We start from the raw sequence: 72,089 nt of genomic DNA on the forward strand, positions 1-72,089 counted from the left end.
CTCCTCCTCTTCTTCTTCTTCTTCTTTTCTTCTTCTTCTTCTTTTTAGATTTTATTTATTTATCTGAGAGAGAGAGAGAGCATGAGAGAGAGAGCAGAGAGCACGAGAGAGAGCCCAGAATACAAGCAGGGGGAATGGCAGGCAGAGGGAGAGGGAGAAGCAGATTCCTCATTGAGCAGGGAGACTGATGCGGGGCTCTATTCCAGGGCCCAGAGATCACGACCTGAGCGGAAGGCAGATGCTTAACTGACTGAACCACTCAGGCCCCTCAAAAAACAACTTCTAAAGGAACAGAGTTGGTTCTACAAATGAGATCACAGACCATTCTTAAATATCTGAAATATGGTTTATATGCACAGTATATTCTATTGTGTATGTAACTATATTCTACTGTGTATGTAACTAGATGAATAAGCCATAAATTTTAAATGTAATAAACAAGAGCGATCACATTTTCTGTTAATTCTACTATCACTGCTAAATTTCCATATACAATGGTGAGTTGTGCATGAATTCATGTCTGACAATATCAATTATAAATGGAAATATATCATATGCTTATTAGATATAAAATTAAAAACTTTATTACAGAGATTTCCTAATAAACCTGAAGTTACAGAAAAATTAAGCATGGGAGCAAAAACTCATATTTGAAGGGTGTCTCTGATTACATGGTTTTGGTTTCAGACCCTAGGGTCTGTCTTCTTTTTTGTTGTTTTTATTTCCAGTTAGTTAACATACAGTGTAATAGTTTCAGTTGCACATTTTAGTGATTCAACACATCCATACATCAGCCTGTGTTCATCATAACAAGTGCAGTCCTTAATCTCCATCACCTATTTTACCTGTCCTGCCTTCCTGCTGATGACCATCAGTTTGTTCTCTATACTTAGTCTGTTTCTTGGTTTCACCCCCCCCCATTTATTCTCTTTTCTTGTTTGTTTTATTTCTTAAATCCCACATATGAGTGAAATCATATGGCATTTGACTTTCCCTGACTGATTTATTTCACTTAGCAGTATATCTTTAACTCCATTCATATCATTGTAAATGGCAAGATTTCATTCTTTTTTATTACTGAATAATATTCCATTGTGTGTGTGTATGTGTGTGTATTTCATTTGTTTCCACGTACATTTATATATATATATATACCATTCTTCTTTATCCCCTCATCAATTAGTGGATATAGGCTTCTTCCAAATCTTGGCTATTGTAAATAATGCTGCTATAAAATAGGGGTGCATGTATCCCTTTGAGTTAATATTCTTGTATTCTTTGGATAAACATCTGGTAGTGCAATTGCTGCAGAGTAAGGTAGTTCCATTTTTAACCTTTTGAGGAAACTTTATAATGTTTTCAACAGTAGCTGCACCATTTTGCATTCCCACTAAAGTACATAAGAGTTCCTTTTCCTCCACATCCTGACCAACAATCTGTCATTTCCTGTGTTGTAGATTTTAACCATTCTACCAGGTGTGAGGTGATAGGTCATTGTGGTTTTGATTTGCATTTCTCTGATGAGTAATGATAAGCATCTTTTCATGTGTCTGTAGGCCATCTGAATGTCTTTGGAGAAATGTCTCTTCATGTATTCTTCTCATTTTTAAATTGGATTATTTTTGGACAATGTTGAACTGTATAAGTTCTTTATATATTGTGGATACTAACACTTTATCAGATATGTCATTTGTAAACATCTTCTCCCATTCAGTAGGTTGTCTTTTAGTTTTGTTGATTATTTCCTTCTTTGGGCAGAAGCTTTTTATTTTGATGTAGCTGTAATAGTTTGTTTTGCTTTTGTTTCCCTTGCCTCAGAAGACATATCAAGAAAGGAGCTGTGTTGAGAATTTTTGCATCTATGTTCATCAGGAATATTGGCTGATAGTACTCTTTTTTGTCTTTATCTGGTTTTGGTATCAGGGTAATGCTGGAATGAATTTGGAAATTTCCCTTCCTTTTCTATTTTTTGAAATAGTTTAAGAAGAATGGGTATTAATTCCTTTTTAGAAGTTTGGTAGAACTTGCCTATAAAGCTGTATATCTGGTCCTGGACTTTTGTTTGTTGGGAGTTTTTTTTTTTTTTATATTATATCTGATTCAATTTCTTTGCTGGTTATCAGTTTGTTCAAATTTTCTATTTCTTCTTGCTTCAGATTTGGTAGTTTATATGTTTCTAGGAATTTATCCATTTCTCCCAGGTTGTCCAATCTCTTGGTATATAGTTTTTCATAATATTATGATTATATTTCTCTGGTAGTGGCTTTATTTCTCCTCTCTCATTTGTACCTTTATTTATTTAAATCCTTTCTCTTTTTTTCTCTTGACAAGTTTGGCTACAGGTTTATCAATTTTATTGATTTTTTTCAAAGGACAAGTTCCTCGTTTCATTTTTTTGTTGTTTTTTAGTTTCTTTATCATTTATTTCTGCTCTAATCTTTACCATTTCCTTCCTTCTGCTGGTTTTGGGTTTTGTTTATTATTATTGTTTTAGATACTTTAGGTATAAGGTTAAGTTGTTTATTTGAGATTTTTCTTGTTTCTTGAGGTGGGACTGTGTTGCTATAAACTTCTCTCTTACAACTGTTTTCGCTGCATCCCAGAGGTTTTGGACTATTGTGTTTTCATTTTCATTTGTTTCCATGTACATTTTTATCTCTTCCCTTTTTTTAAAGATTTTATTTATTTATTCATGAGAGACACACAGAGAGAGAGAGAGGCAAAGACACAGGCAGAGGGAGAAGCAGGCTCCATACAGGGAGCTTGATGTGGGACTCGATCATGGGTCTCCAGGATCAGGCCCTGGGCTGAAGGCAGGCGCTAAACTGCTGAGCCACCTGGGCTGCCCTATTTCTTCTTTTATTTCCTGATTGACCCATACATTGTTTAGTAGTGTGTTATTTACCCTTCACGTATTTGTGGTCTTTCCAGATTTTTTCTTGTGGTTGACTTCCTGTTTCATAGCATTGTGGTCAGAAAAGATACAAGGTATGACTTCAATCTTCTTGAATTTGTTGAGGCAGGTTTGGTGGCCTGATATGTGATCTATTCTGGAGAATGTTCTGTGTGCACTCAAAAAGAATGTGTATTCTGCTAAGGATGGAATGTTCTACATATATCTGTTAAATCAATCTGTTCCAGTGTGTCATTCAAAGCCATTGCTCCCTTGTTGATATTCTATTTAGAGGATATGTCCATTGATGTGCATGCAGTGTAAAAGTCCCCTACTATTATTATTATATTATTATTTATTAGTTCTTCTATATATTTTTAGTAATTGTTTTTTATGTCTTTGAAAGGTGCTCCAAGTTGGGTGCATAATTATTTACAATTGTTGTATCTTCTTGTTGTATTGTCCTTTAAATTATTATATAGCACCCTTCTTTGTCTCTTGTTACAACCTTTGTTTTAAAGTCTTGTCCAATATAAGTATTGTTACTCTGGCTTTCTTTTGACATCCATTTGCGTGATAGATGTTTCTTCATTCTTTCCCTTTCAGTTTGCAAGTGGCTTTAGGTTTAAAATGAGTGTCTTGTAGAAAACATATCAATGCATCTTGTTTTATTCATTCTGTCATCCTATGGCTTTTGATGGGGCTTTGAGTCCATTTACATTCAAAGTAATTACATATAAATGTATTTATTGCTATTTTATTACTTGTTTTACTGTTTTTTTCTGTAGATTTAACTGATCCTTTCTTATCTCTCTCTCTTTCATGTTTTCCTGATTTTCTTTAGTGATATGTTTGGGTTTCTTTCCCTTTATTCTTTGCATGTATGTTAGTGGCTTTTGATCCATCAGGTTTGTATATAACCTTCTGCATATAGCAGTCTATATTAAATTGATGGTAGTTCAAGTTTGAATTCTCTTCTCCTCCCTACATTTTAGGTGTATGTTATTATATTTTATATCCCCTTTTTTCCCTTGACTGATTTTTTACAGAAATATTCATTTTTATTGCTTCTGTGTTTCTTAACCTTTTACTGTCACTTTTGGTCCTTCCATTCCATTCAAAGTGTGCTCTATAATATTTCTTACAAGTTTGGTTTAGTGGTTACAAAGTCCTTTAGTTTTTGTTTGTCTGGGAAATTCTTTATGTTTCCTTCTATTCTGAAAGATAGCCTTGATGGTATTTTTGGATTCAGATTTTCCCCATTCAGCACTTTGAACATTCCCTTCTTGCTTGAAAAGTTCTGTTGAAAAATCTTCTGGTAGCCTTATGGCTTTTCCCTTATAAGTTAGTGACTTCTTTTTCTTGCTGCTTCTAAGATTTTTAATATGTTTTGGTGTGGGTATGTTTTTCTTGATTTTGGTGGGATATTTCTGTGCCTCCTGGATCTGGATATCTGTTTACTTCCCAGATGAAGAAAGTTTTCAGTTAATATTTCTTCAAATAAATTTTTAGCCCCCTTTCTTCTCTTCTTCTTCTGGGACTCCTATACTATGAATGTCATTATGTTTAATGGAGTTACTGAATTCCCTAAGTCTATTTTTGTTTTGTGTAATTCTTTTTCTCCTTTTTGTTCAGCTTGATTACTTTTCATTACTCTGGCCTCTGGAGCCCATTTTCTTTACTATGTTATTCCTTACCTCTGTGTTAAGGGTGTCACTCATGTCTTTCATACTTGTCTCAAGTCCAGTGGATATCCTAATGATCAATGCTTTAAATTCTCTATCAATCATGTTACTTCTATCTGTTTCACTTAGATCTCTGGATGTGGCCTTGTCCTGTTCTTTCATCTGGGATAAATTTCTCTCTCTCCTCATTTTGTCTGACTTTCTGTGTCTGCTTCTCTGTATTAAGAAAGTTAGTTGTGTCTTACATGTTTGAAAGTAGTGACTTTATGAAGAGGGGGTCCTGGGGTGTTCTGCAGTGCAGTATCCTCTGTTCACCAGAACCTGGCACTTCAGGAGACTATCCTATGTGTGTTGCTTTTGCCCTGCCCTTATGTCTGAGTCAGTTTTCCTTTCAATGCAGTTGTCTACACTGATTCTGCCTGTTGTGGACTGTGCGTGCTCTCGATCAGAGACCCTAGAGTATTTTAAAAATTAACCAACTCCCTTATTTTTTAAATAACTAGATTCCTTGCTTAAGTACTATAAGGGATGATGTGTACAAAGAAAGGAAGTCTAAAGAAGGTTAGAGAAGAAGGCAGCCTCTGGAAACAAGTGCCACCAACAAACCTAAGAATCTCTTTCAATATCACTTTTATTTCCCTTCCTTGCTGGTAAACTTTAATTTTTAAAAGAAAATTAAAATAACAAAATAAGTTATTAACTTATGATAATGGAGAGAGTAAAATGGAGTAAACATTGCTCAAGGAGGTATTTAGAATGGAGCCAGGAAGACATTGAAAGGGTAGGGCTTGAGCACCTTGTCTCCTGCTCAAATTCTCAGAATGCTGAACTTAGGTAAAAGCCAAAGCATCTGCTACAAATTAGAATAGGCAGAAATGGACTTTCTGCCCAGCATTAGCCCTAGCAACCAATCATGTATAGATAGTATAATTATAGCTAACAGCACCAATCACATTTTGTTCAAAACAACTTATATAGATTCCCTTTTCCTCTTTAAAAGCTCTAGCATCCTTTGTCTTTCAGGAGCATGCTTTTGACTTCAGTTGACTCTATGTCTCCCAGACTGCAATATCTAAAACTCCAAATAGATGTACATATTTTATTTTGCCATTTGCAGTCTTGTCTTTTGTTGGTCTAGACTCAGGTGAAGTTTATTGAAATACACTGAACTAGCACTGCACTGTTCTAAATTCATTCAAAGAGCCCAGTAAAATCTCATTCTCTAACTGAATACAGAGGAATGATTTATCACTGGGAAGTAAAATAAAATTGTTGGCAAAGTGATTTGGGATTAAAAACAACCAAAGGTAATTCAGCCTTGAATAACTCTTCATAAAGCTCATGGCTCTTTATGGACACTAAAGGCAAAGTACTGAAAAATAGCTTTTTAAAACTAAGATATCTTTACTCCATTAATCTAAACATTTGTATACACAGGTGACTATTTTGGCTCAAGAATAGATATAAAGATAAAATTCCTCACCTCATGTTTCATGCATGGACAGCTGGAGTTGCTGGCCAGGTTAATCACTCATATGGAGAGTGTTGAAATTCAGTGAAGTTCACGGTGATTAATACTCAAGAATATTCAGTGACCTATAACTAACACAACCTAAGTTGACTTCAGAAACTTTCTAGTTAAGTGACCCTGAACAAGTCACTTGCATTTATAGTTTAGTTTTATTGAGTTTAAAAGTTGCTAAATTTGTGCACTTCTATGTGACATGCGATTTGAGAGTTAATAAAAATAAAAATATCAAGAGATGGGGCAAGACGGCAGAGGAGTAGGATCCCCAAGTCACCCATCCCCACCAACTAACCTAGATAACTTTCAAATTATCCTGAAAACCTACGAATTCAGCCTGAGATTTAAAGAGAGAACAGCTGGAATGCTACAGTGAGAAGAATTCACGCTTCTATCAGGTAGGGAGAGGGAAAAAAATAAACAAATAAAAAAGCATCCAAGGGGGAGCGGCTCTCCCAAGGAGCCAGGCTAAGGGGGATGGGGAGAGCCTCCAGGACAGGAAAGCCCAGTTCTGGAGAAGCAGGAACTTTACCAATCTTCCCAGATGGAAAGGCACTCTCAGGGAGCTCGGGCAGGATCCCAGGAGAGTGGGGGTGCCCCTAGGCTTCCAGGGTCACTAACAGAGGAACTGTACTCTGGGGGAGAGTGCACCACACGCCACAGGTCGAGCTCCCTAAAGGGGTAGAGCGTGCGCCTGGCGGGTCTGGGAGCAGCTCAGGCGGTAGCTCAGGTGGCGGCTTCATGGAGAGGACTGCGTGGCCCTGAGAGCGGGATTCCAATGATGCAGGCCCTGGAGCACAGGCACCAGGGGACACAGCCCAAGATCCAGGGAAAGGCGGAGTCCGGGAGGGCACAGGGCAGCAAGGACGCTCCTGCAGCTCAGCCTCCCGGGATGTGCAGATGACAGACCCCTGCCCCCAGAGCATCCAGGACCCCGCAGACTGGGAGGCTGCGGTAGTTACTGTGGGGGCTGTCTCCAGGGTTGGAGAGCTGGCTGCCGCCACTATTGTTGTTCCTCCTGGTGTCACCTTGTGCCTGGGTCTGAGTGGGGCAACCAGGGAGCAGGAGCCTCACAGGGTTAACAGCTCCCACTGAGTTGTGCACCTGGCAGGGAGTGGGACAGCTCCCCCAGGTGCACACACCTGAGAATCAGCACAGCAGGCCCCTCCCCCAGAAAACCAGCTGGAAGGGCAAGACCAAGTTATTGACCCAGCAGCCCTGGAAAGATCCAAGGGAAATCTAGGAACTTACAGTATATAGAATCAGAGGAAACCGTCTTTGTTTTTTGTTTGTCCCCCCCTTTTTTCCCTTTTTCTCCTTTTTCCAGTACAACTTGTTTTTAGCCAGTCTGCACTGAGCAAACTGACTAAAAGGAAAAACTCACCACAAAAGAAATAATCACAGAAACAATACTCTGTTACACAGAGTTACGAAATTTGGATTACAATTCAACGTCAGAATTCAATGTCTGTTAACAGCAGACTTCTCCACAGAGAACTGGCAGGCCAGAAAGGGCTGGCAGGATATATTCAGGGTCCTAAATGAGAAGAACATGCAACCAAGAATACTTTATCCAGCAAGGCTCTCATTCAGAAAAGATGGAGAGATAAAGAGCTTCCAAGATAGGCAGAAACTGAAAGTGTATGTGACCTCCAAACCAGCTCTGCAAGAAATATTAAGGGGGACTCTAAAGAAAGAGGAAGTCCAAGGAAACAATCCACAGAAACAGGGACTGAATAGGATTCATATCTTTCAATAGTAACTCTGAACGTGAATGGGCTTAATGATCCCATCAAAAGGCGCAGGGTTTCAGACTGGATAAAAAAGCAGAACCCATCTATTTGCTGTCTACAAGAGACTCATTTTAGATGTAAGGACACCTACAGCCTGAAAATAAAAGGTTGGAGAACCATTTACCATTCAAATGGTCCTGAAAGAAAGCAGGGGTAGCCATCCTCATATCAGATAAATTAAAGTGTATCTCAAAGACTGTAATAAGAGGTGAAGAGGGACACTATATCATACTTAAAGGATCTATCCAACAAGAGGACCTAACAATCATGAATATTTATGCCCCGAATGTGGGAGCTGCCAAGTATATCAATCAATTAATAACCAAAGTTAAGACATACTTAGATATAATACACCTATACTTGGAGACTTGAACACAGTGCTTTCTACAATCGATAGATATTCTAAGCACAAAATCTCCAAGAAACAAGAACTTTATTTATTTTTTTTTTGAAACAAGAACTTTAAATGATACACTGGGCCAGATGGATTTCACAGATATTTACAGAACTTTACATCCAAACGCAACTGAATACACATTCTTCTCAAGTGCACATGGAACTTTCACCAGAATAGACCACATACTGGGTCACAAATGATACCAAAAGATTGGGATCGTCCCCTGCATATTTTCAGACCATAATATTTTGAAACTAGAACTAAACTACAAGAAGTTTGGAAGGATTTCAAACACGTGGAGGTTAAAGACCATCCTGCTAAAAGATGAAAGGGTCAACCAGGAAATTAGAGAAGACTTTAAAAGATTCATGGAAACTAATGAGAATGAAGATACAACCATTCAAAGTCTTTGGGATACAGCAAAAGCAATCCTGAGGGGGAAATACATTGCAATACAAACATCCTTCCAAAAACTGGAAAGAACTCAAATACACAAGGTAACCTTGGACCTAAAGGAGCTGGAGAAGGAACAGCGAATAAAACCTTCACCCAGCAGAAGACAGATAATAAAAACTCCAGCAAACTCAATGAAATAGAGACCAGAAGAACTCTGGAACAGATCAACAAAATCAGCAGTTCGGTTTTTTTGAAAGAATTAAGACAGATAAACCATTAGGCAGCCTTATTAAAAAGAAGAGAGAAAAGACTCAAATTAATAAAATCATGAATGAGAAAGGAGAGATCACCACCAATATCAAGGAAATACAAACGATTTTAAAACTTACTATGAGCAGCTATATGTCAATAATTAGGCAATCTAGAAGAAATGGGTGCATTTCTGGAAAACCACAAACTACCAAAACTGGAACTGGAAGAAATAGAAAACTTGAACAGGCCAATAACCAGGGAGGAAATTGAAGCAGTCATCAAAAACCTCCCAAGACACAGAAGTCCAAGGCCAGATGGCTTCCCTGGGGAATTCTATCAAACGTTTAAAGAAGAAACCATACCTATTCTCCTAAAGCTGTTTGGAAAGATAGAAAGTGATGGAGTACTTCCAAAATCGTTCTATGAGGCCAGCATCACCTTAATTCCAAAACCAAAGACCCCACCAAAAAGGAGAATTACAGACCCATATCCCTGATGAACATGGATGCAAAAATTCTCAACAAGATACTAGCCAATAGGATCCAACAGCACATTAAGAAAATTATTCACCATGACCAAGTAGGATTTATCCCCGGGACACAAGGCTGGTTCAACACCCGTAAAACAATCAATGTGATTCATCATATCAGCAAGAGAAAAACCAAGAACCATATGATCCTCTCATTAGATGCAGAGAAAGCATTTGACAAAATACAGCATCCATTCCTGATCAGAACTCTTCAGAGTGTAGGGATAGAGGGAAAATTCCTCAGCATCTTAAAAGCCATCTATGAAAAGCCCACAGCAAATATCATTCTCAATGGAGAAACACTGGGCTGGGAGCCTTTCCCCTAAGCTCAGGAACATGACAGGGATATCCACTCTCACCACTGCTATTCAACATAGTACTAGAAGTCGTAGCCTCAGCAATCAGGCAACAAAAAGAAATAAAAGGCATTCAAATTTGCAAAGAAGAAGTCAAACACTCTCTCTTCACAGATGACATTATATTGTACATAGAAAACTCAAAAGACTCCATCCCAAGATTGTTAGAGCTCATACAGTGATTCGGCAGTGTGGCAGGACACAAAATCAATGCACAGAAATCAGTGGCATTTCTATACACTAACAATGAGACTGAAGAAGGAGAAATTAAGGAGTCAATCCCATTTACAATTGTACCCCAAAGCATGAGATACTTAAGAACAAACTGAACCAAAGAGGTAAAAGACATATACCCTAAGAACCACAGAACACTTCTGAAAGAAATTGAAGAAAACACAAAGAGATGGAGAAATATTCCATGCTCATGGATTGGAAGGATTAATATTGTGAAAATGTCAATGCTACTCAGGGCAATTTACACATTTAATGCAATCCCTATCAAAATACCACGGACTTTCTTCAGAGAGTCGGAATAAATCATCTTAAGATTTGTGTGGAATCAGAAAAGACCCCGAATAGCCAGGGGGACATTAAAAAAGAAAACCATATCTGGGGCATCACAATGCCAGATTTCAGGTTGTACTACAAAGCTGTGGTCATCAAGACAGTGTGGTACCGGCACAAAAACAGACACATAGATCAGTGGAACAGAATAGAGAACCCAGAAGTGGACCCTCAACTTTAGGGTCAGCTAATATTCAACAAAGGAGAAAAGACTATCCACTGGAGAAAAGACAGTCTCCTCAATAAATGGTGCTGAGAAAATTGGACATCCACATGCAGAAGAATGAAACTAGACCATTCTCTTACACCAGACACAAAGATAAACTCAAAATGGATGAAAGATCTAAATGTGAGACAAGATTCCATCAAAATCCTAGAGGAGAACACAGACAACACCCTTTTTGAATTTGGCCACAACAACTTCTTGCAGGATATATCCATGAAGGCAAGAGAAACAAAAGCAAAAATGAATTATTGGTACTTAAGTAGGATAAAAAGCTTCTGCACAGCAAAAGAAACAGTTAACAAAACCAGAAAACAGCCTACAGAATGGGAAATGATAGCTGAAAATGACGTATCAGATAAAGGGCTAGTATCCAAGATCTATAAAGAACTTATTAAACTCAACAGCAAAGAAACAAACTATCCAGTTATGAAATGGGCAAAAGACATGAACAGAAATCTCACAGAGGAAGCCATAGATATGGCCATCAAGCACATGAGAAAATGCTCCACATTGCCAGCCCTCAGGGAAATACAAATCAAAACCACAATGTGATACCACCTCACACCTGTGAGAATGGGGAACATTAACAAGGCAGGAAACAACCAATGTTGGAGAGGATGGAGAAAGGGGAACCCTCTTGCACTGTTGGGGGGAATGTGAATTGGTGCAGCCACTCTGGAAAACTGTGTGGAAGTTCCTCAAAGAGTTAAAAATAGGATTTCCTTATGACCCAGCAATTGTACTGCTGGGGATTTACTCCAAAGATACAGATGTAGTGAAATGCCAGAACACCTGCTCCCCAGTGTTTTTAGCAGCAATGTCCACAATAGCCAAACTGTGGAAGGAGCCTCGGTGTCCATCGAAAGATGAATGGATAAAGAAGATGTGGTCTATGTATACAATGGAATATTCCTCAGCCATTAGACATGACAAATACCCACCATTTGCTTTGACATGGATGGAACTGGAAGGTATTATGCTGAGTGAAATAAGTCCCTTCAGAGAAGGACAAACATGGTCTCATTCATTTGGGGAATATAAAAGTTAGCGAAAGGGAATAAAGGGAAAGGAGAGAAAATGAGTGAAAATATCAGTGAGGGTGACAAAACATGAGAGACCTTAATTCTGGGAAAGGAACAAGGGGTAGTGGAAAGGGAGGTGGGCGGGGGGTTGGGGTGACTGTGTGATGGGCACTGAGGGGGGCATTTGGCTGGATGAGCACTTGGTGTTATGCTATATGTTGGCAAATTGAACTCCAACAAAAATTAAATAAAAATAAATAAAAATATCCATTATTTTAAAAATTACTTATCTAAAACTAAAAAAGCCAGAGTATCAGCAAGATACTAAAGCATTGGGTACCCTCTTAAAGTTTTTTCATTCACTAAACTCTTTTTTAAAAAATGAATGAAATTTTGAAAATTTACAAACAAATGTTTATAACAAACTGGTAAGGTATAAATAATAATGAATCAATGGTCATATGTCCACCATCTGTGCACCATCTGTACAGGATTTTCTCTGTACCATTGTACCAAGTAACCATTAGGTGAAATTTTGCCTATCATTTTCTTGATGTTTTCTAGGCAGTTTCAAAGGCATTTAGTATTTGTGTGCCTTTATACGTAAGGTATTATGCTACTTTAAAGGTAGCAGTATTGGTTACATTCATGAATAACACTTTTAGGCATATCCTCTCTCTTTTTTAAAGATTTTATTTATTTATTCATGAAAGACACAGAGAAAGGCAGAGACATAGGCAGAGGGAGAACCAGGCTCCTTGTGGGGAGCCTGATGCAGAACTCGATCCCAAGACCCCGGGATCACAACCTGAACCAAAGGCAGACGCTCAACCACTGAGACACCCATGCACTCCTATGGCATGTTCTCTATACAGTACATTTTATCTGATAATGCAAATCTTTGAAGACTAGAACCATTTTCGTGGATCTTCCTCTACTTCATAACGAAAGCCTCTTTTCTGCCCTATATTCATTGATTCTTAAAATTGTTTCTAGGAAAATAACTCAGGACAGCTAAACCAATTCTGGCGTTTTGTAAGAGGCTGGCTATTCTTTACTAGAATTTGTCTTTTTTTTTCACCTATACTTTACAAAAGTGATTTTTTTATAATAAAAAATATGTATTTGATCTTTGTCTAGTTTCTGGTGCAGGGTTCATAAAACCCTTAAAATTTCCTGAGTGAGGTGAGGGATAAAAAGTGTCTTTTGTTATGTCGATGAGGTGACCTTTGGAAAATACCTAAGTATGGGAGCAGGTTGTCAAGGGATGGCCTTGAGATTAGAGGGTGGAACCTTCAATTCCATACCCAGCCCACCTTCAGAGAGAAAAGAAAGGATGGAGGTCGAAGCAAATAACAATGGCCAATTTTTTAATCAATCATGCCCATGTAATGAAGCTTCCATAAAAACCCCAAAAGGATGGGGTTGGAGAGTTTCCAGATAGTGAATATGTGGAAATTAGGGAGAGTGTAGCCTTCAGATAGCATGGAAGCTCTGTGCCCCTTGCCACATACCTTTCCCTCTGCATCTCTTCCATCTGGCTGTTCCTGAGTTTTGCCCTTTTATAATAAGCTGGATAATCTGATAATTAAAATATTTCTCTGAGTTCTGTGAGGTGATTAAGCAAATTAATTAAACCCAAGAAGGAGGCTGTTGGAGTATGTGAGGAGCATGTGTGAAAACATGGACCTGTGATTGACATCTACACTGGGCAATGGGGGGGCGGTTTGTAGGACTGAGCCCCTTAACCTGTGGAACCTAATGCTATCTCCAGGTAATTCCAGAATTGAGTTGAATCCTACGACACTAAACTGGTGTTTCATAATTACTTGGTGCATGGGGCAAAGCCACATATATAATTGTGTCAAAATTGTAGTTTGTGTCAGTGAAGTGGGATTTGCAAGAATGGCCCTGGCTTATAGAGACATGTGATTTGAGAAGAGAAAGGATGAAAAGATCAAGGATGAGGAAACTTTGATTTCTGGATGGTTATGTAGTCACCAGTGATACAGCATGATACAGCCTCTGCATTTTGTTGGTTTAATTTGTTTTATGATGACTGAATACACCCATTACTGAAGTTAGGGTAAATGCATGATTAAGGCAGCCCCTTTTGCATAGATACCCCATGTAACTTACTGCTGCAAAATCTAACATTTCTAGAAGCCTTCCAAAATTTGTTATCTCAGATTTCTCACATAGGTCATACTGATACCCAGAACATTAAGGCAATTAGCAAGAAAATAAGGAGAGATGAAGGGGAGAGTAAAGAGACTGAGGGTGGAATTCTTTAGATAGTTCTTGAGAAATGGGATGAATAAAGCAAACATCAGTGGAACTGAAACTAAGTGTTGATATGGCACTATCAAATATTGGGAGGGCCAATGGGACCCCCTTTTTGTCCCCTGACATTAAAGAGTCCAGAGTAATTTTTGCTATTTACTTCAGTTTGGAACAATTAAGTAGGACGGCAAGGATTCCAATATGAAACCTGAACAGAAATCAACTGGTGTGACGATTAAGCCAATGAATCAAGATAAAGACCTATGTAGAGGCCTAAAGCCATGTGCACATGTGTGGATAGAATAGCTAGGGTGGGGAGAAGAGATTTTTCTAGAGCTCTTTCACACAGAAGCCCGATGCACTGTGATTTTGAAGTCTCAGTGGGCAAAGGTTATACTGAGAATAAATAGAGATGCAATAGTTGATGGGATTAAGGTGAATATTTGGGTTAAAATTGGGATTTTTGAACAGATTTTGTGTAAGGTGGTCATATCTTTTTTTAGCAATAATATATTATTGAGGTGGATATGATGTCTGTCTGGGTTGCTTCTCCTACCTAATATTGTAAAACAGAAGGCATGTGAGCCCACCCTCAGGCCAGTTTTAATTGGGCATGCTAAATGGAAAACTGCTCCGAAGCCCACATATGTGGTTAACTTGAAGAATTCTAGAATACCTGGTGGGCAAAAAGAAATTAACAATTAATGATATATTAGAAGCTGAAAATAGTGGTCTCAATGAATTTGTTGTCTTGTGTGGCCTATGGTAAAGATGATGGTTCATGGAGACTAACAACAGACTATCAGGGCTGAAATGAAATTGTACCACTCACAGCTGCAACAGCTTCGGATGTGGTCTCAACAATACAGAAAACATAACTGGCTAACAGAGGCTGGTACTTAGTGATTGACCACATAAGTGCTTCCTTCTCTATCTCAGCCTCAGGAAAGGGACAACTACAGTTTACCTTCACACGGGAAAGACAGTAGTTTACTTTTACAGTAGTCGGCCTATATCCATGGTTTTGCTTTCCACAGTTTCAGGTACCTTAGATCAACTGAGATTCAGAAGCAGATGATCCTCTTTCTGACACATTGTCAGAAGGTCAATGGTAGCTTAATGCTACATCATATGCCTATACCTCACCTTATCTCATCACATAGGCCTTTTATCCTCTTACATCATTATAAGGTGAAGAGTGAGTACAGTATAATAAGTTTTTTTGGGAGATGGAGGGAAGACCACAATCACTTAAGTTTCACTATATTATTATAATTGTTTTATTTTATTACTAGTTCTTGTTAATTTCTTACTGTGCCTAATTTATAAGTTAAACTTTATCATATATATGTATGTACAAGAAGAAACTAGTATATATATATATATATATATATATATATATATATATATATATATTTGTTTGGTACTATGCATGGTTTCAGGGCTCTATTGGAGGTCTAGGATTATAGCCCCCATAATAAGGGGACACTATTGTATTGTGTGCCATAGTGTTATCTCAATTTAGCAGTTTACTGTCATAAATTGGTCAAAAGGGATTTGAGTTTCATGCAGGTCTCAAGTGCAATAATATGCCATATTGGTGATAGCATGACAGTACCGGAAACTGAAGAACAAACCAGGACTGATTTGAATACAATGATGATATGCATGGTCAACTGGAACTAAGTAGTTACTGCAACCAGCAAAGGTGCAAGGACCTACCCAAATGGCAACATTCTTAGGAATAATCTGGGCAGGAGCCACCCAGGATATTCCACAAGTGACAAAAAATAAACTGCTATTAACTAACTACCCCCAGGACCAAACAAGAAGCCCAGCATTTGTTTGTTGGATTTTGGAGAACACATTTTCAACATTTGGGAATACAAATTAACAGAATGTTAGTTCCTATCTTTAAGATTACCTGAAAGAAAGTTGTATTTCAGTGGGGGGCCTATATTTCAGGCCATGTCTGAATTACAAAAAAATGGTAGCTGTCTCAAGCCATCTTGACCCCCATTCAGATATGATTTTGGAATTGTCTGCTGCGTTCTCATGCAGACTAGAGCTGCTTATGGTGAAAACCCATGAATGCTTCCCAGCAGCAGCTGTTGGGTTTTGAATGAGAAAATTCCCAGATGCTGCTGTGTATACATCATTTGAGAAACAATAACTGGATTTAATGGAGACTGCTTTGATGACTCATAAAATAATTGTGAGACCTGAGATAACTTTAATGTCTTGTTGGGAGATGTCAGAGAAACATTCTAATACAGAAGCCAGTACTCAGAAGAATTCCATAACACAATGGAAACGGTTCATACAGAAGCACACTGCCAGGGAAATGCAAGGAGGTATCCACCACATCCAAGAGCAGGCAGCTATTTTCCCTCTAGGACCAACATTAGAGCTACTTGAGGAATTGCCAGAATTGAATGCGCTGTGAATGGCTCTCAGTTGAACAACAACGAGGTGTTTGTTTACTAAAGGCAGTTCCAAGGTGAATGAGCAGCATTCTGTTTGCATTAAGATCAGGGTATGTGTGTGTGTGTGGGAGCACCTGGGTGGCTCAGTCAATTAAGCTTCTGCCTGTGGCTCAGGTCATGATCCTGGGGTCCTGGGATTGAGCCCCACATTGGGCTCCCTGCTCAGCGGAGAGTCTGCTTCTACTTCTGCCCCTGTCCCCCACTCATATGTGCACTCTCTCTCTCTTTCTTTCTCTCTCAAATAAATAATTAAAATCTTTTTAAAAAGACCAGTGGATGGAAAGACTCTGATTAAAGAGTGTAAAACTAAATTAACTCCATAAGTTGAATTGCATGTTGTTTTCCTACTAGTGATGAAAGAATTGAACAATGATAAAACCCTTATGGTTAGGTTTTTACCAACTTATGGGCAGTAGCCAATGGCCAGGCTGTATGGTCAGGTAGACAAGTAGTAGAAATCTGAACTATTAAAGAGATGCCCATAAGGGGCTTTTGCACTGTGTGACCATAGCCATGCCACTTTTCTGGGCCTCAGGATTCTCATCTGTAAATAAGAAATTAAGACAAGATGACGACTAAGATTTTTTCTAGATCTTTTGATCTGGATCCTGGAATCCAATTTAACATACAACTTTTCAGCCTGCGTTAGAATGGATCTAAAGGCACTAAGTGGCTAGTTGTTTAGACATCGTAATGACTGATTAAATAGTAGACAGTAAATTCTCATTATTTGAAGTAGTTATGTTCTAAACACATAGTTGTGTTCTAGTTATGTTCTAATTACCACAAACACTAATTTAGTGGAGACAAAGCATTGTTTTTAGGGGAAATAAAGGGTCAGGTTCCTGCAAGACTCTAGTCACAACATTTTATCAACTGGTTGATACATCAACTTGTTTTATATGTTCCCGTCTATTTTTATTTTCTAATTTTTAAAATCTAAATTCAGTGAATTAGCTATAATGTATTGTTAGTTTCAAAGGTAGAGGTCAGTGATTCAACAGTCTTATATAATATCCAGTGCTCATTACATCACATGCCTTCCTTAATGTCCACCACCTAGTTACCCCTTTCCCCAACCCTCCCCCCCTCCAGCAACCCTCAGTTTGTTTCCTATGATTACGAGCCTCTTATGGTTTGTCTCCCTCTCTGATTTCATCTTATTTTATTTTTTCCCTCTTTTCCCCTATGATCTTCTGTTTTGTTTCTTAAATTCTATGTATGAGTGAGATCATATGATAAGTGTCTTTCGCTGATTGACTTATTTTGCTTAGCATAATGCTCTCTAGTCCCAACCACATTGTTCCAAATAGCAAGATTTCATTTTTCTTTTCTGATGGTTGAGTAGTATTCCATTGCATACATGTACCACACCACATCTTCTTTATCCATTCATCTGTCGATCAGTTCTTTCCATAGTTTGGCTATTGTGGACATTGCTGCTATAAACATTGTATATAGGTGCCCCTTCAGATCACCACATTTGTATTATTGGAGTAAATACCTAGCAGTGCATTTGCTAGGTCATAGGGTATCTATCTTCAACTCTTTGAGTAACCACCAGGGTGTTTTCCAGAGTGGCTGCACCAGTTTGCATTCCCCTCAACAGTGTGAAAGAGTTCCTTTTTCTCTACATCTTCACCAACATCTGTTGTTTCCTGTCCCATTAATTTTAGCCATTCTGACCATTGTGAGATGGTGTCTCATTGTAGTTTTGATTTGTATTTCTCTGATACTGAGTGATGTGGAGCATTTTTTCACGTGTCTGTTGGACATTTGTATGTCCTCTTTGGAGAAATGTCTGTTCATGTCTTTGGCCCATTTCTTGAATGGATTATATGTTGTTTGGGTGTTGAGTTTGATAAGGTTTTTATAGATTTTGGATACTAGCCCTTTATCTGAGAAGACATTTGAAAATATCTTCTCTCATTTTTGTTGGCTGTCTTTTGGTTTTGTCCACTGTTTACTTTTCTATGCAAAAGTTTTTCATCTTGATGAAGTCCCAATAATTCATTTTTGCTTTGTTTCACTTTGGAGATGTGTCTAGTAAGAAGGTACTGTAGGTAAGGTCACAGAGATTGCTGCCTGTGTTCTCTTCCAGGATTTTGATCGATTTCTGTCTCACATTTAGGTCTTTCATCCATTTGGGTTTATTTTTGTGCATGGTGTAAGGAATTGGTCCAGTTTTACTCTTCTGCATGTGGCTGTCCAATTTTCTCAACATCATTTCTTGAAGAGACTGTCTTTGTTCCAGTGGATAGTCTTTCTTGCTTTGATGAAGGTTAGTTGACCATAGTTGAGGTTCCATTTCTGGGTTCTCTGTTCTGTTCCCTTTATCTGTGTGTCTGTTTTTGTGCCAGTACCAAACTGCCTTGATCCTTATAACTTTGTATAGATAAAGATAATTTAATGGGGTTCCTGGGTGGCTCAGTCAGTTTAGCACCTGCCTTTGGCTCATGTCCTAGGATCAAGACCTGCATCAGGCTCCCTGCTCAGTGGGGAGTCTTCTTCTCCCTTTGCCTCTTCCCTTTTGACTTCCCTCCCTGCTCATGCTCTCTGCTTGTCTTGTAAATAAATAAATAAAATTTTTTTTTAATAAAAACTTATTTAATGTATATTGTTGATTTATTATCATTGAAATCACAGCCAACAACACCATAACTCATGCCTAAACAAAGCTTATGTATCACATATATTTTCTTCCTAAGCATACCACAGCCTTGTCCTGAGGGACACTAGAAAACACTTCAGCACTATGCACAGGGAATATTTTAAACAGGAAAATTAAAAGCACAAAAATGCAAAACAAAACAAAACGGAACATTTTAATAGACCATGAAGAAGACACTTATTTGGAGTATGAAATTTGAAACAAGAAGGCAGAGAATCACCTTGTTTGACCTCATTGGGAAGGCACACATCAGGTAACTCAAATGATTTGCACCTCTACACACATTCGTAAATGACCATAAAAGTGCCATGACTATTGATTTGGGTGTTGCAGATAAATTTAGTGAATAAATGCATTCACAAATATGGATTCCACTAATGAATATAATTGGCTGAATATCTTTATAAATATCAACTTTATCAAAGAAAAGAAAAATAAATAAAAAGGCAAGGAAAACAATACTACCTCATCTGAGGATGTAGGCAATAATTGATAACTATAATTTTATTTTTATAATATTGAAAATTGAATGACATTAAATACACTGGATTAATCTTAATCTATAGCTGATTCTTTGTATTTGTCAGACAATTGATTATTTCAAACCATTAGGATCCATTTTGTATGTATGCATCTATTCTTGTTGAACACCTGTCAAGTGCTATCTTCTTTGCTAGAAATGAACAATATTGCCCTCAAAAAGCTTACTGATGAGCTAGTGAGCTATAGGAAAGTTTCCTGAGGTTATTTCCTCTGCTGATAGCCACTTCAAAGTATTGTTTATTGGTCTCACAGAACACAGGATAGTCAAGATTTTTAGGTGTAAATAATAGAGGTCAACTAAGGTCAACTATATTAGCTTATGTTGTGTAATAAATCATCCTAAAACATAGTGCCTTAAAACAAGAGCCAGATATCTGGTTCATGATTTAGTGGCATGAAAATTTGTGCTAGGCTAATGTTGATGGACTTCCTAGTTTCCACGAGACCACAGTCAACTTCCATGTCTAGGTTGCCTGATTGGGAGGCTCACCTCTGGATTGCATGACTGCTCCAGGGTAGTTGCCAAGACCCATTGAGATGATGGTTGGAAATAATTCTAAAATATTTAGTGGAAAACTTGTAAAGCTTCTTGCAAATAAATCTGTCTGCAAAGTGATAATTTCCTAATTTCTAAATATTATTTTTGCCTAAGCAAGTCAGAATGCCAGATCAGATTCAAGGAATGGAAAATTAGATTCTACTTTATGATGGGAAGAATATATATATTATATATATAATATATAATTCATATAGTGGAGACATAGATATGGGGAATGAGGTGTAGATAATGAAGCATAATGGGGTAGGATAAAAGATGACTTGACTGTCAAAGTCACAATTAAAATCACACCACAGAATCAGTTCAATGGCAGCATCACTATTGTTGACCAGTAGATGCTGAAGCCAGTGTATCTCTATTGATGGCATTAATTATTATTGCCACAGTTTGGTTTAAAACTGGAAGTTACTTTTACCTTGATTCTGCAACTCCCAGAATAGATGTTTCACTGGTCTTGCCACACTTGCTGGATTGAGACTACTTACCCTTGCTCTGGATGCAAGGGGAGTTGGGAAAGTACCTATCTTTTTTGCTTCCATCATGGGAAATGGATGCTATATCCTAACAATACCATAGGTGGGAAGTTGCCAAACATAGACAAAAGGTTCAGGTTCAGGAAGGGCAAAGAAATTATAAATATCTACATATGTAGTCTTAGGATGAGTAGAAAAGGACTGAGGGAGTAACCTAAGATGTTCTGTCCTAAAGTTTTCCTTTTTTGTGACTTCCCTTTTCCTCTTAGAACATAAGGCCTTACACCTACATGTTTCATCAAGGTCCACAGTGAATTTTAAGGATGAGCATTTGAAATACAGTTAGAGGGAGTGTGGAGAAGTCAAATTCCAACAATGGGACTTCCTGGTCAAACCATATTTTACCACATTGTCACCAGAATAAAATTCCTTGGTTTGCAGGATGGTTCTCTGTGAGGTATCTTTAAAAACTTTTGTTCTCCTTATTACCTAACAGATGCAGATGAAGAAATCAGACAACATAAGGCAGACGGTGCAGAATAGGTGGTGCTGTGATTGAGATGAGTGGAAGATCCTTTGTAGTACATGTGATGAGCATATTGTTGCTCAGGTTACCCATGAGCTATGCAACAAGAAGACTCACCACCTCATGCCTATGTCATCATCAAGTGATAGTAACAATGGCATGGACCTCCTAGCTTATCATGAGGATTTAAATATGTGTGAAATATGTAGCCAATGAATGCTATTCTTATTATTTTTTATTCCTGGAGAAAGGCTTAATTATGTGGGTGAAGAAATCAGTGTAGATAAATTTAAGTCCAGGAGACATAGGAGATATCAGCAAAAGTCACTTCAAAACTAAAAGAAAAATGTGTATTTTTATTATTATATGAAGAATATACTATTCTTTATTAAAGTATTAAATTTCATTGTAGCAGAAAATAATTTTTAACATTTTTTCTACATTTCTATGTCAATAATAACACCTGCTGTCATTAATTTCTATTAACTAGCATTATACAAAGGGAGTAGACCAACATCCCAATTATACTCCAAATTTATTAAATGCTTTTTTCATTAAATATAGCTTTCAGTAATTGTGCTCCTACTTTTGTCAAGGTTAGACTCTTGACAGGAAATATGCCCCTTATCCTTATACAGTATTATTATTGGTCTCTTGAGTTTACAGATGAAAGATCTAAGCCACAAAAGTTTAAATAACTTGCCTAATGCTACAAACTATTAAACAGTTAGCCCAGGATTCATACCAAGAAGTCTCACTCAAAGACTTAGCTTTTGGCTCCAAATTTTAAATAACACCCACTTTAAAAAAGTTTGGAGTATAGATGACATACAATGTTATATTCATTTCAACTGTACAACATAGTGATTCAATAATTGTATGCATTACACTATGCTCATGACAGAAAGTGTAGTTACCATGTCACAATGTTGTTACAATATTATTGACTATATTCCCTATGCTGTAGTTTTCATCCTTATGATTTATTTATTTAACTGGAAGTTTATACAAATTGATCCCCTTCAGCTTTTCTACTTTCTCTCCAATCCCCTTGGCTCTGGCAACCACCAGTTCTCTGTACTTACGATTTTAGTTATGTTTTTTGTTTGTTTGAAGGTTTGCTTTATTTTTTAGATTCTACATGTAATTGGAATCGTATGGCATTTATCTTTCTTAGTCTGATTTATTTCACTTAGCATAATGCCCTATAGACATATCCATGTTGTGGCAAATGGCAAGATCTCATTTTTTTAATAGCTAAGTAATATTCCTGTGTGTGTGCATGTGTGTGTGTGTGCGTGCTTGTGTGTGTGTGTGTGTATGTGTGATATCTTATTTAGCTATTCATTTATAAAAATACACTTAGGTTACTTCCATATTCTGGCTATTGTAAATATTACCACAATAAACATCAGGGTGCATATACCTTTCCACATTAGTGTTTTGGGGTTTTGGGGGGACAGTAAACACTCTTGTTTTGAAGCCATGGACTCATCCCAGAGTTCAGAACCCCAGAAGATCCCAAGTCCCAAGCTATCATTGATCAATAGATAGCATATATTCAAGCCCTAAGAACCTATGTCTAAGGGGGACCCCGTTGCAGACCAGTTTCTATCCTCAGACCAGCAGTAGAAAATTTGGTGTAATTACTCCCCAAATGGACACGTGGCATTTGGCTGGCCCATATCTCTTCTTTACTTCTACTAAACATTCTTTCTGGAAATCAGTTGTTGTATAAAGAGGGCATAGTGCCTTTTACCTTAGATTATTAGCTAAGTGGGTAAAAAAACAAGAGGGTGTTTGCAGAAACCCATACTCTATTAACCCAGGAAATTCAGGGAGGTGAGTTTGATTTTACATCTGATTTTACATCACAGCATTAGTCTATTTTAAATAGTTTTGTAAAGGGAAGTTATTTCTGAAGATTTGGGCCTCAATCATGTGGAACAGGTTGTTAGGTTCTAGGAAAATTGTGATTAGGTCTAAGGACATGTTTAAATGCTCCCCTTCCCTCTCTCTAATTAATGAAGCTGCTAGTTATAGATAACTTTTACTCATAAAGTGCAAGATTATTAAAATTTTAACCTGAAAATTACTTAAGAAAACTATATATGTTTACATGTGTATGTATTATGTGCATGACAATCTAGGTGCATGCATTATTTGTGTCATTTTAGCTCCTTAGTCTTGGTGAGAACTAATGTTGAACCAGCTTTTAGCAGTTTTGAAACCACTTATTTTGAAATAGTGCATGATCCTCTCTTTAGACCTGTCTTTTTGAAGCTAGCACCCTGGTATCATGCCCAGTGATCTAAGAATGAGGAAGTCTGAAGCACCAATAATTCTAATGTAGGGAAGTAAGTTCAATGACCAGCTTCTAGGATGCACTGAAAATGCAGAGGAGGGATGAGTAACCCAGCTGGCCCATTAGAGGTGGATACCTGGACAGCTGAAGTCTGAGCTGAGGCTGAAAGTCTAAGTAGGAGCTATCAGACTGGATCACACAAAAAGTCATTTTTATAGGTCAAAAGTGACCAAATAGCGGTAATTTGTATAGTTCAAACTAATCACGAAGGTAATAATACTCAGACAGTGGACACCCCACACCCCACATTCATAAAACCTAGAGGAGAAATAGGACATGTGCATGTCACCACTGTCTCTGTTGCCACTGTGAGTCTGGCCGGCAGGCCCATGGTGACACAGTCTCTGCAGTCCCAACAGCCTGATGTTATCTTTCTCACCACAGCATGTGACCAAGAAAGCCATTTGTCCTGTGTTTTCTACATTGGGAATGCTTTTGCTCTTCACTGAGCTGTGATGGCAATGAGCCTTTCTTTGTAGTTATGGGTCTGGGCCATAAGAAAGGTAGAAATGGGAGGAGGAAGTTGAAAGGGTCTCACCCTCAACAATTTCCTTCTGGGCAGTGGGTGAGTATTTAGTCATAAGATATATTTTCTAAATTTAGCATTCCTGAGACCTCATAGAAGATTCAGAATGTACCAAATATCAAGAAGCAGGTGCTGATGAACTCAAATGTGAAGCACTAGGTAAACATATATCTATACCCAGAAGGCAGGTAAGCACATGTAAATATTTTTTTCCCAGGGGGTCTATAATACTAAATTAATCTTCTCACCAAAGGCATGATTATATGCCTTAGGTTGCGATTGGAATTTGAATAATTCTAATTTCCAACTCTTATGTAACTGACCTTTTACTGCTTTTCATTTTATAAACTCAATTTTTGTGTTCTCTTTCCTTAGGAATTGCAGCTTTCCTTCATCCCAGGGGCTGCTATATTTCCTTGCATCTGCACCTTCTAAGAAAGGAGAATAAGAAATAAAGTTTCATACCAGCATTGAGTAGGTAATTTATATGGCTTAAAGTCAGTATGTTATAGTTGCAGATAGCTGGGATTCAAGAGATAAAGCATTGCGCTTATCATCGCAAGTGGTAGAACCAGGATTCAAATCCTGTTCTGACACCAATGCTGCTGCTCTGCTGTCTCTCCCACACTGTCTCTAGTACAAATCCTCCTGTACAGAAGATGCTCATCAGTTTGCTTGCCATGTGATTCCAAATTTCCTTTTATTTGCTTCTTGGATAATGATATTTGAACCTTGCCATGTGCACAGATTATCTTGAAAGCAAAGGCATAGCAAAATGCACCATATCTCTATGCTTAGTCCATGATAAATATAAGGCTATAGGGCTTACAGTCAAGTGAATAAACACTGTGCTGGCTTAGACAGAAAGAAAAGGAGAAATTCCAGCTCTGAGAGCTACATTATCAAAAGCTTGTTTTGGCTTATTAACTTTTCGAATATGATGAAATACTCCCAGTGCATCTGTATAAAGTAAAAGTTGTTGATATTAACAATAGAAGTATGCTTTCTCCACAAGTCCACCAGCAGCCCTCTATAATGAGGACCTCAACCAGGGGGAAATTTGTGGGGGAAACTTTGGGCTTTCAAAATATCTCAGCAGATGGGCTTCATTTAGAATAACCAGCCAGCCTTTTGGTTTGACAAAGTAAGCCTGCTTTTCTTCTGAGACTGATGGAATGGACGTCATCCTTTTATGTGAGTGCTTTGCTAATACCCAGAGGAGAGTGACTCCCTCAGAACTCCATAAGAAGCAGACCTAGGAAAACCCAGTAAAGGATCCAAACCTGACCAGTGTGAAAAGGTGGTGCCTGTTGAAAACAGGTTTTGAAAATCATCTTTGAAAAAGATGGCTGTGAACAGGTTTTGAAAATCATCTTTGAAAAAGATAGCTGTGTTTGAAAGGTGTATTCAAACTGACCCCTATAATTCTTAGATTCAAAGAGAAACAAACCAAACTCGATCCTTCCCCACACAAAGAAAGTCCTGAAAAAGATTCTAAAGTAGCCTGGTAAGTAAATTGTGCCCTAATATCCTCCAGCCCCCTCTAAATGGGGTGGAAGATAAAGCACGTGAAGAGACATGAACAGTTTCCCACTATAGACAATTTCATCTGTCACACTTACATCACCTGTGTCAACACAAGTATCTTAGCACTGAACTAATGTGCAACGTTTTCTTTCTATGCTTCCATGTCTACCTGTTAGCAATCATTCATATCACAACCTTTTCTATCTTCTCTTAAATATATCCTCTCTTATTTGTAAGTTTATCTTCTTTTAATAGGCTGAAACATATTTTTATTACATAATAGGGTAGATATTTTTGCCCTAGGGAACCCAGGTATTTTTTAAACTAAACAGTTTCTAGTCTTAAGAGTGTTTTTGTAGTTGGAATACTTTTTTTGGCTTGTCAACATCTCTAAATTTGGAACTGTATTGTGAATTTCCAAATACATCCCCATATACATCTCATTTACATAAGTATGAATAAGTGAGGCCACTTGGAAAGAGAGCTAGATATTTGAGGATAAAAAAGCCACCTTTCCACTATGTTTTTCAATTTGATCATGATGAATGAGCCATTCAGCTGCCTTAGTATCTGGCTAAATTTGGATTATGGTCAGAGAAAAAACATAATAATCATAGCTATCATCCTTCCAGTGGCTGAGATAAAGCCACCTGGATATGGGATGTGGCTGGATGCAGAGTTCCCTAGGGTTCTTTCTCATCATTCATGCATAGGAGTGTGTACGTGTTTCTGTGTGCATGTGAATACATGTGAGTATCTCAATTTAAATGACAAGACTAGTAACAAAAATATATTTCTATTATATACTGTAGTATATAACTGTCTAGCTAGGGCATTCAATGACTTAGCCACCAAGCAATCTCATCCAAGCATCTAAAATGGTAAGAAATAGAAAAGAAAAATTGTTTTAGAATCTATATCCTATTTGACTTATGATATTGAGAGATGATAAGTTTCATGTCTTCTGGCCATAAGATATTAGGTCAATCATCATTGTTCAGTTGGATGAATATCACTTCATGAATTGGGATTTTAGTAATGGGTTGCTTTAGCAGAATGTAGTCCAACTAATAGTGGTTGTAAAATCTATAGTGATGCTCTTCTGAGCTACTTACTTTAGGAGAATTATAGTGGTACAAGATGATAAGCCCAAGGCAAGTATTTTTAAACAGAGTGATCAACACTGAGACAGAGACAGAGACACTGGCCTACAGGTTACTATCACCTGTTGGTTAGGAACCCCCTCCAAGCAGCCCCTTGCTTGCACAGGTTACGCAGGAGGGTGGGCACTCACTGCCATCCCTCATGATGGTGCCAGAAAGTAATAGGATGATGGAGCTCATGTGGGTGCTGTTACTTTATGCAATGAGAAGACCAACCTTCCACCCTCAACACAGAATTATCTGGCCCCTATGTTCATAGGGCCCTTTTTAAAAAGAATATTTCAAAGAAGCTATAGCTCTGAATTGGGAAAGCCTATACTGAGATGAAATGTTTACCTTCAGATATGAGAGACTGAGAAGTTGAGAGAGTGATAGTGGGCAAGAAACAAAAAGAGTGTGTGAGGAACCCAGAGGCAGTAGGCCTTCACCAGGAGACTTCTGACCAGATAAGAGTGATTCTATTAGACCTTTCAGTTTGAGTTTAATGAGGAGGAGCTAAAGTTTTATGAGAAATCACTATGTGGTATTCATGGTTATTGTATATGATTTATTCTCACTTAAATATAAATATTTAGCTAACCTGTGTGAGTCCTGAGGCAGAAGCCACCACAGGTATGGTCACTGAAAACCTGTACCAGGTAAGTTGGTGTGAGCAAATCAGCAGTTCTGTGTCACCAGGATTTTATCTTTTAAGGTAATTAGGCCTTGAATGACTGTTCCAGCCAATAATCCTATCTCACTATTTTAAGGAATTATAATTGAAGAAAGTATTTAATATATTTGAAGGGATGAAGCATAATTACATTGAATTAGAAGTGTTTTAGAAGTATAACTTTACTAATCTTTTTCTATTTGAATTAACACAACAAATTCAGTAAATTGTATATTGAAGTGATTTGACAATGGCACATGCTCTGGGGGTTTCTAATCTTCCTCATTGAAAAATCAATCTGAGAGGTAAAATTCATCCTGCTGACATTATTTCCCCTGCAAAGCTCTTTACTCTCCTCATTTCCATCACAAGTTGGGCTTCTCTGTGCCAGAAGAGCATTCACAGATGTTGCAAAAGCAGAAATTTTGAGACTGGGATTAGCAGCTGGGGCTTGGATAGGGGGTGCAGAAAGCCAGGGAACGAGGACCAGGCCAGCAGGTTTGGAAGGAGAGAGCTAATACCCTATTTCTAGAGATATGTATATGGGCAGGCTATCCTTTGAGTCCCAGGAAGTTTCCTGGCCACAATCACAACCTGTGTACCTGGTGACATTGGTCCTCCAGTGCCCTTTCTACATACAGGTGTTGACAAAAATTTCTGGGGCAGACAAATCCTAAGGAAAGGAAAGGAAGATACTTTCCTGTTTGGGTTAGGATAGCAGTCAGGGCAAATGAAAGTGCTGGTTCTTGGCATAGTCTCCTCAGGCTGAGCACCTATAGAACCATCCATGCATCATGATAGGAAGACCATATTTAAAAGTACAGAAAATTAAAAGTGCAATTTTGCTGCAATCATCCAGAATATGCTGAAAATTCTGGGTGCTACTGGTTCTGGAGCAGTGGACAGAGACAGTGCCTTCATTTTCAGTCATTGATAGCCTTGGAGCCAAAGAGTAAGCATCTGGAGTCCCTGAGTCTTGGCAGCAGGAGAGGACACTTGGACAGAGTAGCTCTTCTTTTGCTTCAGGAGCAACAAGTGTGGTCATGTGGATCCACTAGATTAGGAAAAACAGAAATTTGGCAGGCATTGTGTGGTTGTCAAGAGAATCAGATGTAGTGCCCTGGGGTGTAGCCTGGTGCCCCTTGCCTGCTCACAGTTTCTCTTTGCACCCTAGTGTGGGCAAGCCATTCGTATCAGGTCAGAGCAAGTAGGAGGATTGACTTCTGGCCTCATGTTTGCTTGAGACAGACATGTAGGTACAGAGGTGGATAGATAGATAGATAGATAGATGATAGAATTTAGTAGAAAACTAGCACCAAGTTAATGTGTATAAAATTAGGTAGACAGCAGGAAAAAGCCATTGTTTTAATTGTGCATATGCAGACCAATGTCAAATTGACAGATATTTGCTCAATATACAGGGTATTTAGAAATAAGTATAATAAAACTGGCACAATTTATTAACTATGACTATGGGGAGCATATTGCAAAATGTCTATGGTCAGACCACTTAAATTTGTCATTTTCTTATTTTAATTTAGAGAAATAGTATTTTCCATTATAGAATAATATAAAATAGACTTCCTCTCACTTTTCAATGTTAGAAATCATTACCTTTTGAAAAGTTAGTATAAAAATAATTTGAAGTCCTGGTTATGTTTCCATTACGGTGTAAAATAACAAGAATTGGTCTGTATATTGTTTTATATATTTCAGATCATCAAATGGTTTTCTCTGAATTCTGGTACTGAATTTGTATTTCCTCAGACATTGTAAACAAATTCAAAGAAAGAGCCCTTAAGATACAATTATTAAATACTAATTATTATTTATATATATTCATGTGATCTTCTGAAAACCTTGAAGTACTTTACTCATATTATTGTTGCTACAATTTTTGATGAGTGCTAATGTGAAACACAGGTTCCTTTTTTTTTTTTTTTTTTTAGTTTTACAGACAGTGCAATATTTTCTAATTGAGTCACATCTCAGTTTACAAGGTAACTAGTCAAACTGGTAGGATTAGAAACGTGTCTGCTTCTAAGGGAGATCATATTTCCAACCCCAAATTGCACACTTAGTCATAAACATCACCTGCTTATAAGACATTTAAAAATTTAACCACTGAAAAAAACCCAGAATATATGAAAACACATTTGTTTAATATTACTACTTAATATAAAATAATTTTAGATGGATAATACATAAAACATGGAATTTAAAAGCATAAAACATCTGCATAAAATTATCTTTGCAAACTTGGGATAGGCAAAAATTTCTTTAGTGAAAATTCCAAAGGCACTACACATAATTTATATTTATTTATTTATTTATTATTTATTTATTTATTTATTTATTTATAAATATTTTATTTATTTATTCATGAGAGACACAGAGAGAGAGAGAGAGACAGAGACAGAGACAGAGGCAGAAGAAGAAGCAGGCTCCATGCAGGGAGCCCAATGTAGAACTTGATCCCAGGGCTTCAGGATCATGCCCTGGGCCAAAGGCAGGCGCTAAACCACTGAGCCACCCAGGGATCCCATACACATAATTTTTAAAATTTTTGATTATCCTTCGACAAAATTAAAAACTTTAGTCCATCAGAAGACATCATGAAGAAAATGAAAAGGGAGCACACATATAGTAAACAAATATTCACATAGAAGATACGTATTTAGAATAAAGACCTCCTACAATAATTAAGGACAATCATTAATCAGTAATTAAAGACAAATAAATCAGTAATTAAAGACAAATTTTGTCTAAAATGGGCAAAAACTGGGATCCCTGGGTGGCGCAGCGGTTTAGCGCCTGCCTTTGGCTCAGGGCACGATCCTGGAGACCCGGGATCGAATCCCACGTCGGGCTCCCGGTGCATGGAGCCTGCTTCTCCCTCTGCTTGTGTCTCTGCCTCTCTCTCTCTCTGTGTGACTATCATAAATAAATAAATAAATAAATAAATAAATAAAATAAGTAAAATGGGCAAAAACTTAAATACATCACAAAAGAAAATATTTGAATGGCCAAGTGACACATGAAAAGGTGCCCAACATCATCAATTATTATGGAAATACAAGTTAAAAGAATAATTAGATACTACTTCATATCCAACAGAATGGATAACAATAAAACCCTGACAATTAATACCAGGGTAGATAGGAGGCATATACCATCCCATGACCTAGTAATTCTATCCCTAAGTATCTACCCAAGAGAAATGAAAACACTTGTCTACATAAAGACCTGGTTGTTGTTGTTGTTGTTTTTAAGATTTTACTTATTTATTCATAAGAGACACACAGAGAGAGGCAGAGAGCGAAGCAGAGGGAGGAGAAGTAGGCTCCTCTGCAGGGAGCCTGATGTGGGACTCAGTCTCAGGACTGGAATCATGATCTGAGCCAAAGGCAGATGCTCAACCACTGAGCCACCCAGGTGCCCCTACAAAAAGACTTGTAAATGAATGTTCATAGCAACTTTACAAGGCTAAAAAAACAAAAACGACCCAAACATCTGTCAACAAAAGAATGGATAAATAAGTTGATTAACTAATTTAATGGAATATCTACTCATCAATAAAAAGCAAAAAAAGTATACATGCAACAACATGGATTATATATCTATGTGTGTGAGTGTATGTATGTATATGTGTGTGTATATATATATATATATATATATATATAGTGAGTGATAAAAACATTCACAAAAGAATGCTTTATGTATATTTCCACTTATATGAAATTCAAACAGACATAACTAATGGTGATGTAATTCAGAGCAATGGCCATTTGGGGAGTATAGGGGTGATGAAGTGTTATATGCCTTGCCTGGAATGGTGCTTACACAGGTGTATACATTTATCAAAACCCACCCAATTATACACTTAAGACATGTGTCTTCCACTTTATGTACATTTTACCTCAATAAAAAGTAGTGAAAATATAAATAATAAAAACAACATGTTATTTCAACTTTCCCCCAACTAAAACTATTGAAATTTTAAAATAAGTTTGAAAACATAATTATAGGGGATCCCTGGGTGCCTCAGTGGTTTAGTGCCTACCTTTGGCCCAGGGTGTGATCCCGGGATGGAGTCCCACATCAGGCTCCCTGCATGGAGCCTGCTTCTCCCTCTGTCTGGATTTCTGCCTCTCTCTCCCTTTCTCTGTGTCTCTCATGAATAAATAAAATCTTAAAAAAAAAAGAAAACATAATTATGTTCTTGAAGCTTAGATTTAATAGAAGTGAATGTTCTTCAAAATACCCTCCTAGGGACAGGAAGTGAATTAGTACTTCTTAAGCATTTGTGCACCAACTACTATGGTAGAACTGTCATCTACATTGTTGGAAGTAAAATTTACAGGAACCTAGTGAAGTTTAATGATCCTCACTCCACAGATAAGGAGAACGAGTCAATTGCCAATGACTCTACCAGAGGGAAAATCAGAATTCAACCTCAGATGAGTTTTTCAGGATCTATCTCTTTTCCACTACATCGAACTTATAGTTCCTTCATGCTCAAATAACCAATATTTGTTGGAATTCTGTGTTCGAAAAGAAACTGATTTTTGAGAAGAAGGTATATATTAATACCCTTCTAGAAGTTCTGCCTTTTCTTTCTCTTTTTACCACAGCAGAAGGAACTATAGATCAATCTACCTGTTCTTCAGGCACATATTTGGAGCCAGAATGAAGAAGTTTGGGAAACTTTAAGGGAACTTAAAATAATTTATCACCATTCAAGAAGCATATATCACATATAAGTCAATTAATTCTCTCAGCCTTCTTCTTTCTGATTTTCTAGGGCAGGCTCATTTTGTCCAATACAATCTTGCAACATTGGTGTTGGTGTTCCTTAATGTTCTATTTTTTTGTGTATATCTTTTAACCCTGGCTTGAGGCCGTTTTCCAGTTTCTTCACAGCTCCATGTATGCTTCAATATAAATTGAACCTCAATATAAATATGTTTAAAACTAAACATATAAAATTTTCCTGAAATGAGATTCCTTGTGTCTTTTTCTTTGTTTGTTTAGGGAATAGCACTGTGGTCTCATTCTGCAAATCATCCTTGACTCTATGGTCAATTGGCTTCTGAGTTCTATTTTATAAATAACCTTCATGTTATTTCCTTCCTGTCCATCCTCATTGCTATTCTGTTGTTTCGGTTACTGAAAGCTCTCATCATATTTCACCTAGATAGTCTGTCAGAGTTATCAGTGGCTTCCATATTGCAAATTAATGGATTCTGTTTTGAAGTAATTGACAGTGCTTACTCCTCACCACCTTGATCTTACTTTACTCCTCAGATGCCAAATTTGTAAAATCTTCTGTACTTTTTACTCAGACTCCATTTCTTGTGCTGGCTCCTGCTCTTCTGCTTGATTTCTAAGCATTGGTTTAGCCTGTCATGGGCTCAGCCCTCCACGTTCCCTTCATGTCTCTGTATACCGTATCACTAGATCATCTCATGCAGGCTCTTGGTGTTAACTACCATGTTACATTAGTAATACCCAGGATTGGAACACCCAGAATTGCAACTCCAGTCCTGGACTCTATTCTGAATTCCAGATAACTGTGTTCATCTCCACTTGATTGTCAAACAGGCATTTTGAATTTATCAAATAAGAGCCTTTAGTCTCTATGCCCTGACACACAAGACATCAGACTCAACTTGTAATCTACTCTATTTCAGTCAATGACATCATCAGTTGTTCAGTTGCTAAGACCTTGAAGTTGTTTTTGTTTTGTTTTTAATCTTTTATTCCTTATGCTAATAAGCATATTTTTATCAGTTCCACCATTAAAATATGAAATCTGAGCTCCAACACAATCATTTTTGTTTGTCCAAACTCATATTTTCTTTCTCTTAGACATTTACAATAACTTCCTAACTTACTACTTTCTTCTACTTTGACAACTTACATCTTTATTCCATAGAACAGCTTTTTAGATGCAAAAATCAGATATATCATGCTTCTATTGAAAACCTATAAATAACCCCCCATTGTGTTCACAAAAACAAAATCAATGTTCTTGTAAGTCCACATATGACCTGGTCTCCACTCACCTCTCTGACTGCATTTCCTATTACTTCCCTTCCTTTTCTCCATCTCATTCATCCAATTAAATCCACAATGGTTTTTCTTTCTGTTTCTGAGATCTGCCTTTCCTCAGAGCATTCGCACCTGTTCTTGTTGTCTGGAATTTTGCTCAAACTGATGTAATGTATGAATTTGCTTCTTCATTTAGAGTTCACCTGAAGGGACCCTCCTCAGAGAGGCTGTTTCTCATGACCATATCTAAATTGGTTTTCCCCCAACACTCTTTCTGCTTGGTTTATTTGATTTGTGGCATGTTTTCCTATTGGAGATTATATCACTAATTTATGTACTAACTAGAGTCTAGGAGATCAAGGACCTCGTCTTATTAACTTTAGGTATCTGAATGATAATAGGTCTTGATATATAGTATACACTCAAAAAATACCTTTAAATGAATGAATGGATTGATGATCATTAGTATCTGTGTGGTAAGGAACTCAAATATTCAGTGGGTATTGAGAATTTACAGGTAGAATATTGGCTTTCACCATGTTTGTAGAACAAGGTCCATGAAGCAAAACAAAAGCAAACAAACAAATGACTAATGCCCATGAATGGTAAATAGCAGATGTCTATTTCAAAATTTACTTAGGATTTCAATCCTTACCTTCCCATTCTATTGTAGATAGGGATATGACATTCCATTAAATGCTGATATTCTTAGTCTACAGCATTCTTAGAGATAAAAATATCAGCATAATGCCTGCCACATAGCAACCACTCTATAAATAACTATTACATTAAACTACATGTTGGAAAATTTGTTCTAATCTTAGTCTGTCATCTAATGATGCACAGATCCATGATTTCTAGATTATATATTAGTTCACTACTACTGTTTCAGGATATGGTAGTTATTGTCTTTAAACTCATTATGAGAATTTTGTCTTTTTCCCTCAACTTTTTTGAAAGATTTTGACAAAATGTGGGAGCTATGAAGCCATTAGTACTATTTCTAAAATGATAATGGTATCTCAAGCACTGTTGATCCTCAGTAGGCATTTGTAATATATGTTCTGAAGGAATAAAACAAAAACAAAAAACTAATGCTTGCCTACATATGCATGATTTTAATTCATGGATGTTCTTTATTGTGGCTCTTGAAAGAATTACAAAATGGTTCATTTTGTGATCTTGGTTTTTGATGAAATATCCATAAACTCTTTTATGAGACTGAATGAAGACTTGTGAATTTTGGACAATGAACTTTCATAAATATTCATTGAAAAATCATAAACACTCCATCCCTTGTCTGAAAAATTTAATTAATTAAAAGTTAAAACAAACTCTTTCAGAGTATTCTTATTAGGTATGAAAGAGTGGATTCTATTATATGTACTCTAAACCTTTTCCAGATTAATTTTATAAAATAATATCAGTGGATTTGAAGTCATTATTATGATATGTTGATAGCATAAACACCGTGGAAGATATGCTAATTCTGTTAATTCTAAATCAAATCTCAAATTTCAGTGTAGGATGCTTCACAAAAGGGCTACATTCACCAAGAAAAGCTGCTACAAAGGCAAACTGTGTTTTAGTGATCAAGGGAAGTTAGTTTTAATGAAGTGCGCTGAAGGAAGCCATTCATGTCCTCTAATATAATTATAAACTCCAGTAACCCAACTCCAGGAGATATATCCCTCTGGGGATTTGCTAAAAGAGGCTGCAAATAGTTCATGATCTTTCACAGATGTCTAATGTAAAAGTAGAGATTAATTTAAAAGTAAAAGGAGAACACTAATTGGGTTAAATTGTTAACAAGTGGTATAATGTGTCATGCTTTATAAATGCATACAATAATTTAAAGATTCCTATATATAATACTTTGAAAGATATTTAAATTTTAATAGCTCTATTTTCGCAAGAAGAAATAAAGACACAGGGTAGTTATTTGCTGTCTTGCTTACCCCAGCACATTTAGACAAAATCCAGACCAAATGGATTAGTTTCTGAATTTCATTAGCCCTCTTTACCAACAGGTATAAATGAAAATTATATATTGTGGGGATTAAATACAATGATATTTGTCTTGCTTTATGTGATTAACTTAAAGTTCAACCTGGAACAGGAGATTGCCCGGGTAGAGAATTCCTATGGGCAAGAGCGCCGCTGCCAGCTCATGTGAGCCCTCAGGCTTTGGGTAGCTGCCTTGATTCTGCCCCTGGCACTTGCCAGGCTCCAGCGGGTGTAAGCCCTTAGGACTTCACGGGTATTGTTGCCAGCTGTGTCCCTAGTCCTCTGGTCGCACAGTGTGGTACCTTCATGTTTGCACACTTTTCCAGGCTCCAGTGGCCTGGTTGTCAATGTTTACAATGGGGCAAGGATGTCTCATGGGCACTGGCCTCTAGTCCTCTGTTTTTGCTAAATGAATTGTTATAACCTTCAAGATTGGCATTTGAGTCCTAAGCATTGTTTATTTAGGGCTCAGTCTTCTGTGCAGGTTTTGGGTGTTGGCTGGATGAAGGGAGCTGGGGACTCCTGAAGTGCAGCTGGCTCCCTAGTGTGACAACATATATATGTAAATAAACTGAGAAATCTTAAAAAAAAAAAAAAAAAAGAACTTCTTTCAATCCTGAAATCTGAATTATATTTTTTCCTAATTCTGTGAAAGGTAGTCTTACTGAAAAGATTATCAATTTATAATTAAATAGTATATTATACATCATTTATTACAATTTGTGATTCTATGATGTGTTACTCAAACTCTGTGTTTAGATATTCTTCTGTTGCTTGAGGGTCCTCATTTGGAATATGTGAGAGATGAAAACAGTGAAAGCATTCCAAGTGCCATCTTAGAAATCAAAAAGTAAAAGATCAGCTTGCTCAAGGTAAATAATCAATCTTACTGAGCATATTAAATATGCAAAGAAAAATGTGTTTTAATTACAGCTTAAATGCAGTCTGAATACTAATATGACAAAGATTGAAGCACTTTATTTCCCTTAGATCCATATTTTACAGTTAGCGCATTGCTTGCAATGGGATATCTAAAAAATTACTTTAGCTACAAAGATTTCTTGTTAGAGAGATTTCTTCGCCATAAGAAAACAGAACCAGAAAAAATTATTGGTTTATTAATTAATTAATTAATTGATTAATTAATTTTGATGATTGGTTTATTTATGTAATCAAGAGCCTCAAAGAAATTTTAACCTTAGAAATGTTACTCCAGGAAATGTACTAGGTCAGCTCCATGCTGAGACTCTCTCCCTGCCTCTCCCTCAGCACCAGAATGTTACCTCCACCTCTTACAAATTCTTTTCTAAAGGATCCTCTTTCTGGGTGACTGTGTGTAAAATCATCTCCACTGATTGGACTGTAACAATGTAATATCAGGGATGTTTCTTTTGCTTTCAGACTATATTTGAGAAATACTGTAGAGTCAAAATAATGATGTGGACTGAACAACTGCTCTTATGGCGCCATTAGAAATGGACACATTTGCTGGGTGGTAGGGCAGGTCTATTTTTAACTCTTTGAGGAACCTCCACACAGTTTTCCAGAGTGGCTGCACCAGTTCACATTCCCACCCACAGTGTAAGAGGGTTCCCTTTTCTCCGCATCCTCTCCAACATTTGTTGTTTCCTGCCTTGTTAATTTTCCCCATTCTCACTGGTGTGAGGTGGTATCTCATGGTGGTTTGGATTTGTATATCCCTGATGGCAAGTGATGTGGAGCATTTTCTCATGTGCTTGTTGGCCATGTCTAGGTCTTCCTCTGTGAGATTTCTCTTCATGTCTTTTGCCCATTTCATGATTGGATTGTTTGTTTCTTTGGTGTTGAGTTTTATAAGTTCTTTATAGATCTTGGAAACTAGCCCTTTATCTGACACGTCATTTGCAAATATCTTCTCCCATTCTGTAGGTTGTCTTTTAGTTTTGTTGACTGTATCCTTTGCTGTGCAAAAGCTTCTTATCTTGATGAAGTCCCAATAGTTCATTTTTGCTTTTGTTTCTTTTGCCTTCATGGATGTATTTTGCAAGAAGTTACTGTGGCCGAGTTCAAAAAGGGTGTTGCCTGTGTTCTCCTCTAGGATTTGGATGGAATCTTGTCTCACATTTAGATCTTTCATCCATTTTGAGTTTATCTTTGTGTATGGTGCAAGAGAGTGGTCTAGTTTCATTCTTCTGCATGTGGATGTCCAATTTTCCCAGCACCATTTATTGAAGAGACTGTCTTTCTTCCAGTGGATAGGCTTTCCTCCTTTATCGAATATTAGTTGACCATAAAGTTGAGGGTCCACTTCTGGGTTCTCTATTCTGTTCCACTGATCTATGTGTCTGTTTTTGTGCCAGTACCACACTGTCTTGATGACCACAGCTTTGTAGTACAACCTGAAATCTAGCATTGTGATGCCCCCAGCTATGGTTTTCTTTTTTAAAATTCCCCTGGCTATTTGGGGTCTTTTCTGATCCCACACAAATCTTAAAATAATTTGTTCTAACTCTCTGAAGAAAGTCCATGGTATTTTGATAGGGATTGCATTAAACGTGTATATTGCCCTGGGTAACATTGACATTTTCACAATATTAATTCTGCCGCCCTACGACCCAGCAATTGCACTGTTGGGGATTTACCACAAAGATACAGATGCAATGAAACGCCGGGACACCTGCACCCCGATGTTTCTAGCAGCAATGTCCGCAATAGCCAAACTGTGGAAGGAGCCTCGGTGTCCATTGAAAGATGAATGGATAAAGAAGATGTGGTTTATGTATACAATGGAATATTACTCAGCCATTAGAAATGACAAATATCCACCATTTGCTTCAACGTGGATAGAACTGGAGGGTATTATGCTGAGTGAAATGAGTCAATCCGAGAAGGACAAACATTATATGTTCTCATTCATTTGGGGAATATAAATAATAGTGAAAGGGAATATAAGGGAAGGGAGAAGAAATGGGTCGGAAATATCAGAAAGGGAGACAGAACATAAAGACTCCTAACTCTGGGAAAGGAACTAGGGGTGGTGGAAGGAGAGGAGGGCAGGGGTGGGGGTGAATGGGTGACGGGCACTGAGGGGGGCACTTGACGGGGTGAGCACTGGGTGTTATTCTGTATGTTGGCAAGTTGAACACCAATAAAAAATAAATTTATCATAAAAAATATACCTTGAAGTACATACATCTTTTAAAAAAAAAGAAAAGAAATGGACACATTTCACAAGATTAGAGTCTCCATCTCTCTGTACTTTAACTTGAAAGAAAACACTGCAGACAAGTAGGCTATAGTTTCTGTCTCACTCTTTTACTTTTACACCAACCCCATTTAAAGTTTTTATTTCAGATAAATAATGTACAATCTAATGCTTACAACATATTGGGTTGAATTGGGCTCTTTGATAATTACAAGAGGTTATTAAAAATGCATCATGTATCTCTACCTCTAAAACTCACTTTTTTTTTCTGATTTTAATTCAGAGAAGAGATTGTTTTGTGTAAGTTTAGTTGAAAGATCAGTGAAAAGATGACAGCAGTGTGTGAAATTTTATGTAGAAACTATGTATATTACATTCCAGCAATAGCAATGCTTATATTTATGAGTAAAGATAGATAAAAATTGATATAATTCAGGACATTCAATTAAATGCATGGTTCATGGCCAAAATCAAAATTTTTACCTTTTATTTACAATTGGTATTTGAGATCTTACTTCTATTTAATAAGTTGTCTGGGTGATATTATAATGTAATTGGTGAAGAGCTAGATGGTTTGAACAGATGCTGCTTAAGGCTTCCCTCTGGCATGCCCCATAAGCCTCCCCAAATGCATCTCAGAGTCTGCTTTCCAGGGAACCCAGCCAAAGATGGTATGACAGCAGAGCTGAGATTTCAGAGCTGGATCACCCTTCAGCTATCAATGTGGACCCTGTCCTTGGTGATAGATGGCGTGCCAATGGTGCATGCTCTCAGTTGATTGCTACAGGATGGACTGTGTTTCCCCCAAATTGGAGCTCTAATCCCTAGTACCTCCTAGTTCCTGGAGATAGGCTTTTTAAAGAGGTAACCAAGTTCAAATGTGGTCATTAGCATGGGCCCCTAATATAATATGATTGGATTCATATAAGAGATATGATCAGAACACAGACACATACAGAAGTACATATGAGGATACAGAGAGAAGACAGCCATCTACAGGTCAAGAAGACAGGCCTCAGAAGAATCAAGTAACCTGACACCTTGGTCTTAGACTTCTAACTCTACAGTTGTGAGAAGATAATTTTTTGTTGTTTAAGCCACCCAGTCTCTAATACTTTGTTACAGTAGCCCTAGCAAAAGAATACACAGGACAACTGTTAAAATGTTTACCAATGGTGAACTGGGATAGGATAATGGTAGAAGGGAATGCACTAGCATTTACAACATCTCAGGTGTTGAGAGGGTCAGAGGAAGTAGCAGTTTATAGGGCCATAGGATGAGCTGTCTGTAGCTGGATATTGCTGATACAGTGCAGAAAATCTGTGAAAGGAGGAGAGTGATTATTAACTGATATAAGGGGGAGAGAGAGAGAGAGAGAGAGAGAGAACTTGTGTGCAAGTGGGGCAGAGGGAAAGAATCTCAAGCAGATTCCCCACTGAGTACAGGGCCTGATGAGGGACTCCTTGCAGGGCTGCATCTCATGACCCTGAGATCATGACCTGAGCCAAAACCAAGAGTCTGATGTTCAACCAACTGAGCCACCCAGATGCCCCTAACTGAAGTAAGGTAAATGATGAAAGTCAAAGGGCTCCTTGGCAGCATATAAAAGGACTATCATCTCCTACAACTAAAAGATACAAAAAACAGAGGGTTAGTCTCAAAGGCTTAATTAGAAGGGGGTTAGAGTTCAAAGAAAGTTGAATTCTCAACCCTGGCAAGTCTGCTTCTCCAAGCTCAGGGATCTAGTTGGAATGAAACTAAATACTGAGAGTTGTTATAGGGATAGCTGAACCAATGCACTAAAAAATATTGACTGCCAAGATATCCCAAAACTCTGTGTCTATGGAAATGGCCAACACTTCTTTGTTAAAATCAGAGTCACTCTTTTTTGTGAAGGTGATACATAGGCCTCTGGCTTGCAAGATACTACATACCCCATCAAGATCTCTCCCTACCTCTTATTCTAGTAATTGGATAAATAACTATGGTCATTTATGTTAGCTAGATGAGGCAGTTAGACCAGCTAAGGTGAAAAGTAAGTACAGAGGAGCTGCAGGATTTTCTAACATGTACATGGGCGAATACAAATGTAACTAGGTCTTTATGGTGCTGGGTCAGGAAATACCAATTATGAAGTTGGCTAATGGGAAAGTTTATTAATAAAGGTGACATTTCCAATGATACAGGATATAACACCCTGGCAAGGCCACCATGCAATGCTAATATATTGTCAGGATGATTCTTGGAAGCAACAATGGCCCCTACAAAGTAAAAGAGAAATTCAAGAATTGCTGTGGAAGATGGTTGAGATAGAAATGGTCATGCTAGAGTGGCTATCCAACTTAAGGCCAGAAGACCCAACTGACTACATTTCCCAGGAGATAATCTGTCTTCACAAAATGAGAAGGAATGCATGGGAGAGAGGATCACCAGCTTCACTAAGAAGTGCAGTGAGGACTTTTCTCTATAGTTCAAGACTCAGAATAAAAGGTGTTCTTATATAATTGTCTTCCTAATTGCAATGGTGGTAACAAGATCCCCAAAAGGAGATCAGGTGATAGCACTTGACCATTTGAAGCTCAGTGAATACAACAGCAAATTCTATTCACGGAATACAATCAGAATACAGCGAATACAATCAGAATAGGTGGTAAGGTCAGAGTAGCCACAAAGGGAGTCTTATCTACAGTGAGATGGCTTGTAGAACATGGTGGTCCTAGGTCCAATATAGGTAAGCAGTATCAAGAACATTGCTTAATTTATACAATTAAGGCAAAATCAATGATCGTAACAGCAGCTCGTCAATAAATACTCCTGATTCCTATGGACCCTAGACAGTTATCATACCTGGAATTCATTGTTCTAAGGAGGGCTGGGTTCCCATGAGTTAGGATTCTGTAACATCGTGGAGTATATATTTGAAAATAATTGGAAACACATAGGCATTTTGAAGACTTCTAAGCAAAGGACTATATTAAAATTGATTCCCAGGAATCAGAAACATCATTCATGACATCCTTATTAGAGTGAAAGCTATAGAACTCAGGTCATGAATGTAGCCCTGACCCAGGTCTGGATCACATTCCTCTGTTCACTGGACCTAATGGCCATTTCCTTGGTTGACAGAAACACCATATTGGTCATTATCCTGTGGTATAGGATTGACTAGTAGGAAAAGCCAGTGGAAGCCTCCAAAACTGGCTCCCCACACACCATGCCTAAGAGAGCAAAATTTTAAAACAGTATCTTGGGAGGAATGGTTGATATTAATTCTACTTCTAAAGCTATGAAGAATGTATAAGTGATGGTCACCATCATATACCTATTTAGTCTAGTTGCCTGATCTCTATAGAAACCAGCTAGATTCTGTAGGTAATGATGGACTTCCAAAAATTCCCCTGGTTGGGATAAGTCTGGAGAAACCAGGCATAAGCTTCTAGGTGTTCCTTCTCATAGTTTCACTTGGTACATACTAAATCCAGGGTTTTTATTGAGAGCCAGTCACATATAGTCCCTGCATGACTTTCTTCAGTTACTGAAACCCCAGACCCTCATAAATCACATTATTAGAATAAATCCTCCAAACAACTGGTGCAGTTTGGCTCAAGGCCAAAGAAATGCAAAAACACTCTTATGAGACAGAACGTTCCAGGAGCTCAGTTCTCAGGAGCCAGCCAAGAAGGGCCAGTCATAAAAATAGGTCTTTGTGGGGAATGTGCCATCCCCACACAAACTTCCTCAGCTTAAGAAGTGCATAATGAAGAGTGGCTCATTAAACTCAAAGATGAAGATCTGGATCAGTCTTCCAGGCAGATCACTTGGACTAGCAGAGGCACAAGCCAAGAGTAAGGGAAACACAGGATGCACAGTAAAGGATGGGAGCATAGCTCCCTGATGTGACATAAGTCTAGTTTCCCTGGTGGGAATTACAATTCATTCCACTCACCTTTCTCTTGTAAGTTTTCACAGTAAAAGAAGCCCCAAACAGGATGAACTTAAACTGGAAAGCACTTGATTCAAGCAATGTTAGGGGTGGCCTCTGGGGATCCGGCTGTGCTGCCTAGATTCCCTTTAGGAGAAAGGTGCTCATCCCCAACAATCATGACTTCTTGCTGGCTGGCAGGTTGCAGATGTTCTCCAAGGATCTCTGTCAGCTGAATGTACTCACCCTTACACTGGCATGCCCATTCAAAGACTCACTTGATATATAGGGGCAAAGACCCGGTGCCTTACCTCAGTTAGGAGCAATGTAGATGCACTACCCTATTTTCTTCATGAAATCAGCCTGCAAGGTCACAGGTCACCTCTTCTCACTACTCCCCTTCCATTCTTTCGTTTTTTGGGGAGGAGAGGTCTCCAGAAAACTGTGTGCAGATGTATCTGTTTTCCTAAGAACAGAGACTAAAACACCTCAGTCAGATCAAAAGGTACTCCAAGCATTCAGATTAGGATCTTTTTGCATATCAAAATAAGCAGACTCATATTTAGATTTGGAATTTGTGGGAAATGAAAGTAATTAGATTAAGGCAAAGAAAAGCGATGCTTAGGATTTTGATCTGATATCTAAAAGCAATCTAAAATTAAAAAAAATAATAATCCCATGATTTTTTTTCCATCTTACAGATGCTGTGGGAGACATGAAAGAGAAAGTGTGTTTATGTCTCCAAACTGTTTCACTCGGCTCCAAGAAGTTGTTATACTGATCATTGCTGACAGCCAACTACCTAACTCAGCAGGCATAGGATTCACAAGACGGAAACACTGACTTAGATAATTATGAATATTTATCTATGTCTCAAATCATAAAAATAAGAGAAAATTGAAATGAAATCCTTTTGGCTCTAGCATATTTATTACTTCCAGTGTATTTGCTCACCTAAGTATCTCCATTTAGGAAGACAAAGCAATTGTCCTGAATCTCCTCATAAGTTCTCCATATTGTGCCATGCCAGGCCTGATGAATGTAGGGTGCTGAGCCTTGGGGAGTTCTGTCAGTTATTATGTTCATTTAGATGCCTTGTCACAAAAAAGAAAATGCTGACAGCAGTTTGGAAGCTAGCAACTAAGAATCCTGAAGACATTGCCCACTGAGAAATGGTCTTTGCACCAAGAAAGACAGCCATCTTCTCCTGTCTCTGAGTTAGCACTGTGGAAGGAACTGGTTCCTGCCCTCACAGATTTGGCTACCACTCACCTGCCCAGTGGCTTTGCAGATGGTAGGAACCTCAAGAATCAAGATCAGTGTTTATTAATAAGTGATCAGTGTTTTTGCACTGTGACTAATGTTTGGAGCCTGATTAGGGAGAATGTGGCCCAAAGGTGAGGAGGATAAAGACTGGGACTTTTTTTTTTTTTATGTTTGACTATTTGTATGACTGGCAACTGACTCATTATTCCACCTGGCAGTTACCCAGACATAAAGAAGTCACTGAACTTAATTCTCCTTTGCTTCAAAGGATCAGGGAAAAGGGTAGAGAGACTTGTAGGTCAGGTAAACATGTAATAAGAGCAGGTGGTGGGGTGAGATTGCCATAGTGGAAGAAAGTGCCTAAAACTGTTCAATACCAGTTGCATGTTAGGAATAGGGACAATGGCAGTCCATTGGATACCTGGAAGTCCAGCATCTGAGGACACATCTTATTTTGGGGGATCTGGCACTCTGTACCACTCACTACAGAAGTTAGAGTGCTTTTAATGGTCAGGATGTAGTATAAGTTGAATAATAGTAACAGGATACAATGACTAAAAAGAGAATTTTATTTCATTCTGATGTAAGAACAGTCGCACCAGGCTTTGCGTTATGACCTTTACCTCTGTGCAAGAAGTCCAGGGCAAGCGAATTGATCTTTAAAGAGATGACCCTGAGGATGAACCACTCAATTCTCACATTTCACTGGCCCACACTGATTCCTAGCCGCAAGAGAGGTTGAGAAATGTAGTTCCCAGTTGGGTGGACTATGCCCAATAAATATTAAAAAGGAAAGAAAGAATAGTTCCTGAAGTATGGTTAGCAGTTTTTGATGCAAGGATATGTTGTCTCTATGGAGCCTGATGTGAGCACATGACCTGGACTTAACCAACAAGGTCAGTTCCACTGGGCACTTTGGATCGGAGAGTTGGTCATAGCTGACAGAAGGCCTCTCCTATTCTGCCTAGGTGTGACCTGAGCAGATGCTTCCCTGCTCGTTTAATTAGTTCCTGCCACATTCTAAGCCTGATGCCTTCTGCATGGCTTCCCAGAGTCCAATAGCTGTCAGGACAGTGCGTACATATTGCATGGTTATGGATTGAGAAATAGGATTTGTTGGGAAAGTTTGTGAGCAAAGGGTCAATGAGAGAAAACATTCCTGGCCCAGACTCTCACTATTCCTGTAAGAGGCAAACAGGGTGAGGGTTTTTATGGTGAACATGTATTTCGTTCTAGCAGCTCTCCCTTCTCAGGGAATGGGAACAACTTCCTCAGTGCAGAACTAAACCAACTGCTTGTTGGAAGGCAGACTGGATTTGGGTTCCCACTTTTTAGAGGAATTGTCTAGGAAAGTCAGCAGCTATTGGGATGTATGCCTTGGCAATGTTAGCCCTTGTGCCCTGGAAAGCTCAGTTTGGTCACAAACTGAGTTTCAAATACACAGAAAGCTATTTTCAAAAACTATCTCAAAGAATGAATAAAAATGAAACATTCTCTCTTGACAATACAATGGGCTTAGAAATAAACTAAAAAATATTTTTTAAATGTATATATTTGGAAAAAGAAAAGCACTTTTAAATCAAACATTCAAAAAATGTCATAATTGGAGTTAACAAAAATATTTTGAAATAAATGACAATAAGAATAACCCTAAAGTGAGTAAAAGGAAGAAGAATAAAAGCAAGACAGAAAATAATGAAATATAAAATCAAGAAACAGAAGAGTAGTTCTTTGACAGATCTAGTGTAATAGGGAAACCCCTAGCAAAACTAATCAAGACAAAAAGAAAAAGTGTAAGTAAACAGTACTTGCAACTTACAGGAGCCATAATCAGGTAGACTAGATGGTCAGAAAGAACCATGATGGCATACTAAAATCAATGTTTTGAACATAGATGACATGAATAATTTTGTGTTTTAAGCTGGTAAAACCAATAGCTACTAAATAAATTGAAACAATAAATTGAGAATCCTCCCACCCCCTCAATAAGGTGAGCCACAATTTGATTCATGACAAACTGCAGGAAATGGCAAACAGCTCACAGAAGGGATGTTACTAAAATGAGAATATAAATCGAGCTTTTGACTCAATAAGTAATATCGATACAATGTCATACAGTCACTAATTTCCCCTCATTACCCATGATTGCCATCTGTCTTTTATCATTCTCCCTGGAAATTCTGATTCACCGTCCATAAATTCCTGCAGCGCATGTCCTTTCCCACAGGACTTCCTAATTCACTGAGCTCCTCCTTGTGAGCTCTTCCTGTGGCTCTGCTTTGTATCACTGTGTCTGGGGCATGAGCAGTTCTGTGAGCTGGCCTGCAGTGACCCCTTCTCCCAAGGAGCCTAGCACGGTGCGTCCCCAGAGCGGGAGAACATAGAGAAGGCTGAGGGGGGATGCGTGGGTGTCACCCTCTACTCTGCACAAACCAGAGTCCAAGCTCTGACCTGACAGTCTGTCCCTGCTGCCGCAGCCCTGCTTGGCGTCTGGCCCAGGGAAGGGCAGACAGGCAGAGGCCTTCACCTCCCTCGGTGCTGTGCCCAAAGCTCAGGTTTCAGCCTTCTAAATATAAGGTGTGCTCAGGGGTCCCAAAGCAAGCCCACATTCACTGCAGAGTGCTCCTGGCCTGCCTGCTGTCCCTGCTGGGTCACGTCCACCCTTCAAGTGTGTGCTTTCTCAGGAAACCTTAGAACATGTTTATTTTAAAAGAACAGATTGGAGAAAACAAAAAGGTGAGTGACTATATCATGGCTGTGTTAACACTATTTTGACTGAACTTTAGATTTGTTTCAGATGGAACAAGTTGTGGGCATTGTCTGTACTTGGATAGTTTTATATACACACACACACACACACACACATATACATACATATGTATATACACACACATATCCGTATATATTTGTACATATACATATAAGTATACATATATATGTTTTTTCTTGCTTTTCCAAACAAAAACCACATTAATTGCATTTTTTTTATTTATTGTAGAATATATGATCACAATTTTGTGTAAGCTTTTCATTTTTTTTTATCAGATATTTAATACATGGTAGACTATGTTGCTTTGCCAAAAAAAAAAGGTATGGAAAAAAGAAAAGGACACTCCATGTGATTAACAGCATCTGTTTTGTGTCAGTGTTTCTAGATTGCTGTTCATAGTCGGGCGCTTGTTCACAGGGAAATCCATGGCATCAGTACCTTCCATTGGTTGCCTGCTAGCCAAAAATCAGTATTATCGAAGTAAGTTATAACATCACTGGAGGATATTCCTAGAGAATGTGATTTGAGGTGATGTTGGTGGGATATTATTGACATACCTATCATGTCCTGGTCAGAGCTTAAGGGAGGAAAGTTGACAGTTGTAACAGTGAAGAAAATAGGACTAGAGATCATTCAGACCTCTCTGAATCAATATTGTCAGGGCTCATCTCTTTGTTTTAAGTATGCCATATTATATCATATTAATGAAACCATCAACACTTGTAAATAAGTGAAAATAATCTTATATTTCATAATTATGTTTTAATTTCATGTATCTTGCATTTAATAGGATATATTAAAAGCTGACAATTTTACATGAAGAAAAGACTGTTTCTTAGAAAAGAAAGGATGATATGACTGCTTCAAGGATTATTTCATTTCCATTTTCTGCTATGGATAATAGGTCAGCTTCTATTTGGCCGGTTTTATTTTTATTTATTTATCCACTTCTGAGTATTCATAGCTGAATAGAAAATTACTGATTCTTAAGGAAAATTTGGAAATTTCATAGAATGAAACAATCATTTCAGAAACAAATTATCGTTTATTGAAAATATGCCCACATATAGAAAATTCTAATTTCAGGGATTGTTTGTAGGTAAAAGTTGGACGTGTCTATTAACTTATTATTTTTATAAAATTGTTAAACTATTTGCATTTACTTAGTGTTATATCCATAGAAGTTATTTTTATATTTAGATCATTTAAAAGACTTATAGGTTTAAAATATACGTATGATAAAACAAATAAAATTTTTATTATTTAAATTCCTTTCCTTCTAAACTTGTAGCTTTTGTAGAACATTTAAATATATGCACATGTAATATTTCTAATGTAGTACAATAAAATTTATTCTTGATTTTGTACTTACTAAGATTTTGAATTTGGTGACATTTATATTTTAAGTTCTACATCTATCTATGGAGAGAGAGAGAAAGAATCATCCACCATGAAAAGAAATATATCTTTTTAATAGAAAATGTAAGAGTGTGCTAGGTGACCATTGCTCTTCCAAGTATCTCTCTCCCAGGCATGGTCTAGTGGTCAGTAAGGCCTGCAGAAATCAGCAAGAACTTTCCTGCCATAAAACATGAAGAAATCCTCGGAAATTAGGAAGAGAAAAATAAAAGGGGATAACTACCTCAACTACCTCTTAGAGAAAACAAAGGACTCTGAGATAATGCAGCAAAAACAGAAGACAGCCAATGAGAAGAAGTCTATGCAGACAAGAGAAAAAAGATGACTATTTGGAATACCTGGGTGCTACTGCCAACTAGGTGTATCATAAGCAGCGTCTGCCTTCGGCTCAGGGTGTGATCCCAGGTCTGGGGACTGAGTCCCGCATTGGGCTCCCTGTGGGGAGCCTGCTTCTCCCTCTATGTCTCTGCCTCTCTCTCTGTGTCTTTCATGAATAAATAAATAACATCTTTTAAAAAAACTATCTTAAACTTAAAAAAAGTAACATGGAATATGCCTTTTTCCAGAAGACTTTTTAATTGACAGTTTAATCCATTTTTTGATTCATGAAGTCATGATCCAGGAGTAAATAATTTCAAACCATGCTACTTTGCCACTTGGAAGTTTATGCATAAATAATATGTCTGTGTTTGTTTGCCAATTATTTATTTGTTTATTGATTATCATTTGTTTCCTTCAGAGACCAGTATATCTTCAGTTAGCTCTTTAACAGATTCTGTTAATGTCATACCTGATGACAAATCCCAACAAGGTATTTGGTTTATTTCTTATCAGCATCACTCTTAATATTTTCTTTGTTTCTAGTCTTCCAAATGTGTTTGAGAAGAGAGTAATATGACTTTTATTTGATAGGGTTACTAAATGTGGCAGAATCTAGCTGGTGGTTTAAATCCTTTTTCCATTCTGAACCTGTGCCTTCAGATGTAAGAAGAAAAGATCTGTCTGCTAGTGGGTATGTTTTAGTTTTTCTCTGATAAAGATATTTAAAAAAAAAAGATATTTCCTTACCAGAATGAAACAATATAGGTAGCAATTACTATGTTAACCATTAGGGATAAAAAATAGTTATTTCTTGATGGTGATGAAGGCTTTAATATAAAGCATACTTAAGGGATTGAGATGGAGAAGATATTTGCTCACCTGTTTTGTTAACCATCAGTCAATTTGTGAACACTTTTTCTAATTCTGCCACTGAAGAGAAACTGAAAAGTCACATGACAATTTTTGTCATTGTTTAGTGATAAAACAGACTGAGAGTCAGAGGCAAGGTTCTAAATTTGTTTTTATGGTACTTTCAGGAAACAAAAATATCTACTCTAATAAAAGGAAACATGAAATAGTTGGCTCCAGAACAGGGAAGGAAAAGAAAAAAAAAAGAACTTGGACAATCTTATGGTGTGAAAGAGAAAGAAAGAAAGAAATGCTCAAAAAGTGAGGAGATATGTCAAAATGACATACGACCCAGTTGGCCAAATCTGGGACAATTTCAGCAACAAAATAATGATAGTAACAGATAATTGCCCATTGGAGCAAATAAAATCTGTTAATCATTATTGATATAAATAAGTAAATGAACAAACAAATGAGAGAGAAGGGAAAGCTCTTTATTGTAGTACTCTAATTAATAAATGTAGAAGGAATTAATAAATGTAGATGGAAAAAGAGAATTACTACTTGACATATATTACAGTAATGATTGTTTCAGGCAAGGATTATCATTGGGTGCTAAAATAAATGGGGACAAGTATGAGAAATGAGTTCTTCTCAGAGTGTCTCCCCCCAAATACTTATTCATTACAAGGGAAAATAGTGATTTTCCAATGGACAAAACTATCAGATACCACCTTAACAAAAACAAACAGAAAACAATTATTTAGTCCCTGTCCTGGACAACTTATTTCAGTTCCACTGCTGACTTTGACTGGCTTCTATATGGTGCCAATTACTACACAGAAGATTGAACTGGTGGGTTTGCATACAAGTGTTTCTACATATTTTGAATCCTAACACACTGAATAGTACAGTTGTTATTCTAATGGTTTCTAAAATACTTATTTTAGTTTTTTAGACACTACTAATGACCAAATGTAATACAAAGAGTAAATAATAATGGATTTCATAGATCTTAATAAAACATAAGGGCTTTTATGAATTTTTTACATATAATAAATTTGAAATAGAATTAATAAATATTGATATTTTCAAAAATCAAAGAGAAAAGATCAAAGTGGAGTTAATTGTTGAAAACATGTATCCTATATGCTATCAAGTATATTAATTTGAATTATCTAGGTAACTGTTTCACTCATTTTTCCACTTTACTCTGACTATAAAGACAACTTACCTTATAGCTAAGTATTTCTCCGCTATCTGTGTATGGAAATTCAATGAATATTGTTGTAATGACTATTTTATACAGTGTTAATAGCTGACTCTGATAATCAAGAGGATTCCACCTGCCGAGGTGCTATATTTGTGAACCACACCTTTCAGTACTAAGCTATTCCAGATGACTTTTCTTCATTATAAGAAGACAGAAACCTGCTGGAGATCCTATTTATGAGATAGTATCTCTGCAGCCACCCATACAGCAAAAGATTAGGCATTTTCCTCATTATACAGACTATTGCTGTGAGTGGTATCAGCAACGTGGAGAATATTGGAAAAGTATGCCTTTGAAAACATGTACCTTTTTAAAGTAATAAGTCTTCAAATGTAATGATTTGTATGAAGTAGCTTTTTCCCTATCCACATTATTTTTCAAAAACTTTTCAAAAGTCTTTATATTTTCAAAAAAATTTAGACTCTCTAAATGTCTGTTGAATAATTTATTATGCCTTAGAAAGGAAAAATTGATGCCTAACAATGGTTTAAAGGGAATTGAATTCAGAAATGTAGACAACAGTGGCAAAAATTGTATTTTTAATCATGAACATTGGAAATATAAAACACCCCCATAAACATATTGCTTGTTAAAAATATATTGCTGTACGTGCAATTAATTTGTTATTGTGTACACTTTACAATGCATGATTTTAAATAATATTTAACAATGTGGAATGATCTATATATGGTGTGATTTTAGTTGTGTTATATATATATGTTTATAATAATAGATTGAGAAGAAATATTTCAAAATGGCAACAGTAACTATTTCTGGAGATGGAATTATAGGTGATTTTAATTTTCTTCTTTATATTTTTTCTGTATCTTTTCAAATTTTCTAATATGATGTTTTTGTGTATAATTAGAGAATAATAAACATTATGACAAAAAGAGCAGCCCCGGTGGCTCAGCGGTTTAGAGCTGCCTTCAGCCCAAGGCCTGATCTTGGAGACGCGGGATCGATTCCCACATCGGGCTCCCTACCTGGAGCCTGCTTCTCTCTCTGCCTGTGTCTCTACCTCTCTCTGTGTGTGTCTCTCATGAATAAATAAATAAAATCTTTTTTAAAAAAAGAAGCACTGGACACATTTTGTGAATGTGAATATTTCCTACCTTGGCTAGAATATTCCCTACTTTCCTCAATACGGGGTAGATAATATTAAATGACTTTCAGTTAAAACTTTTCTGTATACTACTAGCAAATATTTTTCAATGTAAGATGTGAGGCATTAGAAATTAGGGATGGTGAATTCTCGCAGATCAATGTCACTAGTCTTATGTGACTATTGTTGCATTAAACATCCAGGATAGCACACACAGTTGTTAGTAAGACTGTATTCTAACCCAACTGCATAACCATAAGAAAATATTAGGAATGACCATTTGCAATGATGAGCACAACTGACTATTTACTACTGTTTCCAAATGAGACATACATATTTGTGTTTCTCTAACACTTGGCTGTCAATGAAGGGACTCATATATCATGTTGGCCCACTCAATAGCACATCATTATTTCATGTTACTACTTTTCTGGTGGTTGCTTGCATTTATATTTTTTTATAATTTATAGAGGCTGATTAAATTTTTGGACTATCATTTGGCTTCAGTATAAAGATTAAATTAGTGATAGAACACTCATTTTTTTTTCTAAAGTAAGAAAAAAATGACAAAACAAATATGGTAAGTTGTGAGACTTTAAGATTATAAACAAATTCCTTTTTTCTTAGCCACTAGGTATATGTGTAAACATATTGCTTGTTTAGGTTATTTGATGAATTTTCCCAAATAGGTTATCAAGTTGATATTCACTTTGTTTACTCAGAAAGATAGCATTTATTAAATTACATCATTTGCCTATGTATTTGTATATTTTTAATGTGTCAAAAATACTGGTTTTATAGTAGTTTAGTGTTACTGTTGCAAAAAGTTATTATTTTTTAAAGTACTTGGATTTTACATGAGATTTTTAGTCAAATATATTAGAGTGGCTAGTATACAATACAGATGTGAGAATAGATGGACGGATGGAGGGATGGTTGGAAGATTAGAAAGATGATAGATAGATAGATAGATAGATAGATAGATAGATAGATAGATAGATGATAGATAGGGATTCTGAAAAAAATATGTAAGGAATCTTTCAGAAAAGTAATAGTAAAGTGAATTTTTTAAAGATTGAAAGGATTCCTGTGTGCTATCTCAGAGTTTGTATAGAATGAGGATGATATAAGTAAAGAGAACAAAATGCCTTCCAGATAAATTCTAGTTAATTGCTTTTAACATAATTTTCCTACAGTTTAGTTTGGGGCTGTGTTTAAAAAGTACTTCACACATAGATAATAGCATAAGTATATTATTTTAGTTCAAACATCCCCTACCTGTCTTTGTTGCCTACTGGTTAGATAATAAATAGTGGAGGCTGAATGTATCACAGGAGTGTCATAACTCCATATGACTTGAGATGTGCTATAGTTATTCTAATTTGAAATTATGAAATATTATTTGACTTGGTTGGATGTCTGTATTAAATGCAACTAGGTTTTTAATATTTCTGCTCAAGTTCTATGAAATTATATGTTAAGGTTCCGATGATTTTTTGACGTATGATTTTGATAGCAGGTTCCAAGTTATTAACCCACATTTTTTACAGATAAAATAACCACAACCAGTTCATCAATTCTCACTAGAGTTAAAGTCCTCTAGCTTGATTTTAGGACTACTTGGTGCTTCATACATTATGCAGAAGTTTGGGTTGTAGGAAATAAAATTCAGGAATACCATTTGCCTATTAAAAAGTAATGATGGAAAATAATTAAGTTGAATAGAGTAACTAAACTTCTCACTCATAGAAATTCAAAAAATGTAGTCATAATTTATCCATCCTCCCAATGCCATCCTCCAAATGAACATGCCAAAGCCCAGCTCATGGTCAAATAGCTCACAATATTTCCTTGTTGCTTCTTCTTTCTCAGAGAATGGCAACCCATTCATCCGTTCAAACAAGTTCATTATCCATGATAATTATAACCAAGCCAACACCGAGTCCTTCTGATTTTATTCTTTTTATTTTTTGCATCCACCTACTTATTTTCTTTCCCACCAGCACTTACCTGAGCCCAGGCTTTTATCATTTCTCCTGAGAAAAATGGCCATGGCATCCTAAGTGGTCTACCTGCACCCTTTTTTAGATCTCTCCAATTGAGTGTCCTCTACAGATCAATCACAATCATCTTAACAAAACATGATCTGATTATACTCTCCTGTGAACACACATCCTCCATACACTAGCACATGCACAATATTCAATAGTTCCATCATGCTCAGATTATAGTCACGATTCATACAAATCCCCACATATTCTAGCCCATGCAGATCTCCATAATCTATTCTTGTATATCACTATCCAAAGCTTCCAGTGTTCCAGCTATGTCAGCTCTCCTTCAGTTTCTCATATGTGTCAGCTTCTTTCCTGCCACATAGTCTTTCCACAGTCTGTTCCCTCAGCTTGTACTGTCTTCACTTAATTAACATCTACTCATCTCTAAAATCTTGGCTCAAAAGTCTCTTCCTCAGAGAAAACTTCTTCGATCTACTTAATAAATTAAATTTTTCATTATAGGCTCTCATAGCTCCTATTTATCTCCTTTCTAGCTCTTATCACACTTATAATTTTACATTTGTTTAAGTATTAGTTTTCTCTGCTGCACTATAGTATGCTTTTCCAACTGCAGCATAAACTACACGAGGGCAAGGATTATGTCTGCTCTACTCAACATTTTATACCCAGCTTCTGACATATCAACAAATATTTGTCAAAAGAATGACAATGGTTCTTTAGCTGGAGCTGGCCCCTCTCTCAAGAAGTGTTAAGCTTTGGCAAAGAAGGGTAAACACTAAATCAACAAAGACAACCTTTTCCAACAGCGGTGAGCACTGTAAAGGAAATGATGTACTTTTGTTGGAGAGTGATGGAGGTGGGACAGAGGTGAGGGAGGGCTTCTTTAATTGGTATACTTAAGGAAAGCCTTACTAAAAAGTGGATTTGGGACTGAATCCTAAAAAGGGGAAGCAGCCAGTTTTGTGAAAAGCACTCTAGGCAGAAAAAATAGGCAGTACAATTTACCACACTCTATGTGGTATATCTAGTTTCCTGTTGCACTATTTTCAAGAGAAGAATTTGATATATTCTATATAGGGGTCAGATTATCTGCTGTGTTTCTTTCCAACTAAAATGGGGATGAGAGATGGTCTGGTCAGTTTTGGGGCTGTGTACTTTTTTCTTAAAGTCGCTCAGGGTGACCTACGAATTGTCCAAAATCACACCGCATAGCAGCATGCATGTAAAGTTGCTGGACATCTCCCACAGCTCTTGTGAATGCCTGGAGTTCTGTAGGGCACAGCCACATGAGCATCTCCTGTCTCTGATATAATTTTCTGAATACCAGGTCAGTTTTATTGCATCATTTCTACCCTACTTCTTACACCAAATAGATAAACAAATGGCTATTATTTTAAAGATTCTTTATGAGTTTCACTTAAAAAATCTTATAACTATTTCATAAAAACAAAACAAAAACTAGTGAAAGAGAGTGCTGCATAGTTACTCTCCTTCCTCAATAGTTTAGAAGGAATGCATTTCAGCTTGGGTGTCTAAAAAATGTTCTCCCATTTCAGTGTAAGTATCTGGCTTCCAAAAAGCAGAGAGGGAGAAAAGTATGTGATTCTAATACTGTGCTTCAAACAAATTTCATTCAACATTTTAGTACATTTTAATTAAATTCATTCTAACCAAGTATGTATTGCAGCTATTCGGGAAAAATGACTTGTATTTTTTTGTTATAGCTTTATATAAATTGGTCAGATATAAAGGTTTTGCTTTATCATTTTTAACTAGATAGATTGAAATTTATTTGGGTCCAGGTTGTAAACCCAAAATATGTTAAATCTTTTGCATTATAGTAATTATTTGGTTAACGGCCAGCTGGAATGTGAGCTTCATAAATGTTTTATCTTTTTATCATTCCTAGCAGAGTTTTTCTAATCAATGAATGAACAGTTAATGGAAATAAGATTTATATGTTAAATGACTACAAACATTAGAATTTTGAAATTCCTTTGTAAGGAAGAATGACCAACATTTTATTTTCAGATAAACTACCTTTGAAAATATTTATACAGTCTTAAAAAGCTCTAAAGAGAGCTATCTTCAAATTTCAAGATGAATTTTACCATGAAGAGAGAAGACAGACAAAGCTCATAAACTGATTCATGTTGCTTTTTCTTAATCATCTTAGATGGATTTCACATATCCATTTATTTCCTGTTACTGCTATTACTGCTTAATATTCTGGAAGGACACAATTTTATTCTTTCTATTGTGCAGAAAGCATCCTTTTAGCTTCCTCCCATCTGGCTGACATTCTCTGAGGTCCCTAAGATAGAAGTACATTTGAGTGTGCTTGATGGCAAATATAGGAGCTCAATCTGCTCAGCATCCTGGACTCCAGAAGCAGGGTCCCAAACTGAAAGCAAAGCAGGCTTCATTCAAAGCAGCAGAGTAGGATTGAAACAGAAATTTGGGGTAATGTGGAGGTTAATTAATTTTTCTTACACATATCTTAAACAGTGTAACCAATCTGTAACTGACCAATTAATTCCAATTGAACCGACAAATATTTTCCTTTTGAAAACTACCTTTTAACACTATTCCATAGTCCTTGTTCTTTCAAAATTCCAGAAAATATTAAATTTCAAGAAAAATCTCTCTCCAGCTAATTATTGTAATTCATTATTTACAGTGCTTAGGTGAAGCACTTTGTGTTTCCTCTAATGGCAATAGTAACTTCTCTAGTGCTAAGTAATGAAAATGACAGATACAGGGAGAATGGTTGGAGGTGCATTATAATAGTGCGACCTCTGTGACAGCCTTGATTGTTGCCTAGAGAAGATACTTTTTTAGCAAAGCTGAAGCCCTGCAATTCTGAAAACTCAGTGTTCTTAGGAACTTGGGATCTCCACATGGTTCTTAGGTTCTCCAGATGAATCTCCAGATGGATCTCCAGAAATCCTAAATCAATGGTCCTGAGCTGAGGCTTAGAAATCTCATTCTTTAATAAGGGCTCCTGGTAAATTGTATATGATATCTAGAGTAATTCTTAATTCTTTATTACACCGGCAAAAGCTGCAACTGTCCTTCTCCCCAAACTCGGGGAAATAAGCCTATGGTTTGCTACGGTTGCAATTTTAGATATGAAAAGGTCAATTGGCCTGAGAGAGTATGTGCGTAATTCTTGAACCAAAATAATTTGATATAAAGAAGTAATTTCAAGTGACAAGGCGTTGGAGGTGAACATGCATAATCAATCAGCTTCAAAGATTGAAGAAAGAGCTGGAATTTGGAAGGATTTTCTACTTTTATAGATAGTTTTCTTCTGCATCCTCAAAGGTTAATGACAGAAATATGTTAATTTTTGTGCTCTTTCTTAATTTTTATTTTTTTCAATAACTGCTATTTTTTATTACATGCACTTCTTGCAATTCTTGTTTTTCAATTCTTAAGTCACTTATTGCCTCTGTTAGAGATAAGTACAATCCAAAAGAATGATAATTTTTCTTTATCTGCGCACTTCTGTCACATAAAATGCCTATTGTACTTATCATCTTAATTTTTTTCTGTGATTCTGTGATAGTACTATGGCTGTCAAAATACATATAGAAAACTGGCTTATAAAATCACTTAATTTTCAAAAATCGCAGGACATGGACATGAATTCTATCATTGTAGATTAAGAAGATTACACACAATGGAGATGTGTGTTGACTTTGCTAAACACATTCCAGTGGAAATATTTCTTTTATTTATTCAATAGTTATTTACTGTCTGTTCACCACATGACAGGTACTCAACTAGACTTCAGTCTTCCAAATTTTTATTTCACATGAGTTCAGAACATTCTATCTATGACTCTTGCACAGACTGGAAATCACACTCGTTCTCCTGCAGAGCTGAGGGAATGAGTCCCTGAATGCCTGCTAATGAAGTTTCTGGATTGTGGAATGGTAGAGGGAAGAATAAGTAGTATGTTGAAGTTAAAAATAACCACTAAGGCTTTAAACTTTAAGAAAGTAGACAACAGTGATATTTAAAGTAACTTTAAAGGAGGAAAAAATGAAAAATACACTTACAAGTTTTATTATTGAATTTGTTTTTATTACTTTTTTTGCACAAGGATTTATATGATGTATTTTAAATTTTAATAATGATCTTCTTTTAAAAACTAATTGTTTTGCATTCTTCCCAAAAGTATAATTCCTAAAATATACCATGCTCACCCAAAGGTTCCTAAAAATGGAATAAACTTTTACAGAAATTACAGGAAATTAATATTTAAAGCATTTACTTTTTATGTTGGAAAGTGTTCATACAAAGTTTTAAAATTTCTAGGTTAGTAAGCAACCAATAACTTATTTCCATCTCTGTAATTTTGTCATTGAGAGAATTATAGATAAATGGAATCATATAGTATATATGCAATATAAACTTTTGAGATTGGGTGTTATTTTTTCACTCATCATTATTGATTTGAGATTCATCTAAGTTGCTGCATGTGTCAATAGCTCATTTCTTTTATTGATGAAGCTTAAAACCTCAGCTACAAATCTATCAGTTTGTCTAACCATTCACTCACTGAAGGGCACCTTTCCAGGTAGCGGTATTAAAAATAAACCAGCAAAAAAACATTGGTGTACATATTTTTGTGTGTGTGAGCATGACTTTTCATTTCTTGAGAGTAAGTGCTCAAGTGAAATTGCTGGGTCATATGGTAGTTATTTGGTTTTATGAGAAATTAAAAATCTGTTTTCCAGACTGGCTATACCATTTTACATTTCCACAGGTAATACATGAGTGATTCAGTTTTTATATCCTCTCCAAAATTTAACATTATTACGCTTATGTTATTTTAGTTGTTTTGATAGGTGTGTGGTACTAGTTTTTGCTTTAATTATCAATCATCATTTAGAAAACTCAAGAGAAGGAAAGCCTACTGAATCCTCCTTTTCCTTTCAAATAAGCCAAATCTAGACCTTTTGTTATAGTCCAACAGATTCTTGAGACTATATCCATTTTTTTCATCTATTTTCTCTCTGTTGTTCATGAAGGATAGTTTCTATTGTTCTATGTTCAAGTTTACTGATGCTTTCCTCTGTCCCCCTCATCCTACTGCTGAACTCACATCTGAGCTTTTAATTTTGCTTATTGTAACTTCTAGTTCTAAAATTTTCATTTGATACTACTTTATATCTTCTATCTTTGTTGAGAGTATGTTTTTTAAAAACTTGTTTGAAGCATGGTGTAAATTGCTCACTGAAGCATTTTTATAATGACTGCTTAGAAATCCTTGTCAGATAATTTCAACATCTGCTTCATCTCAGTGTTGACATTTGTTGACTTTTTAAAATTTTCTCATTCAGTTTAGGATTTTTCTGGTTCTTGGTATTACAAGTGATTTTTGATCAAACCCTGGGCATTTTGAGTATTACATTATGAAATACTGGTTCTTATTTAGATTTTTTTTTTTTTTTTTTAGCAGACTCCTCTAACACCATTACAAGAGGTGGTGATGGAGTGCTTCTTCATCACTGCCAGGTGTATGTGGGAATCCAGGCTGTCTACTAGACTTTTTTGACACATGGGAGGAGAGGAGCTCCCTGTTACTGCACAGTGGGCCCACAGCCCTGATTCACCATCTGGCCTCAACTGGCAGCACCCAGTGGGGAGCAAGAGAGCCCCCTTGATACTGTTGATTAATGTTGGAAGTATGGGCCCCCTCATGACCTTCACTGACAAGAGTGAGGAGATTTATCAAAAGCTGGTAGGGATGACAGTCTATGGGGAAGTCATTGATGGGACGTGACTGCTGGTTGACCTATGAGCTGGACCCTGGGCAATTTGGACACCCCTTACCCTTCCACCATCCTTGTAATTTGCATTCTACTTGCCTTTCCACCCCAGAAACTGCCCGAAGGACACAGCCCTGAGACAATGATGTAGTATGGAGGCTATCTGAACAGTATACCTCACTAAGCCCAGTTAAGGTCGTATAAACTTTAAAGGGTTGGACAGCTGGGGCAGGCATCCACTCATCGAAGTAAGTCAATCGGAGAAGGACAAACATTATATGTTCTCATTCATTTGGGGAATATAAATAATAGTTAAAGGGAATATAAGGGAAGGAAGAAGAAATGGTTAGGAAATATCAGAAAGGGAGACAGAACATAAAGACTCCTAACTCTGGGAAATGAACTAGGGGTGGTGGAAGGGGAGGAGGGCGGGGGGGTAGGGGTGAATGGGTGATGGGCACTGAGGGGGGCACTTGACGGGGTGAGCACTGGGTGCTATTCTGTATGTTGACAAATTGAACTCCAATAAAAAATAAATTTATTATAAAAAAAAGACATCCACTCATCTCGCAGCTGTCCAAGACAAGCCTCATATGTAAGTTCCCTTTGCTCATTAAAACTGGCTCCCACCAACTGGAGTGGACTGCTTCTTTCTTCGTCTATCCCTGCCCTGAATACTAGGACTAGTTTCAGATTATACCTGGGAAATTCCTGAGGAGCTTGTGAATCAGTACTTGCTAAGCCAACCAGGAAACAGAAGAAATAGGTCTTGGGAAAGAGGTATTCATGGGGAATTCAATTCTTGAGTTGGCAGTGACCTTTATGTGGGGAGGGATGACTCATATGTGGATGATTGTGAACTGTTATGTGAATACAGGGATGCCCTGAAAATGTTAGATGACCTAATGCACTTGTTCGAGGAGCTGCACATAGCTCCCATGGCAAAGAGGGGAAGCACATGTCTGACACAATGAGCTGTCTTCTCCTGTGGGCAGTTCCCACTGGCCACTGATGCTAAACTAGAAGCTGAAGCTCAGGTTACAAAGTTGGAGGAGCTGAGGTTAATAAAGTGTGTCTACGACTCTGATAGTACCGGGGCTCTGGGAGAGGTAAAGACCTTAGCATGCTATTTTGTGAAGCTAAGAAAGTACAACCTGCCTCAGATTAAGGTCTGAGTCCTTATAACAAAGCCTGATTGGGAGGTTAAGCAGTGGAGTCTCCAGAAAAATGAGAACAAAGTGAATGAGGTGATGAAGAAAGACCAACTGTTTCATGCTGTCACACACTTAATACAAAAGAAAATTTTAAATAGCAATTACTTCAAAGTTCCTAGGAGAAAACTTGACTTTCTCTGTCCTTTATAGTTGTGAATCTTGTCATATGTTAAACACTCCAATAGATAACAAAAACACTGTCCACAGAGTTAAAAAGAAAAAAGAATTTTAATACCAAAAGTATTCTGGGGCAAGTTTAGAACTTGGTTTTCTCTCTGTTAAAAGAACAAAGTTGCCTTAGATTACTGGCCTGCTACTTAATTAAAAAAAAAAAAAACAAAGCTTTTGTTTTGTTTTGTTTTTACCTTTGATGTAATCTGCCTAGAAAACAAAGCTTCTGCACCTTGTTTTTATGAGGTCTTTAATTACTCAAGGAACTGAATCTTGAATAAAAGGAGTTTTAGACAACTGTGTAATTTTTTAATGTAATTTTTGTATATGTTAAATTTCATGGGAAACATTGACAAATAAAAAATGATGATTTTTTTTAGTTTTTATGTAAAATTCCAGAAAAATCTGCTATATCTTGGTATAATGTTACCATTTATAAGTTTAAAGTGTATATCACAGACATAAATTCTGTACTTTATAATAAGCTTTATAATAAACTCTCATCATAATTTTAACCATAACCATTTTTAAGACCTTTGCCATTTGATGACACTTACTGTTTTACTCCAATGCTTTGACAGAAAGCATTCCCACAAAAGTGCTTTATTTTTAAGGAAAAGACTTTGACAAGTTTTTGATACAGCTAAGATCAAGTTTGTGTGTGTGTGTGGGAAAGACAATAATAAATCTTTCAAGTGCTTCCCCAAAGCTACCTGTGCGTCCCCGCAATATATCCCCTTGCTTGCTCCCCACATCAGTAAAATGGGTTCACCACATTAATAATATAGTATAAACATGTGAAGACATCCCCCTGTTGCAAGACATTCTGCAGACTTTGCTGAAACATCTGTGAAGGAGAGGATGAGTGGTAAAACCACAGAAAATCTAAGGCTCATGCACCACCACAAGGTTTTGGGAGTCTCTTGGTTGGATAAAACTCATGCAGTCCCAGAAATTGGGCTTGATAAGATACAAGCCTATCCAAGCCCTAAAATTGCAAAGGAGATACAAGCCTTTGTAGGAATGTTGGGGTTTGGAAAACTTTTATTTCTTATGCTTCCTGGTGCTTCCATTCCTTATACCATTTTGTAAAGAAAGTAGGGATGTGGGAGTAGAGATAGAGCAACAAAATACCTTTGAGGAGGCAAAAAATACCAGTGAAGCAGGTGAAAGCCCTGGGCATTCACCCTGGGACTACCATTTGAATTAGATGCATCTGTGACTCTGGAAGTTGTGGGTCAGGCACTGCAGCTGAAGCAACAAAAGAGAGAGTGCCCTTAGAGTTTTGGTCCTAGCTTTGGAAGGTGGCAGGAACCTGATAGACTCCCACAGAGTGACAGCTCCTAGCAGTGTGCACAGTGCCACTTCGGGGTGGGGGGGTGGCACTCAGGAAGGAAGAAGATACAGCAACCAGTGGACTGAACTCAGAGTGGTTTGACTGGTGATCCCTTTGCACTGAGAGTTGGGCTGTTCTAAAAAGATTTACTACTGACTTGGACAATAAAAAGCCAAGGGGTAGATGATTATATATAAGCTCTTAAAGGGTCAAGATATATGAAAAAGCATTTGAGTCCATCTTCAAGAACCTGAGGCAGTCCTCACTGTTTTGCACACCCTAGCTCATAAGCCACTGACACTCCCTGGCAAGCAAACATCTGATGCCCTAGTTCTGGTACAAACCTTAGCAACTGACCCTGCAGTAGATACAGCAGATTGGGTGCATAGAAAGAGTGGCCAGTGCAGTGCCCAAGTGAGATGGTGTGTTGCTAAGCATGATGATGTATCCTTGAAGTATAGTGATTTGGTTAATGCAATAGCACCATGTTCTGTGTGTTTTAGACAATGCCCAAGGCAACTGCCAAAGGAGATTGGGACTATCCACTGTAGTTCCTAACTGGTAAGGGAGTTACAAATTGATTATTTTGGCCCCCTGCCTCTGAATGAGGGTTCTAAATGTGCATTGGTTTGTGTGGACACTGCGTCTGGCCTGACCCAAGCTTTCTCCTGTGGATGTGCAAACCAGGCTATCACCATGAGGGGATTAGAGAAGCAGAGTTTAGTATGGGTACCCACATGGAATAGACAGTGATTGGGGGGTCACATTTCAGAGGTCATGATATGTAAGATGAGGCAAAAGAACATGGCATTAAATGAGTTTCCATCTCTTCTAAATCTATAAGCAACAGTTTGTAAAAATGAAAAATGAGTATTAAAGCAGCACATTAAATTGTTAACATGTAAAACCACCTTAGCTGGGTGGACTAAAGTACTGTCCCAGGCTTTAATACATTTGAATGATCAAGCAGAGGGCCTGTTGCTCCCTGTGACAGTCTGGGGACCTCTGCTGAGACGCTTAACATCCTAAGTGTATAGCAGTCACAGGAAACAATTGCCCTGAGTTTCATGGATTAACACGCTATGCTACTGAAAACACTGAGCCCCATTACACCTGGGAAAGGAGTTACCTACTAGAATTTGCAATGGGTTCATTACTTTACACTGCTGGATGAGGGGCAACTACTCAGTCTCTCCTGGGATCCCACTGTCCTGCTGCAAACTGGACCTGTTGAAATGCACTATCCCTGGAATGGAACCTGCACAACTGAAAGAGAAGATGGGGGTCCTGGTATGGAATATCCATTCCCAGACCATCTCCTCATACCTAATTGTTCTACCTCCCCAATATAGATGGTGTGCATAGCCTGGTCACATTCCAAAATCTGCCAGCCTCCGCCTCCTCAAGGCCAGGTGGGTACACTCTGTTTTCTACTGGTTTATCCTATGGTTGCCATCTTTTTTCCCTCCATTGGTCTGGAGAATATTACAAATACATGGAGGCCCTTAATAAATTTACCTAGTAAGTCTTGAATGATAGTAACAAAACCTATCCTTTCTGAACACTGGGGCCACAGATGAAAAGGGCCTTCTCCAATATAGGGTGGCCTTGGACGTTATAACTGTCTCACAAGGAGATACCTGTACTATTATTTGAACAGAATGCTATGTGTTCATGTCCACAAGTCTGCTAATATATCGTTTTATAAAACCACAGGAGTACATAAGTGAATGCCTTAGTGTAGGAGACTTAATAAATCAGTGGTTCAGATCATGGAACTCTTGGAAAAAGTCACTCATTTTGAGAATCATTGTCTTAATCTGTGTTTCTCTTGCATGAGCCTGTTGTGCTGCTAAAGGGCCACTGCCACGCTCATGAAACTCCTGCTGACAGCTTAGGGCACAATGCAGAGGACTTTGTGGGGAGAAGATGCATATGAAATTGTAAGAGTGGGTCACTGGGGGGTGAAGAGGTGGGGGAGCTCATCAAGAGGACATGACTGCTGTTTGATTTGCGAGCTGGGAACAGACAGTCAGAGGCTTCCCACTCCTCCTGTCCTCAGAATGTGTATCCTGCTTGCCTTTCCATTCCCAGAGGCTGCTCCAAAGACACAGACTTGAAATGGTGACATGGTGCTGAGATCTGAAAGGTTCGCGACTGAGCCCAGTCAAGGGCTCTATATAAACTTAAAATGTGGCAGGCGGGTGCAGAGATCTTGTTTTGCACAGCCCAAGACAAGCCCCGTGCATGAGTTCCCTAGCTTACTGAGCCTGCCCCCTCCCCATCTTCCTCTTTCTTCCTCTCTCCCCCCTGCAAATAAGGAGGCCAGTTTCAAATCACATCCAGAAGCTCCCGGGAGCTTGGCGACCATCTCATCCTGGCTTTGCACTGGAACCTTTTCCAACACCAGTGCTGGGTATTCGGGTGCCCGTGACTGCCTGACAAGGGTGGGAGGGAAGTGGGGGCCACAGTTTTTCTGTGGGGCTGGCTGCAGCAGAATGGTTATTATCAAAAGAATTCTGGTCTTTTGATCTGACTCTGCAGACTTTCCTTCGGCTTTTATTTTTGTCTGCTCTTTTTTGTTTTGTTTTGTTTTGTTTTGTTTTGTTGCCCATTAGTATTTCCCAGTTGTTGGCTTCTCCAAGTATTCAGTTTGAGATATATGTAGGAAAAATAAAATCCAGGATCTCACCACCACCATCACCACATATTTCTTTGGCTCTAAGGCCCTTAGATAATATAAGAAGAGACTGCTTATATTTGCTTTGTATGTAATGTCCAGGGTTGTTAGTTTTAATTAGTGGGAAGAATGTGTCTATTCCATCTCCTCCGAATCACTTTTCCCTCCATGTATTTTTCTTCAGAAATGTCATTTTTGTTTTGCTTTCCTTTTCTCTATATAAGGTTTAAAAACCTTGCCCTTTCCCCTCTTCTTTTTCCAAAATGCTGCCATTATTTCATTGTGACTGCTTTAACTTTCAAAACTTCGAGAAAATTTTCATTTTTATTGAATTATTTTCCCCCAAGGTCAGGTGTGTCTATCCACAGCTAATGGCCTCATTTGTGTCTCTCACTAGTGTTTCAAACTTTTACTCACAATGATCTGGATTTGAGGGGTGGTCTAGTCATAGATGTTTTATATTACACACCCTCCCATCTCCTCTTCTAATTGTTTGTGTTTGTGGATTGCAGACTAGTGATTCCTTCATTGTAATTTTCTACCTAGATATGTTATGAACTCTCATGTCATATAAGTTTTTCATTGATCTTTTTGTGATTACAAAATAAATATATCATCTGTAGACAAAGTATTATTTTACCATCTACTTTCTGATTTTTATATCTTATTTCTTCTTCTTGCCTAATTGTACTGGACAATTCATTCAGAGCAATGTCAAATATAAAATGTCCAGTTAAACTGAGTTGCACAAAGTGGGGAGAAGACATCACTGACATTGTATTCCTTGAAAACATTCCTCTGCTTGCAGTGCAATGACCTTATAGCAGTGATTGAAAACCCTTGTCTTGTGTTTGCCTACAACTGGAATACTTCCAATGCTTTCTGTTAAGCATTTTGCTTTGGAATTCATCATGATAAAGCTTTTTTATTTTATTTATTTTTTATTTTATTTATTTATTTATTTATTTATTTATTTATTTATTTATTTTGATAAAGCTTTTTTAAAAAGCATATATCTATTCCTATATTTAAGAGCTTAGGGCAGCCCCGGTGGTGCAGCGGTTTGGCGCCGCCTGCAGCCCGGGGTGTGATCCTGGAGACCCGGGATCCAGGTCCGGCTCCCTGCGTGGGGCCTGCTTCTCCCTCTGCCTCTGCCTCTGCCTCTGTCTCTGTCTCTCTCTCTCTGTGTCTCTATGAATAAATAAAATAAATAAATAAAATCTTAAAAAGAGCTTCTGGGAAACGTACTAGGGGTAGTGGAAGGGGAGGAGGGCGGGGGGTGGGGGTGAATGGGTGACGGGCACTGAAGGGGGCACTTGACGGGATGAGCACTGGGTGTTATTCTGTATGTTGGCAAATTGAACACCAATAAAAATAAATTTATTATTAAAAAAAGAGCTTAAAAAAGCTCTCTTTAAAAAAAGAGAATGGGGATCCCTGGGTGGCGCAGCGGTTTGGCGCCTGCCTTTGGCCCAGGGCGCGATCCTGGAGACCCGGGATCGAATCCCACGTCGGGCTCCCGGTGCATGGAGCCTGCTTCTCCCTCTGCCTGTGTCTCTGCCTCTCTCTCTCTCTCTGTGACTATCATAAATAAATAAAAATTAAAAAATAAAAATAAAAAAAAAAAAAAAAAAAAGAGAATGGATGGTGATGCTTTAAGTGCATTTTAAATATCTACAGAGTGGAGCATGGGACTCAACTGTAAACTGGTTCGTAATTTTCTTCCCTTGTGAGATCATGTTGGAGTCTTGCTTTAATGTCGGCCCATGTTGTAAGGGAATTTGCAATATTATTTTTCTAAGTTCTGGAAAATATTAACAGCACTAGCATTATCTGTTCCTTAATTGTTTGGCATAATTACCTAGTAAATCCACCTGGAAGCACAGCTTTTTGGAAACAGCGTGAGGTTGCAAGAAGGCAGCTCTTTGAATGGCTTTTCTCTCAGATATTATCATCATTACTCATTTTATACAGGTTATTAAATTTATTTGCATATAATTGATCCAAATAATCACTTGGAATTCTTTTAATCTGCCATGTTTTCATGATATCTCCATTATTTTATTTCTTGATTTTCAATATTTTATTATTTTTTTATTCACTGGGTGTTAAACATTTATGTATTTCATTGTTTATCAGAAAAATAACTCCATCTTTAAAAAACTTCTCTTTTTATTTTTTTTTAAGATTTTATTTATTTAGTCAGAGAGAGAGAGAGAGAGAGGCAGAGACACAGGCAGAGGGAGAAGCAGGCTCCATGCAGGGATCCCGATGTGGGACTTGATCTGCCTGATGTGGGACTTGATGCCAGGTCTCCAGATCACACCCCAGGCTGCAGGCGGCGCTAAACTGCTGCGCCACCGGAGCTGCCCACTTCTACTCTTTTTAAAAGTGATTTTGAATTTATAAATTTTGTACTTATCTATCAATTTACTTTCCTTAGATTTATTTAATTGCTGAATTTTTTTTTTTTAATTCTTCAGTTGGAGCTTAAATTATTTTCATTCCATTTGAAAATCGTTATTATCATGAGTGTTTCAGGTCGTTTTTCTGTCACTTCAACTTTAGTTCTAGATCCAAAGCCCTGGTATTGTACTGGGTGCACAGGAGAGCACGAGCACCTGGCTCTGACCAGGTTCAGCCACATGCCACTGACAAAATCAAAAGACAGAGAAACAAGCTGTGGACAAACAAGAAAGTTTATTTCAGTGACCCCAACACCTGGAAGACGGACACCTCAAAGACTGTTCCCTAAGTGCGGAAGACACTCCCAGGTTTATATAACAAGGAAAATGTGGGACATAGGTTGATGGGTCTGTGCAGGTAGGCATCGAAGGTCCGGTCAGTCCATCAATGTCTAGGGCTGGGTCACAGTCAGGGTCTTCCTGGCTCAGCGCAGTTCTTATTGAAGGGGAAGTTTGGGTTCCCATCAGGGCATGCTTTGCCCACAGGATCTTCTGCCTGAATAAGACGTAAGCTAGAAAGTAGAACTTAATTACAAAATTTGAGGTCAAAATGGAGGTAGTTGAGTCTTCTTTCAATACAGAGTATTTCAATTTTGGTTACTTTCAATATTGTCTATAACTTTTATTTGATTTTCCTTCTGACTCAAAAAATATTTAAGAGATTTTTAACTATTTAGTTAAAAGAATACTTGCTGTTTTTGTTTTGTTTTCCAGTTATGTCATCAATTTCCAGTTACATCCCATTATTACCAGATAATGCTGTGGATTAATATATCATCACTTTTTGTGAACACCTTTATGGATGCTTGTGGGGTAAAACATGATTTAACCTTGGTTTTCAAGAGCTGTGACTTAATGCATTTATTTCTTTGATGTTGCATGAAACTTACCACAAGTTTGCCTGCAATACAGTCTTGTGGCCTCACAATTTTCATGGGTTAGGAGTGGGGGCATCTTATCTGGTTCCTGCACCCAGGAAATCACAGGCCCCAAGCCATGGGTAGATTGGCCTATCTTCTCTTCTGGACTCTGTAGTCCTTTCCAAGCTGATTCAGACTGTTGGCAGATTCAGTTTGTATGGCTGCAGGTCTGAGGGCTTCTCTCTTTTCTGACACCCCACACTTAGGCAAACTGTGATGAGATCCTGGGTACCATCCCCTTGTGGCACTGGCAGGAGATTCAAACCACCCAAGCCCCTGCCCAGTGAAGTATCCTCATCTCAACCCTACCCCTAATCACAAGAAAAACCCCGAGTCTATCTAGTCTGTCTCTTTCCCCTGCTGTCTCAAGCCATTTTCTTACCAGCTGGGGCAGTTCACTTGTTGGGAAAGACTCCATTATATAGGCAATAAATCTTTTCATACCCTCTTGGTGTGTGTGTCATTTTGTGACATACAAGACAAATTTTGGATGGGGGCCTCCATTCTCCTCTTCCAGGTGGTAACAATAATCAGTGCTGTTAGCAGGATGCCTAGTCAATGACCACTGCTGCCAGGATCTTCTTGCTCTTGCTGCCGCTAGCTAGTTGGTCCTGCTGGCCTATGGCAAGCTTGGGATTGGGCTGTGCTGTGCTACATTTGCAGAGACCCACCAAGCCTCTGTCACAGATTTAGTCCACTTATACCAGAGGTTTCAGGAGTTAATTGGTATTTAGGGACAGGAGTATGGAACTGGGGGCCTCCTTAAGTAGCCTTGAGTCATGTATCTTAGTTTGGATTTATCTGTGCATCTGTGATGGTTAATCTTATATGCAACTTGACTGAACCATAAGGTATTTTATGCTTAAACATTGTGTGGTTAAACACTATTATGAAAAAAAATATTTTGGAAGTGTCTGTGAAGGTGTTTCTGGATAACATTAACATTTTAATCTGTAGGCTGAGTAAAGCAGAGAGTCTTCCATGTGACTGTGCCTCATTCAATTCCTCGAGGGCTTAACTAGAACAAAAGGACTGAGTAAGAAAGAATTTAACCTTAGTCAGTAGTCTTTTCCTGCCTCTGGTGGCAGACTTAGACTAGAACTTACATCATCAATTCCCTTGGATTTCCAGCTTGCCAATTCATGCTGCAGATCTTGGGGCCTCTCAACCTCCATAACCACATGAGCCAATTCCTTATTATAAAGAAATTCTATGTATTTTTATTTTAAGACTTTATTTATTTATTCATAGAGACACACATAGACAGAGAGAGGGAGGCAGAGACACAGGCAGAGGGAGAAACAGGCACCATGCAGAGACCCTGATGTGGGACTTGATCCAGGGTCCCTGATAAAGGATAAATACCAAAGATTGGGATCCCTGGGTGGCGCAGCGGTTTGGCGCCTGCCTTTGGCCCAGGGCGCAATCCTGGAGACCCGGGATCGAATCCCACATCGGGCTCCCGGTGCATGGAGCCTGCTTCTCTCTCTGCCTGTGTCTCTGCCTCTCTCTCTCTCTGTGTGACTATCATAAGTAAATAAAAATTAAAAAAAAAAATACCAAAGATTAGCTCAAAGAACCTGAACATCTTTTGCCTTATAGATACCCAAAGGTTCCCACATGTCTCTATACTTACTAAAGCCACAAAACAAGGCCTCAACAGGACATTCCTTTTTTCCTTCTGGGGTTACAGACATTACTCAGATCAAGGTGTTTGTATCACTTCTAAGAACATACAATATTGGGCTTTTAAAGTATTCAACAGATACTGCACCTTCCTTCCTAACCTCAGATTATAGGCCCCATAGAGCACTGTGATGACCTACTTAACTAAGTTTATTAGTCACATAGTAAACATAGTACTAGCATGTTTCAATCATCTGTCAAATATCACAAGTGGATTTTAATAAGTCTGACTCCAGTTTTTTGAGGTTTGCTGACAGCTTTTATGCCTCATGCCTACATCATCCCTCACTACCCCAAATCTGAGAAAGCCAAAAGAAAAGCCTGCATGTTCCATCTCCTGCCACCAGTGGGAGAGTCAAACCATGCCAGGCCCTTCTCACAAGTGGGAAGCCTCTCACTGCCCTCATCCCAACCACATTAAAAAACTCTCAAGCCAGCCAGGCTCCTTTCCTTACTTTCTCCAGCCATATTTGGACCAGCATGGGAGGCCCATATTTTTTTCACCATAAAGCCTCAATTTTGTAAGTAATAAAACTTTTCATACTCTCTTGGTATGTGTGTGGTGTTACCAGTCTTAATATTGGAACCAAATTTTGAGCAGGGGTTTATTCAGTTGATTCAGGGTGGCTAAAACATTAATCTCTTATGGAAAGTTCATAGCGTGCCTGCTTGCTTTTTCAAAGCCAGAGGTAGAGCATCTTTGTGCCTTCTCTGTTCTCTGACCTCTAAACTCTTTGAAGGAGCTTGCCCGATTAGGCCAGGCCCACCTAAGGGAATCTGTCTTTTGATTAACTTGAAGTCAGTTGATTTGGGACCTTATTCACACTGGCAAAATAATTTCACCTTAGCTATATAAGGTAACAAATCGATTATTAATTATTTTTTGGTTTTCTATAACCTTATTTATGATCACTTATATCTGCCAAAATTGAGAGGTAAATTTGTCTCCTCCAATTAATATTTTTTTTGTTTTTTGTTTTTCCTTGTGTCCCTATGGTTGTTGCTTTTATAATATTGGTGCTATGCTATTCTCACATAGACAGTAATGACTTTTGGATCTGCACTGTGAATACAAAGTTTATCATTATAAAGTGCCCACCTTTGTAATAACTATGGGTCTCCTTATTTATAGTCCTGAATTCGATCACACATCTTAGTAAGGCTATAATGCTTATGTTTTTGTTTGTTTTCATTTGTCTGGAATGTTTTTTGTACAAACTTTTTGAGTTGATTTGTTTTGTGGATATGACTTATCTACAACTTTAAGTTATATTTACTTTAAATTCCATTTTCATTGTTTACCATATGAGTTTAGTTAATTTATATCTATTTATATATAATAGATACATTTGATATTATTTCTTTGCTCAGATGTTCTTTGCTCAGTGGCTCCCTTTTTATGGCTTTAAAAATATGCTTTACAAATGTTTGGCTTTCTGGATTTCCTTCCTTAAAATTTTGTTGTTTGTTACTACTTACTCCAGTAAATGTCTAAGCTAATCACAACTTTAAAAAATATCTTTAAGCCTCTTTAATTAATACCTATTTTTTTCTATTCTATATGATGATGGAATTAACATAAGCCTTTCTCAGGCAAAACCTTTGGAGCCAAATGTCCAGAATTCAACATTTTTAGAATTTTAGAGGGGTGCCTGGTGGCTTAGTTGGTTAAATGACTGACTCTTGATTTTGGCTCAGGTCGTGATCTCAGGGTTTTGAGATTGAGCCCCAATGTGGGGCTCCATGTTCAGTGAAGAGTCTGCTTGTCCTTCTGTCCCTCCTCTCTCTCTCACTCTCTCTCTCTTTCTTTCTCTCTCAAATAAATAAAATCTTAAAAAAAGATTTTTAGAAATTTAACATGGTGCTTATAATACATGCATTACATACTAACATATAATTGAGCATGCTAATATTACTTTAGTATATCACTGATCATTCTGTGATCATTCACACAGTGTAGAAAAAGATTATAAGTTGTCTCATATTCAGATTAAGTCTTAAACTAAATGATTATTGAAGTGTTGCTGTCTTCAGAATGTCTAGGATTTAAAGTTTTCAGAAAAAGACCATTGTATAAGGTTTTCTCTTTTTTCTCCATCAACATACTTAACCGATTATATTGTTTTTCTTTGGTTATTAATCTTTATAATTTCAAATATATCTATACATCTAACATATAGCTTAATAGCTCTTACTTATATTTGTCAATCAGGTATTTTTTTTTTTTAAATTGA

At 37.5% G+C, this 72,089-nt stretch overlaps 1 protein-coding gene across 9 annotated transcripts; it reads left to right on the plus strand.

Moving 5' to 3' along the window:
* The first annotated feature begins 46,053 nt into the window (after positions 1-46,053).
* PPDPFL (pancreatic progenitor cell differentiation and proliferation factor like) lies at positions 46,054-51,555 on the plus strand. 9 transcript variants are annotated; one of them, XM_025477698.3, is made up of 5 exons: positions 46,073-46,581; positions 46,992-47,095; positions 48,774-48,845; positions 48,947-49,046; positions 50,514-51,555. In XM_025477698.3, exons 2-5 carry the CDS (start codon positions 47,041-47,043, stop codon positions 50,524-50,526), a joined length of 240 nt encoding a protein of 79 aa, XP_025333483.1. In that variant the 5' UTR covers positions 46,073-46,581; positions 46,992-47,040; the 3' UTR covers positions 50,527-51,555. The 9 variants fall into 9 exon arrangements, 2 of the variants coding, with proteins under 2 accessions (XP_025333482.1, XP_025333483.1); XM_025477697.3 differs by having other exon boundaries at positions 46,071-46,581; positions 48,947-51,555; XR_007407134.1 differs by adding an exon at positions 47,406-47,519 and having other exon boundaries at positions 46,059-47,095; positions 48,774-51,555.
* Positions 51,556-72,089: the final 20,534 nt, after the last annotated feature.

This window comes from Canis lupus, chromosome 29, assembly GCF_003254725.2.
Source record: "Canis lupus dingo isolate Sandy chromosome 29, ASM325472v2, whole genome shotgun sequence".
Classification (NCBI taxonomy): domain Eukaryota; kingdom Metazoa; phylum Chordata; class Mammalia; order Carnivora; family Canidae; genus Canis; species Canis lupus.

What these genes read in the sequence shown, in the direction of transcription:
- PPDPFL (XM_025477697.3), top strand. Translation starts at nt 47,041, where the DNA reads ATGGCATCAGTACCTTCCATTGGTTGCCTGCTAGCCAAAAATCAGTAT. An exon ending in CAAAAATCAGTATTATCGAA is followed by an intron (nt 47,096 to 48,773) that starts GTAAGTTATAAC and finishes TGTTTCCTTCAG; the next exon opens with AGACCAGTATATCTTCAGTT. An exon ending in TGATGACAAATCCCAACAAG is followed by an intron (nt 48,846 to 48,946) that starts GTATTTGGTTTA and finishes TTTATTTGATAG; the next exon opens with GGTTACTAAATGTGGCAGAA.